The sequence below is a fragment of the Cupressus sempervirens genome, chromosome 9 (genome assembly GCF_028749045.1).
Source record: "Cupressus sempervirens isolate cs-2001-9-10 chromosome 9, ASM2874904v1, whole genome shotgun sequence".
In the NCBI taxonomy this organism is placed as follows: Eukaryota; Viridiplantae; Streptophyta; class Pinopsida; order Cupressales; family Cupressaceae; genus Cupressus; species Cupressus sempervirens.
The window spans coordinates 235,137,007-235,209,095 of NC_143126.1; the positions used below are offsets into that span (position 1 = coordinate 235,137,007).

At 32.3% G+C, this 72,089-nt stretch overlaps 1 protein-coding gene and 1 pseudogene across 1 annotated transcript; one reads left to right on the forward strand and one right to left on the reverse strand.

Moving 5' to 3' along the window:
* Window positions 1-4,395: 4,395 nt before the first annotated feature.
* On the forward strand, window positions 4,396-7,933 carry LOC149538361 (uncharacterized). Its single transcript, XM_089802457.1, has 2 exons — window positions 4,396-7,345; window positions 7,452-7,933. Exons 1-2 carry the CDS (start codon window positions 4,489-4,491, stop codon window positions 7,931-7,933), a joined length of 3,339 nt encoding a protein of 1,112 aa, XP_089658583.1. The 5' UTR covers window positions 4,396-4,488.
* A 121-nt stretch (window positions 7,934-8,054) lies between these two features.
* Window positions 8,055-56,915, reverse strand: LOC149538362 (uncharacterized; annotated as a pseudogene).
* Between the last annotated feature and the right edge of the window lie 15,174 nt (window positions 56,916-72,089).

Consider the following 72,089-nt stretch of genomic DNA (forward strand, 5'->3'; position numbering starts at 1 on the left):
TCCCTGTTGAGAATATGGGTGTTTTACAAATTGCATAATATTGTTTATATTATATTATTGTATTTTATTATGTAATGTTGCACCTAGGAGCATCTAAATGGATGTGCAATATGGAGAGATTCTATTAGAATATTCTTAATGAGTTGTATTGACACATTGTGATAATATCAAGTTATCTTCCACCTTAGGCTCATTCACCAAGTCCCCATTCTCATTTGCCATAGTAGCTCTTTAATCATCAATCTTCTTATTAGCATTAGGATGTTCAAAACATCTATGACCTTCTTCACCACATATGAAGAAAGTACCTTTAAATGCACCTCTATATATTCTTCTTCTCCGTTCATTAGGTATTGGTTCATCTTCAACAATTTGTTTATCCTATATCAAGTGATCATGCTTATCCTTCCCCTAAGAATTACCTTGATGTATTTTCTTCAAATTATCTTCTTCCTTCAGAGCATATAGATAAGCATCCTCAACTTAATCAATCTTCAACATACCAATCTCATTTTGAATATTGAATAGTAGACCATTAACATGCCTAGCACCTTTTTCTTAGAAAATTCTCTATGCCTAGACCAAATAGTTAACTTGTAGAACTTTTCAGTATAATCCTTTGACTTCTTTGGATTCAAGAACCTCTTAAACAGCTCAAATTCATAATCAACAAGAATAAACTTAGCCTTCAATTTTTTCACCATCCATCTCCAACATGTATTTTATTTCACCTTTCTCTTCTCTATTGTGTTGTAATTCTTTCCACCATAAAGAAGCACGACCGTTCAACTCAGTATGTGTCAACCTCACTCTAAGTGGATCTCTAATATCCTCTAACTCAAAGTAGTCTTATAACTCACCAATCTAATCAATCAAGTCTCCATGATTCAAAGTACCTTAGAAATTGAAAACATTCATCTTATACTTCGTCTTCAACTAAGCTTCAGATCTATCCAACTGACCAATTATGTCTTCCATAGATCTCTCCATCTGATCAATCTTATCTTCTCCATTAGATCCAACAACCTCAAAGGCTTCAACAACTTCCTCATAACCATATTACATACCCACATTCCTTGATAAACAAACAATATTTCTCATTATCTAAATGACCATATCATTCTTCATCAACTCCATTAAATTTGATGTCTGATCTAACCTTTCTGAAATTTTAGTCTCCAACAGATCACTGAGATCTATAATTGCCCTAAGGTCCAATCTTCTTAGAGGAATCTTCCAAGATATTTTAAAAACCTCTACAACAAATCCTACCTGAGATCCTTGTGATAAACTCGACTTGCTTTCACCTTGTACAAACAACAAAGAATGGTTTCACAAGTCGAGGAACATAGATCTACGAACCAAATCACACGAAATATCTACAACCAGACTCCAACAATCACCAACCAAATCAAATCTTTACTTTGATAATACCTTCATACCTTATCATACTTATCTCACACTTATCATACCTTCATAAGTTTCAACTCGTTGAAATCCTAGTTCAATTGATTGTGTATCTATTAGTATGTTGTCTCATTATATAATCATATACAATGGACATACCTAGATACTTGCCCTATTTATTGGATAGAATGGAAATGTTATGCATAGAATTCAGTTGATTTGGACTTTCTATCTAGTTATAGCTCAAACAAAATGGTTGTTTTTTAGGTATAATTCTTCAATCTAGCATTCTTATATGTATAATACATTTCATCTCTATCAAAATTTATTAAATAAGTGGACAATATTTATGATAAATTAAATACTTTTTTTGTATAATGTTTCAGATACACTTTGTTTTTTTAATAAAAATTAAATAATAAAAATAGGAAATTTGAGAGTTATCAAGACTTTAAATTAAAAATTGATAAAATATTATACATTTTAAAAATCAAAATCTTGACATCTCTCAACTTCCCTATATATTTTATAAAATATATAAGCTAGTTCAATTTCATTCTCATATAATGATAATGTATTTTACATGAAAGAAATTAGCTTTATCATGTAGGTCAGTTGGTCAAATGCTAATTGAAATGCATTGGATGAGAACTTAATAAGCAATATTTTCTAAGAATGTTAGATGCACACATGCATGCACATGGTCTACATACACTAAAATATTTTTTTTTTAAATATATACAATGAAAGCTTTTTAATAATTTTGAAGTTCTCATCCATTTAATGAACAAAAAAAATACCTTTTTAAATCAATACCCATCCTATATATTTGAAAATTCCTTATTTGATCTAATATTTTATGCAAACCAAAAAAATGACTTGATTTCCTTCTAAAAATTAACTAAAACACATCTATATTAGACATCACCAATGAAGATCTAACTTGTTAATGATATCTATTCATTGAAATTTGTCTATCAAATACTAAGACTTATCAGAATGTTGGTTGTGTTTATGAAATATTATCTATGTAAGAACGTGTGTGTGTGTGTGTGTGTGTGTGTGTGTGTGTGTGTGTGTGTGTGTGTGTGTGTGTATTTTGATTGTAATTAACAACAAAGGTTAATTAAAAAATGCACAACAATTCAAACTGTAGCAACATTATAATCTCATAATTACAGTCCATTGATCTGTTGAATTAGCTTTTAAATTTATCTATGATCTATTTCATTCATTTTTATTAAATATAATTTTAAATTTAACGAAGACTTTGATATAGAAAATATTAGAAGTCATAAAAATGTTTTAAAATTAACTTCTAAAATGATAATCTATATACATACATACATATATACATACATATAACTAGCTCATTTTATATTTTACAACAATCTAAAATATTTTGATTGTAATTCACAAAAGAGATTAATTAAAAAATGTACAACAATTCAAACTGTAGCAACATTATAACCTCATAATTACAATACATTGACTCATTAGATTAGCTTTTAAATTTATCTATGATCCATTATATTTATTTTTATTAAATATAATTTTAAACTTAACAAAGATTTTGATATAGAAAACCTTAAAAGTCATAATAACGGTTTAAAATTAACTTCCAAAATGACAATCCCTATCTGTCCTGCAAGGTATTGTTAGCAACGGATCTTGGACTATTGAACAAACAAGCAATATAAGCAGTAAAACACGTTAAATATAGAGAATAGTGGTAATAATTTGTCCTACACAGAGAGGATTGGAGCGGTCGGTGTACAAGGGAGGAAGTTCAAACTTCAAACATTTTAGAATTTATTTGCAAAAGGAGGACTATAATAATTTGACATTAACGTAGACTGTATATATCTTTATATATTTATACACGTGATGCTCTACACGTAGGGTTAGGGGTACCTTCATATTCTTAAACACTTGTGATAGTGGAAGCCTTAAATCTAATCACCAGCCGAGCTGACTATAGAGCTTATCATCTCCTTGTACGTGGTACTTTTGAAACAATCATTGAATTCACTATAAATCTATCAAACTTGGTTGATGGTACGGGACAGTCTTCGAACGGAGATAACGACGTCATACCCAGCCAGTCGAAATAATTGGCTGGGTAGCTGTTGCCCGTATGCCCTCCAACTTGCTTGATGTTTTAAGTGTAGATTGTGTGATTGATGCAAAAATAGACACACAATCTACCTAGAAAACAACAAACAATTTTAATGGATAGTGGAAAACTACTAGCTTCAATTGCCCTTAAACCGTTAAATAAAAAATTAGAGTCCTTGTTTTAATTGCTTATCAATTCAACAATATTTCATATATATATAACAAACCTTTTGAATTGCAATACCTTCAAAGATTTTATGTTCCAATATTGTTGGCAACGTCTATACAGCCATGAAAATGCACTTCCTTACGAAGGAGAGGACTTAGATTTTTTTTTAAAAAATTTGAAAAAGCAATGTAAAGGAAGTGCATTTTCATGGCTGTATAGCCACGAGCAATATTGTTTACATGCCATTCGAAGCTTTATTTAGAGATCATGATTTATAATCAGTATTAAATTATGCATTGTATTGTGAACGTGAAAGTAATCAAGACCCCAATCCTAAAGATCCCATTGTGATATAGCAAATGTTGAATGCAAGATGACATTTTCTACCATCTTTAATCCATTGCTTAAGGTGGCACGTGTAACTTTCCTCAACTCTTGACTTTCTTGTACTTGTTTGTATTGATGGACGTGTTGTATGACATGGACTGGTTTTTGGTCTCTACGCCATTTTTAAAGCGGTACGGGACAGTCTGCAGAAAAACGGCCGGAGATAACGGCGTCATACCCAGCCAGTCGAAATAATTGGCTGGTAGCCGTTGCCACTACGTCTTCGCATCTTTCGGATATATCAAATCCATCTAACATCAAAAGCCAAATCCATGTCTGCAAGTGAGCACCACGAAATTGCATTATCGCTGACGTGAGAAAGAAAAGTAACATATCTACAATACTTTAAATGCGAAAGTGGTACACCAGGATTTCTACACAGCGAACTCTTTTCTTATTTTAATTTGATGTTACGAAATATAAGAGAGTCAGTAATCATGCTCCGCCCAGTTCTCGCCTTCTTTCCACTTATTCTCAGCTGCCTACTTATGATTCCCCATTGCGCTTCCCTCTCGCCAGACGGCCAAATCTTGCTGAAAATCAGAAAAGAAGATTGGAGGGACCCCAATAATTCTTTGAGCAACTGGGACGACTCTCACCAAAATCCATGCGCTTGGAACGGAATTTCTTGTGATAAATTCAACACTGTTACGGCTGTTGATCTCACTGGTCACTCCATTTCTGGCAACTTGACTTCTGCTATTTGCGCCCTACCCAATCTCACTGGCTTGACTCTCCATCACAATGCTTTCACCGGCCCCTTCCCACTTGGCCTCTTGCACTGCTATCATCTGCGCAAGCTCGATTTGTCGATTAACAAGTTCGCTGGAATGCTGCCCGCTCATATATCCCAATTGAGTGAGTTGAGAGTCTTGAACTTAGCAAATAACGCTTTCAGTGACACCATTCCTATATCTTTCGGAATGTTGCCGAAGCTAGAAGCTCTATTCTTGCATGACAATAGTTTGAGGGGAACATTCCCTTCGTTTGTTGGGAACTTGGAGTCCCTAACGAACTTCACAATTGGGAGTAATCCTCTGAGACCTGATGTTATACCGAGGGAGCTTGGCAAGTTAAAGCAGCTGCAAGAGTTAGGGCTAGAAAACTGCAACCTTGTAGGCGTAATTCCACCATTCTTGGGCAATTTAACGAAGCTAGAAGCTCTCTTCTTGCACGGCAATAGTTTGAGGGGAACATTCCCTTCTTTTGTTGGGAACTTGGAGTCCCTAACGAACTTCACGTTTGGGAGTAATCCTCTGAGACCTGACGTTATACGGAGGGAGCTTGGCAAGTTAAAGCAGCTGCAAGAGTTAGGGCTAGAAAACTGCAGCCTTGTAGGCGGAATTCCACCATTCTTGGGCAATTTAACGCAGCTGAGGTCGTTGGACATTTCGTACAATAATCTCTCGGGCAGCATCCCAACATTCCTGGGCAATCTAACCCAGCTGGAGGAGTTGGATTTCTCGTCCAATCATCTCCGAGGCGAGATTCCGGGTAACATTGACCAACTGAGGAGCTTATCCAGTTTGAATTTTTGTGACAATCAGCTTAACGGCACAATTCCTCAAGCAATTACCAATCTCACAAATCTGATTCTTCTTCAACTGTGCTCCAATCGGCTTACTGGGACGATACCTGCTCAGCTCGGAGAGCTACGTTACTTGAATAACTTGATGCTCTACGACAACAAATTCAATGGCTGGTTACCACAGAATTTGGGTACGTACTCAAATCTAATTGTAGCTGATCTGTCCAGAAGCGGACTGGAAGGCCCTGTGCCAACAAATCTGTGCATGGGAGGAGTGCTGTATGGATTCGAAATCAGTTCCAACAATTTCAACGGTTCTCTGCCTTCTACTTTTAAAGACTGTAAGTCTCTGCGCTTTCTCTACATTGACAACAACCAGCTGAGCGGTGAGATTCCTCCGGGGCTATGGGGTGCGGTTAATCTCCAGGGATTGTTGTTAAAAAACAATAAGTTCCGAGGCGAGATTTCACCTGCAATTGGCCAAGCGAAGGAGCTGAGTCGATTGAAGATAAGCAACAATCTGTTCGAGGGAAGAATTCCTGCGCAAGTCGGACAGCTCAAAAGCCTTCTGGTATTTGAGGCTGGCAACAATCGCTTGTCAGGCCCCATTCCCCGCGAGCTCGGGAGCTTGGATTTGGTAAATATTCTTACGCTTGACCATAACTTTCTGTCAGATGAGATTCCAAAGGAAATAATGTATCTTAAGAATCTCAGTGAGCTCAATTTGGGTCACAATAGACTTACTGAGGAAATCCCTGCATTGTTTCTGAGTGACATGACTAGTCTTGATTTGTCAAACAATTTTCTTTCTGGAGGGGTTCCTCCCGAATTGGGAGTATCGAATATTTACGTTTTCAATGTTTCCAACAATCACTTGTCTGGACGCATTCCCGATGGCTTAGACAATCTGGCTTACAAGGACAGCTTTGTGGGCAACCCGGGGCTATGCGGAGGTCGGAATTTGATGCTTCCTTCGTGTTCCTCTGATCAGCGCAATCTCCCGCCTCGCAGTTTGGCTACTCTTCTATCGATCTGTTTAGTTGTAGTCCTCATTGCCGTGTGTTCCGTTTGTCTGTATCGTTCCTTGTATTACAAGAAGCCAAAAAGCACGCCATTGTGGAAAGTAACTCCATTCCACTCGAGATCAGTGAACGAGAGATACATCTTTCCGAATTTGAAGGAGACTAACGTGATTGGATCCGGAAGTGCTGGAAAAGTTTATAAGGTCCATCTGCAGAACGGAGAAGCAGTGGCCGTTAAGAAGGTCCGTAACATCAGGAGATCAGTTGGAAGTTTGAAGAGAAGAAGTGACGAAAAGGAAAGTAAAATGGGGGAAGTGGAGGTGAATACCTTGGGGTACATCCGGCACAAGAACATCTTGAAGCTTCTCTGTTGCATTACGAGTGAAGAAGCAGATTTCAAGCTGTTGGTATTTGAGTTCATGCCAAATGGCAGCTTGTTCGACTGTCTGCACCGGCAAGGCGCAGGACAAGGAATGGCAGGGGAATGGCGGATAAGATATCAAATTGCTCTTGGCGCAGCTAGGGGACTGGGTTATATGCATCATGATTGCCGTCCACCAATATTGCACGGTGATGTGAAATCTAGCAACATCTTGCTGGACGCGGATTTCGATGCCAAAATTGCAGATTTTGGCGTCTCGAGAGTGCTTGACAGCTTGGGGAAAGCTCATTCGGTGTCTGGCTATGTGGGCTCGCACGGATATAAAGCCCCAGGTACGAAACCCTATCTCCTCAAATTCCAATATATATATTTTTCTTTTGGCTTGCACAAATTATCTCATATTTTATTCGCGCGTATGAAAATGTACGTGATGTTTAGAATATGCGGAGAGGCTAGAAGTGAACGAGAAGAGCGATGTATATAGCTTCGGAGTAGTGTTATTAGAGCTAGTCACGGGTATGAAAGCTACGGGTGAGCTGGAATATGGAGAGTACGGAGACATCGTGGATTGGGTCGGTAACACAATACACATGGGCGGGGACAAAATGAAAGTGCTGGATGAACGAACGGTTGAAGATAATTGCAGAGAACAAATGTTACGAGTATTACATATGGGTTTGGTTTGTACCAACAGAGTGCCAAATAAGAGGCCTTCTATGAGAGAGGTGTTGGAGAGATTAGAGGCATGCGGCGGGCACAGGCGCTGCAATGAGACAGTGCTCGGACTGGAAAGAATATCAAGTAGCCACTCCGAGTCTGAGAACGAAATTGTTGCAACGTCTATACAGCCACGAAAATGCACTTCCTTACGAAGGAGAGGACTTAGTCAATTTTTCAAAAAGTTCAAAAAAGCAATGTAAAGCAAGTGCATTTTCGTGGCTGTATAGCCACGGGCGAAATTGTTTGCTTTCCAGATCAAGGCCAGCCTTAAACATAGCACACTAAGATTTGACCGCTTAGGTGGACGTGGGCCCAGTCCTCTCACCAGCTGTGGACTTCCCCGTTGCCGCTAGTTGCCGATTTTGTGAACTTTCCCGTTGCCGTTAGTTGCTCCATTACCATTTCTAACACGGCAACTGACGGCAACGAGAAAGTCCACAAAATAAATAAAAGTGAATAGCTGGTGAGAGGACCGGGCCCACGTCCACCTATCTGTCAAAGCTTAGTGTGCTATGTTTAAGGCTGGCCTCTTTAAAATAGACGGCTTATATGAAATCCGTTCACTGTTTGTATGAAATAAACTATAAAAAAAATCTGCATATTTCTGTAACCATTGCAAATATTCTAAAATATATTTTGCGATTAATGTTGACTATATCAAAACACCCCTGGTTTCTTCATATCATTGGTATCCGTACATGGCCTCTTCTCATGAGATGCCTGATTGCAGGCTTGATGTCCTTAATATTATCATAAAGCACCTTTATGTGGCACATTTTTCTTCAACTGAAGGCTTTCTTTTAAAACCCTCACACAGAAATGCTCTCAAATGCCCTACTTTAAATTCTCTTCTAATAATGTTGGAAACCACAATTAAACAAATTAAAAAATTTGGGAAACGATTTTTCATCACAAACATGGAATGGGCTAAAATATACGACTCTTAATCAAATTAACTTTTATAAATATTAATCAAAAGTTAATCATCAAATAAGATGATAACAGAGAGAAAAAAATGAATAACAGACACACACAACACTCAATCCAGTTTGGTAACCCAGAAGGGTTTATATTTTGGGTCCTCCGAGAAAGATATTGTTCCCTTAAACAAAAATGGACTGGTCAGCAACTATCCAAATGATCTTCCCCTATTGGAGTTTTATTAAGGCCCATTTTAACTAGTTTTCAAATAAAATAAAGTTCATTCTCTTTAGAAACTATCTCTAAATATGATTATACAAGAGGGCACCTCCAAAATAAAAAAACTCTGCAAAAAAAGATTGCATGCCTTTTCAATTTGGTTTGTGCCCTTACAATTTTATGAGCATCATGGATATCATTGTGTGATGAAGAAAAGAAAATTTAATCAATGAATGTCATAATCTCTATGAGAGTGAGTGGAAACACAATCCAAGAAATGAATAGAGAGGAGCAATAGCATCATCATTAAAGGAGCTAGTCATAAAAGAGGATTAAAGGCCTTTTTATCAAGGACATAATTATCATATGGGAGATAGAAAAATAACACTTTAATAGAAAGAATGAAGGTCATGAAGAACATCAAAATCAAACACACTATCATGGAGCAGTAGATAGTCAAAGATACCGTCATAAAGATGGAAGTTTAATCTCATTAAAGAGTAGTTATGAAAAGACAAAGGACAGTCACCTTGGAAGACTCTATCCATTATTTTTATATTGTTCTTTGCTGCTTTAACTATTATGTCTTTTTAATTAGTTCCAAGTTTATTTCATCAATTGTTGTAGCACTGCACACAGTTCTTTTCTTAGTGGGTCAATGCAATTTCATACAAGAGGGAGTTGTGATTGCCTTCAAAATAGAGCCATCTCTTTTGTTCAACAAATCTTTTTGTTCTGCTTTCACAAGCATCACTTTTTGTGAGATATCATCCCTCTGAGGCTTTGTGTAAAATAGTACACAGTACTACTATTGATGATTCTATATTTGGCATTAATACATTTCTTTGAAGCATTATGTCAAGCAGCTCGCGTGCATTGTTTGTACTTCCACTTTTTACATGCAATTGCTGGTTGCATTCACTTAAAGCTTTAAAATTATTTTCAACACATTATTTTGTGAGTTCTCACTAGCAACCAGGACACTCCAATGAACCACAGTACTTGTTGCATGCATAGATATAGTAGCTCTAGAACAAGTATACTCCAAGGACTATAGAGATTGACATTATCCATGGCCAGAGTGGAACAATGGGAACATGTACATTGCACATGAATTTGAGGATATGTGCTGCTCAACCATCAACAAATATTGATTATCTTGAAAATGTCATATATCAAACAATTAATGTGCTTTTTTTTCTCGTCCAAAGTGACATAAACTACAACTACGTCATCTAACAAAACTATTCATACATATCGTGGGTAATGCTTATATGTGATTTGGAGGCTCCCATATTGGATGTATCTGGGAGAATAACACTAAAGATTGTTGAGTCTACACTTGTTAGATGAATATGCTTGAAACTTTCTAAATGTTGCTTAATAAATTTATTTTGTGCATTTCATCCAATTATGAAACATAATGAGACAAGTTATACAGAGTCCATACTTCATGAAGACTTAATTTATTGTTATTTTCATCACAATCATGTTTATTAATCTTATCTAGACTTCATTTTGATATATGTTCCTCAAAAAAGCACATCTTTGACCTGAAGTTGATTGCACTCCATTTGATCAAGTTTTTTTCGTTCATTTTTTGTTACTTGTCTACCATTATAAATATGGAAGGATTAGCACTATATCTTTATATTAGAATTAAAATGGAACATGGAAATTCTAGGTCATCCAAAATGTGAGATTTGTAGGAAATTATAGGTAAACATATATTTTAATGATTTCTATTAGCATTCCAAAATAGGCATGCTTTGGCCTTCCATCAACTTTTACCCTACCAATAGTCTGCTTCATGGAGTGATGTTGGCATGCATCAAAACTATTCCATGCTCATTGAAGGATAAGATTCGATAAAAATCATCTTGAAAATAAAAGGATTTCATATTTAGTTGTATGCTTGAATTGTCCAATTTGAATAGAATTTTAACTTGGTAATTTATTTGTTCAGAATTTTTTCCTGATAAATGAAATGTAATATTGGAAGATTTCATATATAATTCTATATTTTTCCAAATTCTCTTAGTGGAAAACTTGGGGTATTCATTTTTATTTAGCACTATTACTATTCTTAAAAAGATGTAAAATAAACCAGAGCCAAGTGGGTAGAAAACAAAATTCAGTGGTGTAACTACCAATGTCTTCTTGAAAACATTTTAGAAAAACACAAATTAGATATGAATACTGATGTTTCATGAGATAGCATCCATTTGGTCCTCTATAGTCACCTAATGATGTCCTTGGTCCAAGAGAGTGTATCACAAGATACCCTCATAGTTATGTGATATTTAAGTGCCTTGTATCAGTAACTATGTTGATCTACACCTTCATGTTTTGAGTAGCAAAGAAATAGCATTTGAATGATTGATATAGTAGCCATATTTTACAACAACACTCAATGGACAAATCATGTTTTTCATTTCTTCAAGATCCTATGAGTACAAAAGAGCATCTAGATTAGTGAAAGCTTTAGTTAGAAAGGTAATCTCAATGTTGTCAATTCTATAATAAATACAATATAGTTGTGGTGTCCAAAATTTGTAGAGATAATGGCACTATGAGATGAGAAAATAATATTCCTTTGACTGTCATAAATATAAGTGATCCCAAGGTGTGCGAAAAGTAGTCTATAATGACCAATCAACACTACTATCATGACGATATGTAAGTTTTTTTGGAAAGTCATTTTAAGGGATTGTGGAAATGTTGTGGAGAGTAAATAGAAAAAGGACAAGCACAACTTGGATAGAGACATTCATGTTGTGAGGGGCTTGCATGTGATGAAAAAATGAAGTCAAAGGTTATAAAGATCTTCTTGAGACAATGATCCAATTTGTTGCCACAATTAAAGGATGAATGTAGTAGTTCTTAAAATGGTGCAATCAAGCTAAAGGAACAAAGCCACTACTAGAAGGAAGTTGGACAATAATGCAAAATTGGTTGTCTCAAAATGGCCTTGAATGTTCTCAAGGTTTGGTGGATTATAGATAAGGTTGAGGATAAAATAATACTCCAAGAAGAAGATAGTGATAGTACATGAAGCTTCTCGTGATATGCAATGATAATGAATTAAGAAGTGCTTTGCAAGATCAATGGTCATCCTGTAACACCCTGCCAAGGGATCCAAAAGAAATAACTTAAAGTTTTACTAAGTTTGCCAAACCATTTTTTTTTTAAAACAAGATAGATAAATCATTCACATCAATCACATAGTAGCGGAAGCAATGACATATAATCAACTATAAACATACATAACAAGTTACATTTCTTAAGGATCTCATGACATTGAATTACATTTAAATCTAATCTAATTCTAAGTCAAACAACTACCACATCCACATGAAAGAATAATAAAAGATCCAATGTCCATAATATACATTTGTTCCAAATGCCTCTTGGAAAATTAATTTAGAATGCACAATCATTTCATGTACATATCACAGGGTATGAAAGACTAAAAGAATATACATATAATGATACACCATCATTCTCAAATCCATGATACAAAGTACAATAAAGTAAATGAAACCATCCACCATACATGATACATCCATCCATCATAAAAGATATAAACATCCAACATGAAATACAATTATCCACCATAAAACACAACTAACTAAGTGTGTGGTTCCTCCCAACCATCAATAGCATCATTAGACCATCGTGGGCCCTCGCCATCCCCCATGCGTAACATCCCAGCCATTGAATAGATCATCGATACTATAGTAATTAGGGACATCACTCCTAAATGTACTACAACATAAGCATAAGGAAATATAACATGCTAATCATCAATAGAAGGAAATGCATCAGTAAATAACATCATCTGAACATGATAAACAAGCATACCAAGAAGCTCTAGCCATGGTGACTATGGATGGATCTCAATGGTAGGAGTGAAAAAGCACTACCACTCGACCGCATGGAACCTAAATGGCCCATTCCCACCGCACTGAGGAGATAGTCTCAAGTCCCAAACAAGATATCAAATCACATATCACAAATACTCTCTAAGTCTAGGAAAATCTTAAAAGTATACTAACTCAAAGGTTCCAACATAGATCGACATCTAGACCTAGAGGCACACAAAGACATGTAGGAAACCTAATATGTAAGCAAGAAAGTGTCATTGCATAAATCACGTAGAAGTTACCCTGGCAGTTAGCTTAGGACTCTAGGTTCCCTAGTGATCACCATGTGGCCACTAGTATCCTCTTGTACTAACAAGGCATAGTATGGAATGGAAGGTCGTAACCAAGCATTCTTCCAACTCCCATCCTAGTCTGTACTAGCAATTGAGGCATGGGAGAGAACATACAATTATCTTATTAGGTTCATTTAAGTTAGTATTTACTGTAATGTTGTCACTTATTAAAATCAACTTATAATGAGTTACCTTGGAAGCCACTTAGGGCCCCAGCCCCCATTACAAGCCACTTCCCAACACTACATATAGATTACCTACCCTAAGCTCATGAATCACAAATCACAAAATCACCTCAACCCTACACAAGCGATTGGGAAGCATCAAAAGATAAGCCACAATAATTGCATCAGTTCTTCATGAGCAACTAAAAAGTATCAAATGATAATCATAATAATCACAATAGTTCTCTATCAACAACTGAAGGCATCAATGATAAATCAAAATATCCAATGGTTCTCAATGAGCAACCAGAAAGTATCCCAATAATAATACTAATCGAAGACTCCAAAATGGTTAAGTCAAACATGTCACAACATGACATCATCAAGAATAAATCAAATAGAATTGATCGATGACTCAAAAAATGGTTAAGTCAAGTATCTCATAACATAAAACTCGCCATTCCAAAATGCACTAAAAATAGTAATCAGCAATATAAACACACTCAACATAGAGCATATCAACACATACATGGTTGAGCAAAATAATCAAGATTGAGATTAACATCAGCATAACATCACAAACATATACCCCTAAGCCTCTGAAAACAACCTAAACTAGTCAACATCTGATCAACCCCAAAACCCCAAATCACAGATAGCATAAAGAAAACAAGATACAAATACATGTTTTGGTTTGCTTTTACAATCACATGGTTAAGCCAAATATGAGGTTTCAATTTTCGTTTAAGAGTTGTTATCAAGTAAGATAGATCCTCTGTTATCTTGTAATTAACTCAAGTTTTTTTAAAGTAAAATAAAGATTTACCCTATAATTTGAAAATTAATTTTCTAAATTTACTAAGGTAAATATTACATTTGTTTTAAGTTTGCTAAAGTAAGATTCTCATTGATTCATTTTACTTAAGACTTAAATTAAATATTAACATAATTTAAATCAATTAATTAAATAAATAATAATAATTTATTAAAACATAATTTAAATCATTATAATAACACATTAATATTAATAATTTAAAAACTAGTTATCACATATTAAATAGTATTTTCATAATTATTAAATAACATATATAATACTTTATATATATATATATATATATATATATATATATATATATATCTATATAATAAAACTATTATTAAAATTAATTAAAAAAAAGCGATTTTAATTATTGCTGCAAGCTCTTTTATTAAAGAGTCGTGTGGCCCTGCCCTCTATCGTAGGGCCTGCGACGACAGTCATAGTACCTACGACAGCAGGTACGGTTGCCACCGGCCTAGGAAAGCGGGGATGGGGTAGGGTAAAGCCCCCCATCCCTATATATATATATATATATTTTTTTTTTTTTTCTTTTTTTTAAAATTAAAAAAAAAACATTTTTAGAATTAAACATTTCCTCGTTTGCAAATATCAATTCATCTTATTAATAATTTTGAAATAATGAAATTTGGTTTAAAATCAAATTTATTTTAAATGAGAAAATATATATATATAGATCAAAACTCAAAAATAAATCTGATAGAGGAATACAAGGTACCCATTCTTATTTTTATTTTCTTTTATTTATTTATTTTCTCTAAGAAGATTTTCCATTTAAAATTCAAACCTTTCCTCATAAATTTTTCCCAATCTATAATCTATTGGAAAGAAAATTATGTTGAACAAATAGAACATTCCATATACAAAATAATTTCCCAATATCTAGAATCCACAACATGATATATTCTTCACAAGAATTATCCAAACAATCATCTAACAAACATGAAGACGACAGGAAAGAAAAGAGCATATTTAAAACTATGTGAAATTGACAAGCGTCTACCTGGACACTGATGCTAATTTGCTATGCCCCAGAAAACTGTAGAGAACAATTCCCCCTTTAGAACTTTCTCCTTTCTGAAAATTTCTCCCTTCTCCAAAATTCACAGTCCTTGAAAGTGAACCCCAGATTATGATAAAGAGTTCTCTCCCTAAAATCGGGGCACTAGTTGTGTGTTCACCCCAGAGAACTCTTTGCTTACAACCTCTTAACTTTTTATTATCTTTTATTTGTCTTTCTTTTATCTTTACCATGCACATACATTGATTAATTAAATTACTTTATTTATTTTTTACTTGGCCTCTTTTTAAATTAATTTAGTCTCATGCACGTATCATGCAATCATGAAACTTTTAATAAATTAGTTTCTTTTCCCACTTCTAAATTTATTTTTGAACATTAATTTTGACAACTATTTATTAACTTAAATAATAATTATATTTAGCATTTATTTAAAAATGAACTTTAAATATATTATTATTAAATTAAATAAATGTTATCACATTCCAAATTTTAAACTTATAAATTTATCCTCAAATTTAATTCTTTTCCCAATTGATTAAATAAAATTAAATATTAAAATATCATAATAATTTTTCATTAAATTAAATCATTAATTTTATCTTTTAATTAGACTTAATTAATAGAAAATCCACCAAAGACTTATAAAATAAAATGGGAAAACCCATCATAGAAAAACACATACAAAATCAAACTAAATGGTTATAATCACAAATTAATGTCATTTGATGCATTTAAAGGGTACTCAACTTAGATACTTGTCCTAATTTTCAATTAGGAAATATGGCTTAAAAGTTTAGGATTTGGACTTCAGAATTTATCTCCCCTCTCTTACCATGGAGATAATGTGATAGGGTACGCTCATCCTCGCAATTCAGGGAAGTCAATACCTGATACTTGCAACCTGCATAAAATTCATGCATGTACATATACAATATATACTAAGCTAAACAGGAAATGGTAAGAAGTGGTGCATCATGTTGATCTCGACTAGTAGGTGACAACGACTCCCTTCCTTAACCAGATTAGAAACATCATACATAAAGAAAACAAACACACACACCATACACATGCAGCATGGGGTAAGTATCCACAAGAAAACACATTATAATAAACCATCTAACTAATCATCATCAATAACTGAAATCACTAAATAATCATCATGCATTCATAAAATATAGAGCACCAAGTATTCTCATCATATAATCAATTGAATGTGAAACAATATCTAATAACCTCAAAACAATGCTACTAATAATCAAGCATAAAACTGGACTAAAAGAGTTTGACAATGATAACAGAAATGCAACTTAGGGGTAGGTACTACACATCCATAGATTAGCATGATTCAAAGACAATCCCCTAGACCCGTCTTAAATAATGACAATGATTTCAAAACAACAACATGAATGAAAGTGTTAATTAATAACTAGAGAGTAGCTTTATTGCATTCATATATACAATGTGAATGATAAGTTGCATTGCATTCAATCTATTCTAATAAGGCAATGCCAATCTGTCATAGTAGAAAACATCAATCAAAGGAAAAAGAATAGAGAAATGTAAAACTAATTGAATAATAGAGTGATAGGAAAGTAAAGTAATAATAGGCACTGAAAAAAAATCTATTACTTATATAAATTCTATAATCTCAATCAAAATACCCTATATAAGTTGAACAAAAGAAATAGACTTACTAGTGACATAGTTTTAGTGTTGGGATCTTAAATCAAATATTGAAATCCATAACATAGGTCCATAAAAGAATGGATTTGTAGATGTACCAGCTTTAAAATTTGATTGAAATGCTGAAAGAAATATAAAATGATCTCTGAAAAAAAATCTTGAATCCTACAAAGAAATTAGAAATTCTTTACAAGCACAACTTGGTTATCCTGAGACAGAGTTAAATTTGACTTGTTACCTTTTACAAATTCTTTGAGGCTGTGAAACATAGAAAGGCTATACTTAAAACTATTTTTGAACCTTTCTAGCATATTTATGACTTGATATGCATTATTACATGAGAACACTCAAAAATCTGAATTTGGTAATCCTCTATTAAATCAAACCTATAAGGTTCCTACAAGATCACTATCATTGCTCACAATTAACATACCTTATGACAAATCTTTCTTGTACATTATGACAAGATCAGCTCACTTTGTGACATTTCATGCAATCAATTTTTATTTTTGCATTTGTAAGGACTACTTCCATAGCGTTCATTATATCCCATAATTTTTTGTTCATGAATTGCAAAATCATAGTTGCAAAGGACTAAATAGTCATTTTACAAAATAGCTATTACATTTGATAGAAAATAGCAAAAGAATAGAAATAAATTGTCAATGTTGACAAAAAACTATAACCTAACATATCCTTATTGGTTGATGGCATTTATCCCCTACATCTCCTGACAAAAATATGAGACTATATGTTTTTTCTAATGGTTGTTTTATGATATGTAAAATGGACCCTTGATTTCCTAAGAAAGTATGAATAAAATTATATTACTATCCAAAACTACATAAAATGCATTAATAGATCATTCATTATCAAGGGGCTTTTGGGCTCTTAGTTGGGATTTGACACATAATTCATCATCATGTCATGAGGCATGTTTTCATTGCTTTTCAAGTCTTTGATACCTAATATATAAGCTTCATCCCATTAGGGTCTGATTAATGATGTGGCTCTAACTCTAAGAAATGTAGGTGTAATTTTATTAATTTTGTAAAGATCTTACCATCTTATGCTATCACTTATCTTTTCCAATGAAGTCTTGTCTATTTCAATTAGACATCTCTTTTAGCAATCTTGTTTGTATATACTTTTAGTTATGTGCTATGGGGTGCTCTATGCATTTCAATTCCACAACAAAATTATTATAATATATGGATATTGTAAGTATGCAACTATGTTATGTAAATCAGTATTTGGATATGTTTTTTAATATTATATCTATTTTTTATAAACATATTATGACTTTAGGAAATCTCAATGAACTATCAATTTTATTATAAAAATAATATAACCATGGTGTCCACAAATTGTACAGACCGTGTCACCATATAATGAGAAAAAAATAGAAATTTGTACTTCTACTGTAGTCTTCTCTTTAACAAAAAACAACACAATGCTCTCTTATTTTCAAATTCCCTTCACATAGAAAAGGAAGATGAGCAATATTTTCTTTGGTATCAAATTAAAACAAAGAACACAAAGAACATAAAACTATTTGAATGAATTATTCACCAACAAATTACAATATAAAAACTGTAGAAGACTTGGTAGTCTTCTTACAAAATATATAATGGGCAAGAGAAAAGAACTCAATATTTTAGAGTACATATAATAATGGAGTATGCACCAAATAGTAGTGATATGCAATCAAATGCAAAACCATGGTAGTCTGTAAAAAAATACTTTCCATAGTCACAAATATCTTTCATTATTTTATGGATAAAATATTGTGTTCTAATAATAGATTCATGGATAGTTTCAAAAATGTTGAACGATGCCAAAATTATGTCCATTGTAGTAAATTTGATCCGTTTATCATTCATTTCCCTTATCAAGATCATCAAACCAATTTCAATGCTTTCAATCTTTTGGCATTGGTGGAAAATTAGGTGTTCTATTAGAGATACTTGGCCTTCTCCTCATGTTCATGCACTCAATCAAATCTCTTTTCTGACGAATAGTGTGACCAAATCCATCTTGAATAGGATGAAATGGATCTGCACTTGGATGGTCTAATCCAAGTTGAGATGAGACATGTTTACTGTCGATCTTATTTGAAAAGTCCTTTAAATGCTTATTAATAAAAGTAAGCATTGCCAAATCAGCTATATGAGTTGAAATTCCCTGTAACTTGTCCAATTATTTAGTTATCTATAGCCTCATTTCTTTCAATATGTATTTATCTCTATTTTCAGTAGTCTAAAAAATAATAATCATATTTTAGAAATTATATAATCAAATTAACAAGAATTCATATAATAGAGATGTGATTGGGTAAAAGCACAAACCCGTGTCACCTTTTTCTAAAGGAAAAGGCTAACAAAAGTATAATTGTTAACCTTCAATGACATAAAATTGGTATTATTATTTTGAATTTGGAAATGAAGTAAACTAATGAAATGTGTAGAAATGGATAAGTTTTAAGATTATAATTTTTAATAATTATTTGGAATAAGAATTTATATATTTTCCTAATTTTTATAGATAATTTTTTTGGTGCCGAAAAACATTGAAAATTAAGGGTCTAGTTCCCACCACAAAACTATATGCAAATAAACTTATTTCCTTTTGATCTTAAACTATGCTAAAGATAACATAAATATCTGGAATAATCAAAAATAAAAATCAGCTTTAGAACTATATTTTCTCTTTTATAAGGATTGAAATTTTGACTCACCTGAAATCGATAGTTTTCATCTCTCACCACATTTTTCTAAACAAATTTATTCTAACTAGGAGAAAAATTATGCATTCTAGAAAAGCACTCCCTCCTCTAGAATGTCATATAATTTTAAAGATTTTTTGATATGATTTAATATTTTCTTCTTTCTCAAAACTGACATCTTTTCAAGTGTTAAAATATCTGGTTGTGGACTTTTTAAATTTCAATATACTATATCTAATTAAAACACTATAAAATCTACATGAGAATATTCTTGACTCTAAGCTCTATAAAATGGTGTTTATATGTTATTGAAAAAAATCCTAAAAAATAGTAAGAGTTATTGAAATGCCACTTTTCTGACATAATTTTTTTTCTTTAGTAATTGGATACAAACTAGTATAAAACATGCATTTAATAGACATTTCCAATTGGAAAAGTGTGACAACATATATAACTTAGCTAGAATGAATTTATCTAGATCATATGTTTTAAACAAATTGAATTTTAGATAGAAATACTCAAATTTAGTGATTCTGATAAGTCAGCTTGAAAGGTGATACAAATTTGTACTTTTACCTGATTAAGAATTTATGTGTGTATGCATAGAAAAATCCTCCAAGAGTTGGAAATTTCCATTATCAATAATGCCATCAAATGTATTAGTTACCTACATTGACATTGCAACATATTTAGAAAAAATAAGACATAATTTGAAAATAATGGTACATCACAAAAATAAAAAGTTAATGTTTGTTAAATACCAAATAGTTAGAGAGATTATTGGGGGATCCTTCTTCTAAAGAACCAACTACATTGTAAATATTATCAAGGTCTACATCTAAGTTGCTAGATATATTTTGTCTTTGTTTCTCCCTCAACAAGTTCACCTTCATCACATGCTTGCACATGTATCCTTGTATTGAAAAATTACAAGACCACATAGATAGATGTCATGTCCCCTTTTCAAATAATTAAAAATAATAAACTTTGCTAAGGAAGGCAGGCTCCAAAAAGGTGAAGTTTTGGCAAAAGGGGCTAATCTTTGGAAAATGATGGACTAATAAATAAAAATTATTATTAAATTATATTTTATTAACCCCTCTTGGATTTGAGTTAGGGTTATGCCCTCTTTTAAGGGGTTTGGAGACATTTTGGGTTCATTCCAGAACTTGATTTTTGCTCATTTCTTTGTTGTTCTTCAGAGGCTACCAAACCTGTGGAGAAGGAGACCCAAGAACGGGATTTTATAGGTTTTCAAGAAGTCTAAGGATAGGATTTTGAAGCCATTCCATGTGCATGCTCATATAGAGTTTTCCTAAGTGCTGAACAGTGCAGATTTGTGAGTTTTCGGGTGTGTTTTTTGTATGAGTTTGGTGTTTTCAGTTGAGTATTTCATATCAGTTTGGGTTTCTACTGTATTTAAGACTTTAATATGTTAAAATAGAGCTGAATATATGTATTGGGACGTGATTAAACTTCTGAGATAGATTATTAGTGTTTTTGTGGTGTTTTCAAGCATTTTTGTGTTAATTTCGGGAGCCCAATGAGCATAGTTTTTGTCCTACATTTGTGAACTATTGTGTAAAGGGTATACAGATCTAGAAATTTCATTTCATAGGCCATTATGCTGCTGAAATTTCTGTAAAAAAGTTCATTTTCAGATTTATTAATAATTTGTGAAGTTGTGAAGTTTTTGGCACTATTTCGAACATACCCGATTTGGGTTTTATTGAGAAATTGGTGGATCTTTGTAATATTGGTTGTTTGATTTTAAAGATCTAATTTAAGGCTCGAAATATCATACAAAATTAGTAAAAGGACATTTTAGTGGTATCAGAGAAAAGATCTTGCTAGCCTGAGGGTTTGTAGAAGTTTGCATGTCAGTTTTGACAACTACCCAGATCTTGCATGTCATAATTTATGGTTGCATGTTGCTTCTAATCAATTGCATGTCAAAATTTATGGTTGCATGCAACTAAGTGAAAAAGAAAAAAGATATTTGCAGCGAGAAAAGAATAAAGAAATTTTGATCAAACCTCCAGTTGAAAGTAAAAGTACAAAATCCAAGGAAGGGAAAAGTATGGCTGATCTAGATGAGATGGCAAAGAAATTCTTCCAAGACATCCAAAATACTCAGAAGCAAATAGTGGATAGTTTGGCAGAAACTAGAGAGGCATTGCGAATATTGACAGAAAAACTACAAGGAGTTGGATCTATTAATGAGAAAGGGAGCACTTTAGAGAAGCCAAGAAATCTAAAATCCACACCATCTAAATCAACCAAAATTATTTTCTTGTCTATAGATGAGCCACCAGTACCAAATCTAGCCATTAATCCTATGCAAGAGGTTACAGGTAACTTGATTGCATTAAGAGCTACTTATAATGGCTTAGATGATGACTTTCATAGTTCGGTTCCTTTTAGAGAATATGTGGATATGATGAACACTTTGATGCCCAAGAAAGAGAACAAGAGGGAGCATGGCATAAGTGGAAGAGAGCTCAAAAATAAAATAAGCAAGTTTACAGCACCTACTTTTGATGGAACAAATAAAATTTCAGCTAGAGCATGGCTACAAAAATTACAAACTTTCTTTGCACTTAACCCCATAAAGGAGAGTGATGCTGTTCAATTTGCAAGTCTACACTTGGAAGATGCAGCCTATGATTTGTGGTATCATGGAATGAATACTCAAGGTCATGATCAGGTAACTACATTTGATGATTTCAGTCAAAGAGTGATAGATAGATTTGACCTCAAGGATGATGAAGAGTACTTTAAAGAATTGTCAAAGTTGAAGCAAACCAAATCAATTAATGAGTATATAGAAGAGTTTCAAAAAGTGGCTATTATGGTACTTGATATGAGTGAAAAGAGGATTGTTTATCTTTTTCTTGATGGTTTAGAAGATTCTATTAAGGGTTTGGTTAAGGCTTTCTCACCCTCAACGTTACAGGAAGCTATCAAAAGAAGCTTGCAACTTGAAACTTGCATGGCTATGAAATCAGTCACTAATCAAAAACCCCCAAATCTTTGGCAACACAAGGGAAATTTTCAGAAAAAGACTTTCCCAACACTACCACCAAAAGATGTGATAAATGTGGCAAAAAAGAAGGTAGATGAAGAGACTAAGAGTGAATTACGAAGGAAATTTTTTTGTTTTACTTGTAGAGAACCATGGGTTCTAGGACATAGATGTTTGGGGAAAGGTCAAGTGCACTATATTGAAGTTGCTTCAGAATCTGATTCAGATGAGCTGGAGGAATTTCATGATACTAAGGAGGAGGTAGAAGAAGAGAAAGAAAAAGAAATCAGCAAGGATGGCACTTTAGCAGCATTATCAGGAGTCCTAAGATACCATCCCTTTCGAATTTGAGGGGTACTAGCAGGGAAAACGTTGACAGTTCTTCTTGATAGTGGGGCAACTCACAATTTTATTGATGAGGGATTTGTCATTAAAAGAGGGCTTAAAGAATTTTTTTTTTAGGGATTCAATGTTAATGTAGCTGATGGATTCACTATGCCTTGCACATGGGTGGTGAAACAACTCAAGATGACCTTAGGAGATTATGAGTTATGGGACGACTTCTATGTGGTTGGTATTGGGGAGACAGATCTTGTATTAGGTGTTCAATGGTTGCACTCTATTGGAGGCTATTACATGAACCATCAAACTATGGAGTTTAAATTTCATTCCAATGGGAAAGAAGTCATATTGAGAGGTTTATCGAATGGAGCACCTAAGGCGGTCTCTGCAAAGAGGATGGAGAGGACTTTTCAAAGAGGACAAGTAGCATGGGCAATAGGAGTCATAATCCATCCAACAAGCTCTCCAAAGAATCAAGGTAATTTCCATTTTGAAATTCAAAATATTCTTGATAAGCATAGTATAGTTTTCAATGACTTGACTCCAAGATTACCACCAAATAGAGGTTTTGAGCATGCTATAGAGTTAGAACAGGGTGCCAAACCAGTTATAACAACCCCATACTGCCATCCAAGAGGTTATAAGGAAGAAATTGAAAAAACTATTAAAGAACTCCTGGACATGGGATTCATAAGGCCTAGCTCTAGTCCATTTGCATCATCTGTGGTACTTGTTAAGAAAAAGGATGGTACAATGAGAATGTGTATAGGCTATAGGGCTCTAAACAAGAAGACCATAAAAAATAGGTATCCCATACCACGCATAGATGAACTCATTGATGAGTTACATGGTGTTGTATACTTCTCAAAAATTGACTTAAGATCAGAGTACCATCAAATCCGAATGAGGAGTGAAGATGTGGAAAAGACTACTTTCAGATGTCACTATGGGCACTTTGAATTTTTTGTTATGCTAGTTGGCCTCACTAATGCACCTGCAACATTCCAATCTTGTATGAATAAGGCATTCAGCCAGCATCTTCGAAATTTTTTTTTGGTATTTTTTGATGATATCTTGATTTACAGTAAAACATGGGAAGAGCATCTAAAGCACATAGACACTATTTTGGGAATCTTGGAGCAGAAATCCTTCTATGCTAAGCTATCTAAATGTGAGTTTGTTTTGACAACGATCCTATATTTGGGACATATGATAAATTCTAAAGGAGTATAAGTTGATCAACAAAAAATCCAGGCAATTTTGGATTGGCCTCCACCCACTAATCTTACACAGTTGAGAGGTTTTTTTGGGTTGTGTAGCTACTATAGGAGATTTTCCAAGGGATTTTCTCAGCTTGCTGCCCCCTTAACTGATTTGACAAAGAAAGGAGCTTTTGTTTGGACATAAGAGGCACAAAAAACATTTGATAAGCTTAAGTAGGTAATGAGTTCATGCCCTGTGCTTGCAATTCCAGATTTCTCTTTACCTTTTGTTGTTGAATGTGATGCTTCTAGAGAAGGTATAGGGGCTGTCCTAACTCAAAGGGGACATCCAATAGAATTTGAGAGTAGAAAATTAAATCAATCAGAGAAAGGTTACTCCATCTATGAGAAGGAAATGTTGGCAATCATGCATGCACTTCATAAGTTTAGACAATATTTGGTATGTGGGAGTATCATTGTAAGGACAAACCATAATAGCCTTAGGTTCTTCTTGAACCAAAGGGATTTGAATGATCATCAACAAAAATAAGTAAGAAAATTGCAAGCTTATGATTTTGATATTGAATAAATGAAAGGAAAGAATAATGTGGTTGCTGATGCTCTCTCAAGAAAGCCCACTTTGTGTTCCTTATCATCTATCTCTGCTGATTGGAAAGTCTCCATAATTTTAGAATATGCTAAAGATTCCTTTGCCACCAAGATTTTGGATAAGTTAGTGGATGATAACAGGTACAAGGTTGTTGATGAATTGATTTATTACAAGAACAGGATATTCTTAGTGCAAGGATCAAAAACTAAGGAGAGGATATTGAGGGCCTTTCATGACACATCTTTGGCTGGTCATCAGGGATACTTCAAGATATACAGGCAAATTCGAGAGTGGTTTTCATGGAAGGGTATGAAGGAGGATGTCCTTAAACACATTAAGGAATGTATGGTATGCCAACAAAGCAAGAGTGAGCAAAATTTTCCTGCAGGGTTGTTGCATCCACTTCCTATTCCTGAACAAAAATGGGAAAGTATTTCCATGGACTTCATCACTGGATTGCCCAAGGTTCAAGGTAAGGATTGCATATATGTGGTGGTAGATAGACTAACTAAGTATGCACATTTCTTTCCTATCACATCTGATTTCAAGGCATCACAAGTGGCCGAGTTATTCTTCAAGGAAATTTTTAGATTACATGGCTTGCCCAAAAACATTGTTAGTGACCGGGATAGTAGATTCCTTAGCTCTTTTTGGAAGGAGCTCTTTCATTTGGCAGGAACTGAACTCACTCCTAGTACTAGCTATCACCCTCAAATAGATGAACAAACAGAGATAGTTAATAAATGGATAGAGGGATATTTGAGGAACTATGTTTCAAATCAACAACATACTTGGGTGAAATGGTTACACCTAGGGAGTATTGTTACAATACATCTCATCACATGTCTATTGGTATGCCTCCTTTTCATCCTCTTTATGGTTATTATGCCCTTTCCTTTGTTGATCTAATACTTTTTGATAGCAGAGTACCTGCAGCAAGTGATTTCGTCAAGCAAAGCCAAGACATAATAAGGTCCCTCAAGGATAATCTACAACATGTACAGAACCAACAAAAGTTATATGCTGATAGGAAAAGGATTGAAAGATCTTTTGAGGTGGGAGATTTGGTATTTTTTAGGTTGCAACCATATAAGCAAAGAACCTTGAAGAGGAGTGGGGCAGAGAAACTCAAGCCAAGGTTCTATGGGCCTTATAAGATCATCAATAAAGTAGGAGAGGTAGCTTATGAATTGGAGCTCCTACCAAATAGAAAAATATATAATATTTTCCATGTATCTTTCCTAAAGAAGGTTCTAGGCTAGAAAACCATAGTATCTACAGAATTACCACCTCTTGATGATGAAGGGAAATTAGTTTTGATACCAGAAGAGATTTTGGATACAAGAGAAAAGATTGAGAAACGGGAGTGTCATAGAGCATTTGGTCAAATGGAAAGGATTACTACTAGAGGATGCAACTTGGGAAAGAGCACATATTCTTGAGAATTCCAACCTTCATTTCTTGAGGACAAGAAATATTTGGGAGGGGAGGACTTGTCATGTCCCCTTTTCAAATAATTAAAAATAATAAACTTTGCTAAGGCAGGCAGGCTCCAAAAAGGTGTTCAAGTTTTGGCAAAAGGGGCTAATCTTTGGAAACCAATGGACTAATAAATAAAAACTACTATTAAATTATATTTTATTAACCCCTCTTGGATGTGAGTTAGGGTTATGCCCTCTTTTAAGGGGTTTGGAGGCATTTTGGGCTCATTCCAGAACTTGATTTTCGCTCATTTCTTTGTTGTTCTTCAGAGGTTGCCAAACCTGTGGAGAAGGAGACCGAAGAATAGGAGTTTGCAGGTTTCTAGGAAGGCTAAAGATGAGAGTTTGAAGACATTCCATGTGCATGCTCATACATAGTTTGCCTTTGTGCTGAATAGTGCAGATTTGTGAGTTTTCGGGTGTGTTTTTTGTATGAGTTTGGTGTTTTCAGTTGAGTATTTCATATCAGTTTGGGTTTCTGTTGTATTTCAGACTTTAAGATGTTAAAATAGAGCTGAATATATGTATTGAGATGTTATTAAACTTCTAAGATAGATTATTAGTGTTTTTGTGGTGTTTTCGAGCATTTTTGTGTTAATTTCGAGAGCCCGATGACCATAGTTTTTGTCCTACATTTGTGAACTGTTGTGTAAAGGCTATACAGATCTGGAAATGTCATTTCATAGGCCGTTATGCTGCTGTAATTTTTGTAAAAAATGTCCATTTTCAGATTTATTAATAATTTGTGAAGTTGTGAAATTTTTTGGCACTATTTCGGACATTACCCGATTTGGGCTTTATTGAGAAATTGGTGGATCTTTTTAATATTGGTTGTTTGATTTTAAAGATATGATTTGAGGCTTGAAATATCATACAAAATCAGTAAAGGGACATTTCAATAGACTAGATGAGGAGCTATACACCTTATACCAAAAATTAGGATTTCTTTCACTTGTAACCCATTCTATGTGATCACCAATCTCATTAAATGTGACATGATCATCCAATATTTTCATTTCCCAAACCCAAGATGTGTTTTCAATTTTATCAATATCAAATTTCCTATAAAAACCATGTTTCTTTCAAAATTTCCCCCACCAATAATAGAAATAAACATGTGTTGTTAGTTGGTGCACCAACCAATCAATACGACGATTTGCAACACACTTGATTGTTTTTAAGAATCATCTCTTTAGGTGTGAATGATAAGACTCTATGGCACCATTTGTCTCTTGTCTTGCATGCTTTAGTGTATGGACAAATATATCACACATACTCATTCTATTAGACCATCAACCCTTAAAATACTCAATGAAAGAGGGTTGCGTAACTTTATAGTCTTCATTAAACATGTGAATCATATTCCTTGCCGAATCCTCATTTTCTAAATGATGCATGATAAATCCAAGTCTATCAAACATCTCTTATGTAATTGCATTATCTTTGACCTTTGCAATCAAGTTCTTTAGCCATGCACATCTAACATGCCAAGTGCATAGATATATATCACATTGAAACACTTTTCTGCATCACAACTACTTTTACTTAGTATCTAACTTTATTGTGATGTGAATATCAGGATTTAACTGTGTGATTTTGAGTCAAACTCGATGACCCATGTTTCATGAGTAGTGATTCACCATGAATCCATCTCTAATGAGAATAAATGGAACATTTAGCACTCATTGGATCTAGGTGATGCTCACAGGGGTGAAGCACCGGGACTTCCCGGGAGATCACCCATCCCAGTACTACTCCAGCCTGAGCGCGCTTAACTACAAAGCTTCCTCCATAGTTAAACCCAAAGCTTGCAACCCTCTTTGGGTTTAACTATGGAGGAAGCTCTGTAGTTAAGCGTGCTCAGGCTGGAGTAGTAATGGGATGGGTGACCTCCTGGGAAGTCCCGGTGCTTCACCCCTGTGAGCATCACCTCTATCCAATGAGTGCTAAATGTTCCATTTATTCTCATGAGAGATGAATTCATGGTGAATCACTACTCATGAAACATGGGTCATCGAGTTTGACTCAAAATCACAAAGTTAAATCCTGATATTCACATCACAATTTGACTTGCTATGGAAATTATCTCCTACTTATCATATAATTTTATTTTATGAGGTGTATTAAAATATTTAAGAAAACTCACAAGGGTTGAATGATAAATGAAATGTACCTAATAGCTTTGATCTCAGCAGCTACATCATCCACCATGAATGCATTTAGTCTCCAATCAATATTATTCAAGTGAGCCCATTGGAGAAGAATGTGCATCCAATATGTAATATATTGTGCACATGACCTAGACATAATGACCCATGCCACAAGCATCCCCATATGCTTTGAGTTGAATGCAAGAATCGTCTATAGTTAAAACTATAATAAGGAATAAGGTATAATGTATCAATATTGTATTGCATTTTAAGTGTTAACATTTTTAAGTCAACTCTACCAAAGAATACATATCATACCTTCATTATATTTGTACTAAATGTAGAATCCATTGTCAATATATTGTTATGCCCATACTCAACCATCCAATCAAGTTGCTCTAGTAATTGAATCCCTAACAAAAATGTGACCTCTCCATCTCCATCAATAGAAGCACTATACTCTTGATATACAAACCACTTGTCAGGGTTTGCCAAAACCCATTGTTGTGCCAAAAGAGAATAACTACTATCATAAATGTATCCTAATGATTTAATTTTGTGATCAATATTTATAATATCATCCATTGTAAGAAAATCATCCCTAGATGATTGACCCTCAAATATAGTCATCTTCTTATGCACCATTTGCTTATGTTTTTTTTGTGTATTTCACCTGCAGGCATTCCAAGCAATAACAATGACTCAACCCATTGATGGAATTTCTTACTAATAAATGGTGCAAAGAAGGGCCTTATTCCCAAAAACTCATTGTTCATTTGACTGTGACAAGGCATGCCTTCCTTGTTTACATGTTGAACCTAATAGTACGATATCAACACATGGTTTGGCCTACGAACTATGATTTGGGTGCTAAAATGGTAGGTACAACCACAGCTTGTATGTTTGTGACTAGAACTACTACCTTTCCCTGATTTGGGAATAGAGGAAGTATCAAATGATGTTGCATCTTTTTCTTTATAGTCCTCTAGTCCAAATGTGCACCAATACCTATAGAAATAATCAAGAATATTCATAGTACTAATACACATAGTTAACAAATATTCATACACCTTCACTTTACAATGACAATTATAAACAATCTTAGCTAAAATATTACTCATACATGTTGTAGTCCAAATTACTATTAATCCTAATTTTTCTATCAAAACTTTGAGAGTGCATTCTTGAATGACTTTTGTGAAAGAAAGTTGGACATGAGTCCTTTGAACTTTCTCCCTTGATAAAATCTTTCAATCTACAAGCTTCAATCCAAGTTGAAATTTTTTTTGAACCTTTAAGGACATACTTTTTCCATGAAAGATCTTGATAAGAATATTTTTTGTTGTGTGGACGTTGAACTGCTTTGTCCATGATGCAAGACCAATCAATGCCCATCTAGCAAATAGCCAAAAATGTTAGAATTTAATTAAAAAATATTTACACATGGTATAATGCACTAAAATTATAGGATTTGCATTACATATTTAGTTTACTAAAACTTCTATCAAAATAAACTAAATTCCTTTATTGCACCAAAACTCTAGTTAAGTTGCCCTGGCTATCACTATTAAAAACTTTTGTTTAAATTTATGTTTCATATTGCACTATAAAACTCAATGGGAATTTGTTCTAAGTTTTAGAACCATTTTTATTAAGCTTTGAGAAGTAGTCTTGTCTTAGAGTTAGGCTGCTTCATGAACCCATGCCAACCATGGAAAAGTTCCTATAATTTACCATTACACCCCAACTTGTAGGATCATCTTGATCTCAAATATACATGCTACCCTATTGCAAGGCTGCTAACACTTTTCACATAATTATAGACTCAATTTCCAAACAATCAAAAACTTCTTCACCATTGAGATTCTTTCTATATTGGAAAGAGTTACTAGCCCACATCATCAATATTATTGTGAAAAAACCTCCCATTACAAATACTAGTGGTCTGTATGTTGTGGATAGCTTGTTACCAATGATACCAACAAGAAAAATGGGTATTATATCACCTACAACTGATGTCAAAAGGCACACTTTCTGAACAACTAATTTCATGGAAATCAGAACTTGTGAATAAGAAAATCCATATTTTTCTAAGAATGGATGAATTATTTTATTGAATGGTGGAATTAAAATGAGGATGAGGAGAGGGTCTAAAGCCTACATCAGATCCAACCTAATTGTGAGGTCTTAAAGCTAGGACACTTGGCCATTTTCCTTACCTTAATAACCCACATAAGATCCTTCTAACCAAACAAACATGAAAATGTTGGAGCAGGCAGTAGGAAACACAAAAAATCTCACCAAATCCTTCACATCTTCAACTTCATCCTTAGCGTTCCTAAGCTTCACAAAATCAAGCCAATGAGAAGCACTAGAAATTATTAGTGCATGACTAGAATTACCCTTACTCTTAACACATTAGAAAAAACACTTAAAAGTGCTCCTTTATCAATGTACCCTCCTCATCCTACCCAAAATATGAGCATGGAAAGCACCATTAGAATACTTGGCATCCCAAAATTTACTGCATAGGATACATTGGTCTTTAACATTAGTGATCCATATTGATTGCAAATCAAAAAACTAACAAGAACACCATTTGCAACCAATTAGTGCGACTGATAGACATTTTTAATTATATCTGATCCCCTCCAAATACTACCACACATGGTTTGATTCCTCTAGTAATTATGGTAATTAACATAATTCCTATTGTTGTCCCCAAAATCGTATGGTTTGAAGCTGTTTTAGTTACAAAATTAGTTGTCTAATAATTACAGTTAAGGAAGTACTAAAGCATTGAGTTTCCTGTATTACTTTTTAATAGAGAATGTGTTAGACCCATAAACTAATACTAAAAAATCTTTGAACATGCTAATGGTTTTTACAATTATGAAATACTTTTCTAGTATATATTATTATAATTTTGTAATGGACTATACGTAAAAGATTTAAGTTATTTAAGATTTATATCTCTGATATAAGTTGTTTAAGTGTGCCAATTAAATCAAGAAAATAGATTCCAACAACTTTGCAATTTCCACAAACTTCATTTAAAAAATTAAATTAAACATTTTAAAATTAAAAAAATGAGGAAGGATTAGAATTTATTTGGAATACAACAATGAAATAATTAAGAATATTTAAATTTAATTTTTTTGAAACTAAATTTACTTATTGTTTGTCTCTTGGGAAAATTGAACTATGGCCTTCGAAAGAACTGAAAACATCGTAAAAAATCAAAAAATTGACCATTTTGATAAAACGCACAATACAGGAACTATTAAATTATTTAATGGAGAGTTGACGGTAGCAGGTGAAATTAAAATAGTGATACTTAATGATGAATATATGGAGTTAAAAGGAATTGTAAAAGTTATGGAAACAGCCCAGGACAATAAAATATGGTGGATCCCATGACACAACACACTGAGGGGTCAAAGCTTAGTGTGCTATATTTAAGTCATGTGCCAGATCAATAGAGCTAGGAAGTTATATTAGCTTTCGTTGTCCAATTTATCCTAGTCTATTTTGTTGTATGAATAACTTGAAACAAGCATCTTTAGTAGCCTCACAACATACGAATATGACTTCCTTGTCTACTTTCCGATTCTCTAGATAGTAAACTAAATGTCTTCTAAAAGTCTATGAGACTCTCCTTTCTTGTACTCAATTCTCTTTCAATATTGTCTATCGATAATAATAATAAAAAATTCAATAAAGAAAAAAATAAAATTTAAATAATATAATGTAACTATATATTAAAATTTCAATACTTTGGTTTAGTTCTTATGTTTTGACTTTGAGTTGATATGTTTTAGTTGTATGATGATAGAATGCTAGTCAAAATTATAGGATGACTTGACTTATGGCAAAATTATTGTCTTAGACTTATCGATTGATGATTTGATGTTCGTTATCTTACCTATTAGACAAATGACACATATATTATGTTTAACACTTATTACTCATGATGGCAATGTTTGTACAAAGTCCTTATCATTGTGACATAATTTATTAAGCATGGGAAGTGGTTATATAAGCATATTATGATGATGATTCATGCATTTTTAATAATTATTATTATGCACATATGATGTATTTTGTTTGTTATGGATTATGGCATTTCTTAGATACTAACTAATTGCCATGCTATCTGGTGTTTGAGTTTTGTTGGGGATAATGTGAAAGTGTAGTTGGGATAGAGGAGGCTAGTTCCTTTGTCATATTGATCATTATTTATAGACTATGTTCCATACCCTAATATTTAATTCACTATATGGGTGATGTTAACTAAATTCAATTGGAAGAATTATTCTATTGTATCAAGTAGCTTATTGAAAGCAAGTTTTACTAACCAAAAGTTAATGTACATAGGAAGTGTATATATTATCCATCAAATATGTGAATAAAATAGTTAATAACAATGAGTAATGTGAGATTTTTAATTTGATATTAATAAGACAATAGAGAAACGTAGTAAAAATGAGAAGATATCTTTTACCAGAACAAGAAATGCTTAGGCTAAGGGAGAGTGAATACTAAATATATGTAACCACTTCTAAAACTGGGGGCCACTTATTTGAAACTTTTGGTAAAATAAAATTAAGTATAGGAATTAATGATTCTGAATGGGTGGGAAAGCAAGAAGAAGGAAAAGGTTCTTATGAATTATACTATCTGAAGGATCTTAAAATCTACAATCTACAACCTATCATAAATCAGATTCCCCCCTTCTAACTTACACTATACGTTATGTATCCTTATTGACGTAGAATGAGAAATTGAGAAATAGTTGTGTGTTTAAGATAAAACATGGTATGCTTGATGCTAAAGTTTATGGAATACATATACTTATAAAATCTAAAACAAAGGAAAATAATAGAGAAAGAGAGACAATAGAGCACTACAGGAAATTTATAGAAACACAATTTTTTCTATTGCTCTTCCATGCTGATCTTTTACATATTACAAGCTGCTATACTTTCAATTCTACAACTTATCAAAAGAATCAAATTCTTTTTATAGACCTTATAGCTCATATGCATCCCACTATAAAAAGTTGAACTCATTGTTAAAACACTACAAAACAACATGCATTTTATGATTTATATCTAAACTTTGAGTTCCACTTGACTATTCTACAAGAGAAAATTTGATTTTCTAAATATTAAAATTGATGCAAGTGGAAGTTACATTGAAAGTCTTTGGTGGTGAGAACAAAATGATGCATAGGATCAATATCAGTTTCAAAACACCACCCCTCCCCTTCTTTGATGCTAAGACTCATTATTCAATGTTAAAGTACATAAACTATATTCATGCAATTTACAGTTCAACTTTTCAACACTAAACTCTCATAAACTCATTTATCACTTCCAAGGTAATTTTTAGTGGCTAATATTTGCCAATTGAGTAATTTTATGAAATTTTTGGCTAGTAATTTGGCTAATAATTTAATATTTATTTCAACCTAAATTGGCATATATTTATAAAATTTGGTTTCTAAAATAATTAAAATCGCTTAACGATTTATTTTATCAAAAATTTAAACTCAAAGATTCGCCACAATATTTGATACATGATTAGATTTGATTCCCATCATTATTATATATTATTAAGGAAATCAAAATTAATTCACCGATAATTATCATAATTATTAGTTATTTTAGGGATATATAACCGATATTTAATTTTCACTATTAATTTAAATATGATGTAATGATCCTTATAATATGTCATGAGGTAAAAAATGTTCACTTTTGATTTGTAATGTTCCTTGGCGATTAATGAACTTTGTATTATTATTGAGATTCTCTAATATTTTTAACACAAAGTTATGATTCATAAATAATCAACAATATAAATAATATTTAACATAAATTTTTTTGAGAGATTTGCTCATCGAAATAATTTTTAAAAAATTCAAAATAATGAAAGATTTGCAAATATTTTATATCTTTTCCTAAAGGTGGGTTTCCTAAAGTTTACCTTGGGTCACTCACTTCTAACAGAAGTCAACCAACATTTTATTTGTATCTCTCTTTCATTAGAGATCGCAAGGCTCATTATTCACTTAGTTTCTCTAATATAGAGAAGACTCATGAGACTTCCATTTGTCGATCACAACAAGTAGTCATCAACTACTTCACTCAAACATTAGAACCTTGATTTTCCATTGTTGCTTTTGAAATGTGAACATTGAAGTTTGTACAACCTTTTGAATGTCTTTGTGACCTTCTACCATTAGGATCCATTGATCCATCCATTATCAATCTACATACAACTTTTTCTAAACTATGCATCACAATCTATAGTCCAACAAGATTTTTCACTATGACTATTCAACCCACAAATGGTACAAGGGTGAAGATCCCAACATTTATCTTCTTTATATGTCCTTCCCTTCTACAATGGGAACATGAAATGCACACTTTATGTTGAATTTTTTTATTCCATCCTACAATACTAGCAACATCAAATCTCTCTTGCTTACCAAATCCAAGGCCTTTAAATGTTGGCCTCCAAATGGGCTAGATGGGCTCCTTGATGCCTTGACCATGATTTCCTAATCCTCTTCCTTTAAATCCCATTTTCTACATAATCTTAAACCAATATTATTTTTAAAAAAAATTATGTTATCATTATCACAATTTCCATCTATACCTACAAACATATTCTTACATTCATCTATAGACTCTATTCATGAAGAAACTCTCACTACATTGTGAACATTAAATTAATATAGATCACTTGTGTCACATGCAACATCACAAATTGGTCACTTTAATTTCAAGATCTCATTATTGTTCTCCAGAATCTTTAACTTCTTATCCATATCTTCACTCTCCTTGACTCTGTCAAACAATATTAAATTATCCTTCAATTTGACATTTGACATTTTAACATTTTCCAATTATTTTTCAAGCTTCTCAATTTGGCATAAATAATCATATCTTTCATTTTTGAACTTTTAAAATTCCCTAAAGATTCTGAATTACAGTTCTCCAATTTCCAGAATTCATCATTAAAAACATTTTTCTCACAAATCACACTCAAATTTTCTTTTTTAGCCTTCTTTCCAAACTTCCCCATTAAAACATAAATTATTTTAATAGAAATATATTACCTACTACAAACTTCTCTCTACTATTATTTTTCTTGTGGAGCTATAACCGTAGCTTCTTCAAGCATTATCAAATATGCACCCTTTTTTCCCTTAATTTGTTTCACTAGTAAACAAGTTTTGATTTGAATTTTCTTTGACTAGAGTATTCTTTGACATCAAAATCTCAACTATGGGCCTTTAGAGCTCTTTCACATAAAACACCTTTAATTAACACATTTCTCAAAATCTATTTTTATTATCTCATATTCTTAAGAAAATTAAACCACAAATAATCTAACGAACACACTAGTTGAAGTAATTATTAAAACACTACAAAATAGCATGCATTTTATGCATTATATCTATACTTCAAGTTCCACTTGAGTGTCCTACAGGAGAAGAACTAGTCACCTAAATATTAAAATGGATACAAGCATAATTTTTATGGAAAGTATTTTATGGCAAGTACAAAATGATGCACGGGATGAACATTACTTTCTCAACCAAGATCCCCCCTCCTAACATTCAATGTTTTTGAAGTATTAGATAGAAGTCAAAAGAGATGCAGGGCTGACCCCAAGTAGCAAAAAGGCTGAAGAGCCAGCCAAAGGTAACCTCCTAGTTATCTATCCTATGCCATCTTTAAAATTCAAAAAATAGAATATGTCCATAGCATAATTGACTATACTATTAGTCCTTAATCTAATGTGCATAATAGACTGTAAAATAAACCAACAACTTCTAAACAAAACATTTTTATTAATCAACATAAACATAACAACTAAACCCCCGTGGGGTACCAAGTTCAAAGTAACGAGCATAAAAAAACTCAGAGAAAAAATAATAGAGCTAGGGCTAGCTACCCTCTTCCTACCCTTGCTTGTCCTCCATCTTTTCCTTAGGAACATCCTTGTCTGCATCCTCCCCTTCCACCTTAACCGATTTATATAGGATGGTCTTTAGTCAGTCCTCCACTAGGAACCCATAGATGGATCACATGGTCCCTATAGCTTTTCCTAGGTCCTTCTCCTCCTTGTTAACCTACAAGAAGTATAAAGTTGTGGCTGAGGAGTGCATGACCTTGGTGGAAAACTCCACAAAAGTATCAAATCTCTAGCATATACCACTTTGATTGTCAGCTAGGTCCTTCATAGACTGGTCCAACCTTTCTAGTCTTGCCTTGTTGTGATTGTGCTTCCCTTTCTTCCCAGTGCATTTGTTGGTTTCATTCCTAGCGGAAGTGATATCCTCCCCCCAACTCCTAGCTAGGGTAGCCTTTAGGGTCTTAGATATGTGGGAAGGGCTAAGAGGGTTGGGGGTTAGCTTGTTGACCCAAGGCAATCTCTTCTTTCTCATAGGTTTGACATTATAGTCGAAAGACTTAGAGGTGGAATCATTGTTGGTGGGACTTAAATTTTTCTAATTAGAGAAGTTTACTTTTTCTCCTAGTGCTCTATGAACCCTTCCTAGTATCCAAATTTGACTCTATGGGGCAAATTTTGACCTCAAGGTTGATATTGACTTCTAGGCTAGGGGTTTTCTTGAGCCTCTTATGGCTAGGGCCTGGGCTTGGGTCCAAGGAGCCTTGAGGGGTGACCGAGGCTAGAGGGTTAACCAAAATAGGTGGGTTTTGGGCTAAGTGTTGGGTATGTACAGATTATTCATAAACCCCTAGTGGATGAGGTAGAAAGTTTTTCCCTCCTCATGTTTCCTTCTGGCCTTAAAAATATAGTAATAGATATAGGAAGGAAATGTGGTCAAGATTCCTAAAGTGATTCAAAATAGGGAAGTCTTAATAATAGATTTTCTGAAAGTGGTTCTCTAGGGTCATATATCACATGATCACATAGCAGATGGTGTCCCAAGGCATAGGGGGGGCTTCTCATGAAAACCTTTTGTGCATTCACATTAGTTCCTCCTTGAGTTTGAAAAACTTCCACAAGATAGCTTGGTCATTGATCTTAGCCTATCTCTACCATTGGTCATGTATCTTTATTGACTTAGAATGAGAAATTGAGAAACAACCATGTGTTTAAGATAAAATATGGTATGCTTGATGCTGAAGTCTATGGAATATATATACTTGCCTATGTGAAAATTATAAAAAAGATAGGTAGATGCCAAAAATTGCACAATTAATTAAAAATGAAAATTAATCTTCCAGCTATCTTTGAAATTAAAATAATATCCTTATGAGTCATTTTATGTTTAACTTTAAAGCTAATGAGATAGTTCTTGTGTTGCATCATTTTTTGGGGGTAATGACATAACTAAATAACATGCATATTAGTGACTTCTCCTATAAATTCTTCACCATTTCATATTGTGTATCTTTGGCATAATGTCAATCAACCTTCAAAATTATTTCATATCTCTAGAATCTTGTTCCCTGGATTTTCTTATTACAATAATGAAAAGATTGGTAAAAATTAAGTAAGATAAAAAAAAATTCTCATTATAGAAATATAGTGCAATCAAATCTGAATAAAGATAATGTCTAATATTTGACTTGAAAATAACATGGAACTTTTGCATTAGACCTGAGAAAAATAATTAATCTAATTTAATTTTGGACATTTAAAAATCTAAAATAAGATAACATAAAAGAGAAGGTGATTAAAAGAGTAATCAAGGTGAAACACATCGAATGAAAAAGTAGTCCAACTTAAGAAAGTAAGAAGAGTTGTTTGAAAAGAGCTAATTGCCATTAGTTAATAAAATCAGTTCTTACTATTCAAGGAAGCAATAACAATCGGATCAGACATCAATGCTATAGAAATATACCCATTTAAAATCTATTATAAGGTTATGTGCAAGATCATGGTCAACCAAAATATGGCCTTAAGTGGTAGTGAAAAATCAACAAATCAGGGTTATGTCAACTTGGCATATTATTTTTAAGTGGTTATGAAATTTACATCAAAAAGTTGTTGCAAAAAATTCTTTAGGAAATTAAAATTAAGTTTGTAAAGAACTAGACCTTATTTGAAAAAAATATCAATTGATTCATCAAAATTTTGGATTTCAATGGGTATATACAGGATGATGGTGTGCCAAAAAGTTGTGATCTAAAAAATTTGTAGTTCTGAAATATCTCAAACCATTTCAAAATCTATTCCAACTTTTTTCCAACCCACCATAATGCTAAATGAAAACAATTAATATCTTTATAATGTCTACTATAATAAGGTCTACTAATATCTTAATATCTTTATAATGTCTAATATCTTTATAATGTCTACCTATATGGTCAACTTTAAAAACATTCTAAAAATGTGCTTTTGGCCTATTTTTGTGTGATTTTTGCTTCAAACATGTAGCTGATGACCTTTTTTCCACCAAAATTTGATGAAATGAAAAAGGTTTCTTAAGAATGTTCTTACGTTTCCACAAACGTAAAGTTTTTCAAATCATCAATTTAGTGAGTAATTATTACTTATTTTCTAATGGAGTTATGTATAAAGTGTCGACTGACACACTACTTTAAAAATAACTATAACTTTCAAATGGTAGAATATTTTTCAAATCCAAAAGTGCATCACATTCTATGTTTCTTCTACTATAAGGAAAATAAATAAAAACTTGAATTTTACAGAGTTTTGAAGTAGTTAAGGTGGTCAGACATGAAAGTTTTTTTATTTCAAAAATACTTAAGTCAAAAATTAATTATTAATTATTTATTTAGAATAAAAATACCAAAAATATGTGTCACATCCAAGCATGAGTCTACTACTTATATCTAGAATATTATTTAAAAATATTATCATTTTATTTTGATTAAGGTGGTCATACATATCTTTACTTCTTATTTTTGTTCTGAATTTTTGTAATATTGCATTAAAATTCAAAATTTTGACCAAATAATTTTTATTTGTTTGAGATAAGTCCTAGTAGTTTAGAAACTAGATTCAATTTTCTAGAGATTCTTTTCTCTCAACTTTTTGATATAAAGTTAATAACAAGTAGAAAATTGAATGTCAAGTTGACTTAACCTTGATTTTCTAATTTTTTATTGCCACTTAAGGGCATAGTTTGGTTCACCATGATCTCGCACATACCCTAATGCAGTACTACAAAAAATTCAAGGAAAAAATAAAGAGTAGTTGTATGTCTAACCATCTTAATCAAAATGAAATGAAAATATGTTTTAGTATAATTCATGATACAAGAAGTAGACTCATGCCCATATGTGAAGCATAGTTTTGGACATTTTTGTTCCAAATAAATAATTAATTATGAATTCTCTATTATAACATTTTTAGCAAAAAAAAATCTCCTATAGACTGACCATGTTAAGTAATTGAAAACTTAATTTATTTTTTCTTGTATGATAGGAAAAAAAAAGAATGTGATGCAACTTTCAGATTTCATAAATTTTATACCATTCAAGAGTCATAGTTTTATTTTCAATCACTATGTCGACCAACACTTTACAAGCATCTTCATCAGAAATTAACTAATAAATAATTATTGAACTCATAATTTGACATTAATTATATTGATGGAATCTTGAGAGTGTTCACAAGAAACCATTTTCATTTTCTTGAATTTGGATGAAAAAAGAGTCATTAGATGGTCAATTGAAATCTAGATGTTAGATAAACATGGATCAAACACATTTTTGGATTTGACCAAATAGGCTTTGTAAATACCAAGCCTAATCAGGTACCGAAAAAAACATTAGGCACACAATCTATTTTCGGGTTCCCTATAAATTGGGGGCAAAATGAAAATTTTCAAATTTTAGATATATTTTACATTTTCAAGACTCTATTGTTTTACATTTTGGGGACCCTATTGTTTTACATTTAAATATTTATTTTACATTTACAAACATATTTAAATATGTTTTACATTTAAGATATAATAATAAATCAATAGTATTTTTCTTGTTTTAGTATTATGTATTATATAACAAATATTACTATTATGATATTATACTTAATATTAAATATATATAATTATAACTATATCATTATGTGTGTGCGTGCGTGCGTGTGCGTGTGTGTGTGTGTGTGTGTGTGTGTGTGTGTGTGTGTGTGTGTGTGTGTGTGTGTGTGTGTGTGTGTCTACTATAATATATATCTTAACATAGTATTAGGAATTATTTTATAGCATTATATATTTTATTAAATAAATAAAATTTTATTTAATATTATATAATTTCTTATGTGTAAAAAGGGGACATAGGTTATCCTATGATCCCTTTGAACTCATATGATCAATTATAATGTTCCTAGTGGTCCGAAGACCCCTTGGGACATATGTTGTCATGAAATTTATCGAAAGGGGTCATACATTATCCTATGACCCATTTTGACTCATATGATCAATTAAAATGTCCCTAGGAGTCCCAAGAACCCTAAGGACATATGATGTCATGAAATGTGTCAAAAGGAGTCATAGGTTAACCTATGACCCCCTTCAACTCATTCTCAATTATAATATGTCCCTAGGGGTCCTAGGATTCCTACAAGTATATGTTGTGATGAAATGTGTCGAAATTTGCCATATGTTATCCTTTTACCCCCTTCGACTCATATGATTAATTATAATCTATCCCTAGGGGTCCTCAAACCCTTAGGAATATATGTGGTTATGAAATGTATGGAAAGGGGTCATAGTTTATCCCATGATCCCCTTCGACCTATATGATCAATTATAATGTGTCCCTAGGGGTTTGAGGACCCCTAGACACATGTGTTGTCATGAAATGTGTTGAAATGGGTAATAGGTTTTAGTTATACATTATAACTTGTTTCTTATAATGAGATATTATAAATTTAAATTCTAAAACACAAATGTTGCTACCCTTAAAATTATTATGCATCATGTAACAAACCTCTAGATTTATGCTTTCATCTTCCTTTAGAACATCCTAATTCAAAAATTTGAGATGATTCAATTTCTTACCTAAAATCTTGCACCTAAACCAACAACATGTGATACACATTTTCTTGAGAAAGAAAATCTGGCATATCATCAATATCAAAACTCATTAATGCTTATCTATGTATATTTTCTTCTTTCTTTTCACTTGTGTATTATGTTTGTTGTTTACTATCTGGTGCATAATAATTAGATTTCTAACTACTTCAAAATAGGTAAACAATTTGTATAAGCAATCTATTATAGGTGGAGAAGTTTATCTTCCAACTTCAAAGTTATGGCTAGGGACAACATTCTGTCATCAAGAGTTCCTAAAATTTCTTGGAACTTTACTTAAGATGATGTTTGGAATGAGTGTCTTTGTAATAGAAGACTGCCAAGACGAGATTTTTTTTTGGCGATAATGAGAAGGAAGAATGGTTGAATGCGAAAAATGGGCATGCTTGACTTTCTCTCCCTCCTCATCTCGCTATTATCTCCCTCTGTGTTATGAAATATTTTACTTGTGAAGAGAGCTTTAACCCTTACCATGCCTATTACTTCCCCCTATTGAACTTTATGTGTCATGGTGAGAAAATTAATGTCTCTTTTTTTCTAGTTTCCTCCTTAAAGGGTAACATTAATAATGGTGACAACCTACCTCTCCATGAAAGGTTAACTTTTTTCTACCATCTTGTGTTTTCTCATCACTTTTATTTTGGTAGGATCTTGACCCATGGAAAAGAGTTAGTTGGGACCAACTCATCTATATAAATTGAGTAAATTAAACCCACCCTTAATGTTACCCCTAGTAAAGAAATCCCTAACTTTAGGTCTATTGGTTTTTTATTTAACATATTTAATAATACCATAACAAAAAAAAATATGATGATATCTAGGGGTTAGCTACTTTCCATACCTGGTACCCTCTATTTGAGTTTAGACCAACTAACAAAGCAATTGTGTTTCCTACTCTTTTGGTTCTACTAAACTAAGGTAGGTCAACCTAAGAATTTGAGAATTCATGAATAATACCTTATCCCACAAATCCCTTATAGTAGAATTGGTCTTGATAGTAGCCATAATAAACTTGACAAATTATTGCAACATGTGATGACCAAATTTATATCATATTTTGATAGCAATATTTAATGATTTGGATTTGTAAAATTTAATTCATGCAATGCTAAGATTGATTTTCTTGATTCTTCAACTAAATGACCAGTCCCTTAATCCATTGCCACAATAGAGTCATACCAGTCAATATAAATAGATCTATTTAATTGGCTTGCATTTAAATGTATCAATTGCTGGTCCATCCAAATTCTCTACTTACAATATACCTTCCATACCTTAAATGCCCCTATCATTCCATAGTAGCATTTTCTTAATTATTTGAATTAAAAGAAATAATGAAGTGATATACAACCCACTTAAATTGCATTTAACTAAATTGAAACTTATTCATTCATTCTCAAAAATCACAAAAGTATGAAAATAAAGATAGAATTTAGAGACACTTGTATATATTACAACGTTCCTTGTATTAACCTCTACGAGAATCATCCATATTTTTGATAGTGAGACTTATGAAAATAATATTGGATTAAAACCACCCTTTTATTTACTTGAAACTTTCAAAAGAAAAAAAAACTAAAACATCTCATCCTCATATGATAACATCCATCACTTAACTAGACTTTGGACCCTTCTTCCCAATCTTGGAAATCCTTTCATAGAATAAGGATTGTAACAAGCTTTGGATATGGGAAGACACATGTCATTATATGAATAAAAAAAAAAGTTACAGAGAAGAAAAAATATCATTTTACAAATATTATCTACAACTAGAATGATATGGGAAGTAGCTCAAAATTTGACACTTGACATCTTGATGTTCAGGTATAGTCCTTTGTTTGTAATATAGGTGTATCCATAGAAAGCCCATGAAAAGGTAAGATAATATGGTATAATTTATTTCCTTCCTCTATTTTATCTTTATTGGTCTTCATCAACTATCTTCTAACTACTTCCCCTGAGCAAGGGCTTGATTTCACCAACTGCTTCCCACACATAGACTTGTCTCTTACTTGGCCACCCAATACCTCTAATAGCTTCTACATCATTTAATTTTTTTTCCATCTGGCATCCATGATGGCCTTTGATTTTGTTACAAACCTGTTCATACCAACTTCTATCTTGAACAAAAAATCAATTAGATCATAAAATAAGTTGTCATCAACATCCCCATCAAAAAATCTTGCAAACTTTTATAATGCAATGATGTAATCAAAGGATGTTGACCACTTTTTCCAATCCTTCAACTTATTTACATTATCAATAATTAAGGGAATAAAAATATCATCAACATAACTCATTATGTTCACTTTACTTTGGATTACTTGTGACTTGTAAAGAAACTAATCAATTATTTCACCATTTCTAAAGCATCTTTTACTATAAAGATCTCATAAGGAAACTCTGGCATTTTGGCCATCAAAATAGTCAACTTATCAAATAATAGAATGTATGGGTCCCACTGATTAAAAATAGGGGAGAGCCATGTTAGAGCTTCATTACACACATATTCTACACTTTGCAAGGAGATGAAAACACTATGAAATTTTTTGGACATCCTTTTCAATACCTTTAATCTTTCATGTATAGAGTCATATTTAGTGTATCCACTTTTAGTTGATTGTTCAGACTTGGAGCTTCAGTCTCAACCATAAAAACTACATGTTTAGTCCCCACTACCTTGTCTTTAGTCATGGGAGAAATTCAATCATTTGTTCTTTTTGATTCCTAAGCCCTTATTTTAATCCTACTTTCCTTTGTAGCTTTGAGCCACTCCTTCAAAGTGAAAATCTCTTTTTATAAATCTTGAATTTTTTCTTACAACTCTTTCATCCTTTGTTCTAGTACATAGATCTTCTTGAGCTCCTCTTCATACAACTTTCTAGTTTCAATATACTCTCTTAATGTATGGGCAAGTTGATCTACAATCTATTCAACCATAGCCTCATTCATAAAAGAGAAGTGCTTGAAAGCCCTTCAGACCTCACTACCAATAGTTGATTCCAATGTCCATATTAATGCACATCCTTGAGTTGTATCTTGTACATCCATCAATCAAGGCTTATTTGATCTAGGAGGAATTCTCCATATAGATAATGTGTTATTGGCAATATTAAAACCAAAGCCTCTTTGTAGACCCTATCAACCAAATGCTTCATATGATATTGACTTCTCTTGCCTTCATTTTTGATCCAAAACAAATTTTGTTCCCAAGTCCCATCTAGGCACTATTAGCATATGACTCCTTTGTATGAGGTCTCAGACCTCAATAATTTCTTTAAAATTCCTGGAACCATAGCTTGTTGGGCACCTAACATTCTATTGAAAACAAAAGTGAAATTATAGGAAAATGACATATAACTAGAATAAGGGTAATCTTAGTCCCATACCTAGGTCCAAAGCTAAACTAGAAATTATCCATCAAGGTCTAAATTTTGGCCAATGAAATATGTGCTAAAGTAGCCAATGTTCTTGTATAAAATCAAATGCATCAATAATGAATAATGTTGGAATTTGAAATTTCCAAGTTCTCCTCTCTAGACAACTTCAATTTGTTCTTACATTTTTTCAATAATATATTTCACATAATCATATTCAATATTTGTAAATTGGTCTTGAATATTAAGAGCCAAGAGGTAAGGTCCTGAATACACCATATGTGACCTATTAGTCTTGAGTGCCTTATGCAACCCATAGACTGTATTTTAAAGATAATTATAGAATTTATTCACTAGATGCATCTTATACACCTTCTTTGGTACATCTCCAACTGATTTGAGGTCATATGGAATATGATGGAGCATCACTTTTCCAGTATAAATCTTGAAATTTCTTTCAAATTTCTCTTAAAAATCTTGGATATCAATCTATACACCCATATGGCCTTTAAGCCCAAAAGATATAGTGAAAGAGGCATGGTCTAGTGTACATAGTATGCTCCTACCCTTCTTAAGAAAGGATTTTTTGTATGGTTATAGGATGCTATAAGAGCCTTTAGTAGATTCATATCTAGATATACTTCTAGGAATATGAGTTTTACCAAATTTCTCTACCATGGGTTAGAGGTTGGCTGCTTCTTAAATCTATTAATGTAAAAGAACATAAAAGGCTCATAGCCATTTGTGTCTAGGCATGTGGCATCTCTACAATACATATATGGATCCTTGAAATAATGGTTATTTGCTGAAATAGCATTTGATAACCCAAGTAAGAGTCAAGCACATTCTTCTACATATTGGAAATTTTTTTTTTTGTCTTGTGTTGATGTTTGGACCACCTCCATGTCCTTTGATTTCCCCCTATCACCTTTAGTTCCATAAAAAATTTCTACAAATAAACCTTGTACCTTGAAACATGCAAGAAGTAATTTAGTAGTTTCATAGCCTAAACACTTTGCAACTCAATGATTCATTAAACCTTCGCAACTGGTACTTTTACCTATCATAGAGAATATCATTATGTATGCATGTTCTTCATCAAATTTCTTTACTCGACTAAACCTATACATGCACAAGGATTCAAAATTTTTAGTATGAGTGTCACTTTAGAATTGGTGACATTAACATCGAACTAAGCCTTCTTATTTTATGGCCAATTTCTTGATTGGCTGGAAACCCTTGTCCTTTTTAAATTTAGCAAAGTCACTTTATGCATTTTGGTCATGTTAGTTTTTTTATCCTACATTCTATTAAATTTTACTTGAACATCATAACCCCCTGAACCTTATTGTCATAACCTTCTGATCTTACACTCCACAGCTTATCATATAGTTAGAGAGCCTAACTATTATATCCTCCTTGAAGCTGCAAGCTTATGTTGATAGTTAAAGTCTTCTCATTGTAGCATCAGGTTATTAATCTTACCCTTGAAATTAATCCTTCCATCTTACATTTCACTTCAGTCGTAACCTCAAAAGGCCTTGCAATAAACTACTTATGCATTTATGCTCAAGTCCTAGCTATATTATTAAGAATCACTTTTAGAATTAAGGATTTTGACTTATGACACTATGCTCAACCCTTAGAATGTAAGACTGAGAAACATTTTGACCTTTAAAAGAATAGAATTATGGTGATACACTCAAAGCCCTAGTGAAATGTCAAGATACTTGGGTAATAGCTTTTACAATTTTATGCTTAACACATCATTGTGAGATCAAGAAAGGATAAAGAATATTCCTATCATGGCTTATGACTTCTAGCTTTGGTATAAGACTTAGGAAAAGGTAAGGGGTTGACCATAGGATAAAAATATTTTTGCTAGGTGAAAAAAATAGTTAAAACACTTAACATAATCTTAATTTATAAAAGATAACTCAAAATCTTAAATAAACATAGGGTATGGGCTAATCAATCAAGGGTTTCTCTACTAAAACTTTACAATAAAATACATGAAACCCTAAATGCATAAGTTTACCTAATTTTGATAATATTTTTTTAAAAAAATGGGAATGGTGAAAATACATATCATTAGTGGCTCTAGCTAGGGATAATGTATAACATGCATCTATTTAAGAATTCATCATTTCTAGAAGAGTAGACCACATAGTTGACAAGGTGACAACTACACAGAGAGCAATGCCTAACCTAAGGAGGGAAAAAAACAACATATTTACATTAAAGTACAACAATATTTATAAATGTACAAAAACCTAAAACTATTGTTCATGGAATAGAAAGTACTTACAGTAGGAGTACTTCTTTAGGAACTATGCATGAGCTGGAAATTCGAGAATATCTCCTGTTAATTCCTTGACAAAATAAGAATTCTCACCCCATTCACTAGTACATTTCCCCTTATTTTTCAAATTAAATTTTTGACTAAAGGCCATATTGCCTATGAATTCTTTTTTTTTGGTTTTTTTCCTGATTTGGTCAAAATTTTGACCAAATTAGGGTTTCCCAATTTGGTCAAAATTTTGACCAAAATGGGTTCAATAGAAAAAAAGAAAAAAAAGCAGCATCATATATTCTTTTTTGGCTTGAGGAGTTGGTTGGATGTGCTTTGCATGCATGGGAGCCATTTGAGGTAAGAAGTAGCATTTTGGTTGTCTTATTGTTGTGAGAAAGATTCATTCAAAACTTTTTTGACTTTTCTTTTATTTCCCTATGAACTTACTGCAAATTAAGGAAGGAACTTTGGATTTTTAGAGCCTTAAGAGCCCTTGTTTTTTGGTTGTGCTTTTGGCTCAAACATTTTCTAAAATGGTTACCCTATATACATGCTATTGAAGGTCTTTCTTTAATTTAGCTTAAACAATTTGGCAAATGAGTGTCTTGAATTCATGATGTAAAATCCATTTTTTGAATTATTGCTTAAATATTTTGTTTTTTCAATATGAAAAACATTTTCAAGCCTAGAAACCCCGTCATTTTAGCCTATTGTACACAAATTCAGTATGCATTTACTCATACTATTGGTACTTTCCTTAGAAAAATTTGAAACCTAGTAGTAACCCATTCCCTTTCCATCCTCCTATCCATCAAAACTATTCACAGGATCTCAAACATAAAATAGAGTGTGCTCAATAGTGTGTAGGAACTCTACATTGTCGTCATCCGGATAGAACCAAAAATGGAATATGAGAATAAAAATTAAATTCACAAAAGTTTCTTTCAAGCTAAATGCTTAAACAAGGAAAATTATATTCATAACCACACCATATCTTGTTCTTCATACTCACATAAATGTGACTCATGATCAAAAGGTAGCATTATCCTGTTTGTGTCCACCATTGAAATAATTATGGTGATCCATGTATCTTTAGGAACAACATACTTTTGATCTCTGCTAAGATGCCCATTTCTTCTTCATTTAATGGTTCACAATATTGGGTGTCTAGTTTGGTGAGTGAATTTAAGGCCCTTAAACCACCATTGAGCATCCTCAAATTTTGGCAACCACCAACATCGAGATATTTCAAAGGCTTGAGTTGAAAAAATTACTCTAGAAGGCTCTCTAAGTTGGCACAACCACTCAAATCCAATAAATTTAGAGCAAATATAGCTCCAAGGATTTTTGGTAATTCAACTTGCTTCTCACATCCCTTTACAACAAGCATTTGTAAAGTGGATAGATTGCCCAAGTTGTTTGGCAAAGAGGAAAACTCAGTGCAATTTCTTATATATAGTTATAATAAATATTTTAGTTGGCTGAAGGTGGGTGAAAGGTTGGCCAATTTATCACAACTAGATAAATCCAAGGCTTGCAGAGAAGATAGGTTTTGAATGCTCTCCAAAAGTGTACTGAGATTGTTACATCTACTTAGGTCTAAATTAATTAGAGACTCTAATTTGTAAATGCTTGTTGGAACTGCCATGAGGGCATTACATGCACTTAATTCTAAGCATTACAGAGAGGATAGATTTTCAAAACAACAAATTCCTCCATACAATGGAGATACTGAAGAACAAGAAAGCCTTGCATTTTCCCACATTTCACTATACCAAGTTAAACATATTTCTCACTCCATAACATTCCTTCCAATCTTGCATTGATATTTGTACATGGTATTAGTACAACCATTCTTAAGTCTATGATGTTTAAGTTAGTCCCATTAGTACTCTTCATATACTAGAACAACTCCAGAGATCAGAGAAATGAATTTTTCTTACTTGGTTATATTGAGAAATCGTTCAACATAAGGGAATCCTGCCATTCATATTGATGTGGTTGAGAATGGCCTCTAGCATTTACCCTCCCATATTTTCAATGTAAATTTCCATTCCTCTTGGAAAGTACCTATTCACCACTCACAAAGTCATTCTAGGAAAACTTGCTAATTTTTGGCCAACTCTAAGGTATAGAATAGGGTTATGGTGTGGACCAAAAAAATGGAAAAAAATAATAATAAAGGAAACCTTATATCTTCCCTAATTTCACACAATAAAAGCATGCAAACAAAATGACACTGCCCTCTAAAACTATACATTATTTACTATCAAAATAATAAGGAATGATATCTTGTTAACAATGAGACCTAGATAATGAATCACTACAATCCATCTAGTAGTTAGATCCCATTGATCAACATAAATGTTCAAAATGTTATTCAATCTGTTGTCATTTCTTAAAGTTCTTTTGAAATTATAAATAGACTTAATAATAATCGTGAAAAGTGGAACAAGAATTGGAAAGGAACATAATGAAATATTTCTAGACATCAATTAAAGTAGAAATAAAAAAATATTAAGTAAATCTAGATGACTATAGAATAATGGAAGATGGAACCTAATCTAGATACTGATCCATATACTACTCTGAAAATACACTAATCTATATAGTGCTATAGAATAATGGAAGATTAAATTAAAATTATGCATCCTTAAAGTGAATATAAAAAAAAAATGTAGTACAAGAAAAAAATCATGTACAGGAAGTAGATGATAATGTGGAGATTGTAGAGGTGGCATGTACCTCTCTTTATAGTAGAGTTTCCCATTTTTGGCTTAAAATATATTTGGGTTAGAGGATATATATGAGTTAGATCATCTAAAGAAGCCATTCATTTCAGCCCTTCCCATAACAAAAATCACAAGCTAGCTGCTGATAAGAGAAGAAAAATCTTTTCACTTGCTAAGAAGAGAATAAAAACCTTATCACTATAGCTGATGAACTTTTCCATGATTATGAGCATCTGGGATTTCTCTATTTGAATGAAACAACTATATAATTACATCAGCTTCTTAGTTAAATGTTCTTGCATGCATCATTGACATTACTAAGGAATATAAATTATCTAAAGTATACAATACTATTTGGATGATCTTTGTAAGCAATTTCCAAATCCTTTCAACTACCCAACAATCTTTGGATTCTCTCTTTAAATGTTCATGGTTTGTACTTTCATGCACTATGATCAATAATATCCAATGCTAAAAGGCAAAAATTCTACTTTGATTAGCACAAACCAAGTACCTTTTCAAAGTGCATATATTTCACATGTAAAATGTTTAAAATCACCGATAAGTTTTTCTTACCCATCCTCATAAATGACTTGATCTAGAATGCACATTCATTTTATTAGAAATTCAATGGCTCAGTCTAGTTTTTCAATGTCAAGTTTGGAAGTATTCTGATGTGAAATACATTTTCTATGTGTTTTATGTGTTCTATTTCATGTGTTTTGAAAAACAACTATCTAGATTTCTTGAAGGAATACATGAACCATGGCTTGCAGAACTTGTCATATTCAAGAATAGCCTTTCTTGAGAAACTGGGGGCTGTGAAACATTATTTAGTAAGCTCTAACATGATACAATAGTAAAATCCATACACCAATCTTCAATTGCCATATTTATATATTTTAAAACATAAATGATCTAAAATCTATATACTCTTGTGGAACAACCAAATTTATTTATAAAAGGTTAACATCACAAGCAATGGGCTAAGTGAAGTGGAAAAAAAAAGTGCAATTGTTATTCACATAAGTTTTTGTTTTTGGCACATTGTGAAAGCTAAAGGAGTAGCTTCTATAGTCATTTTTTCATACTAAATCAAGTGAAATAGCAAAAAAAAAAACATCTATTTTCTACCCTATTATGTTTTCCATAACCAAAATAACTTGAGGAGAAATGATCACAAAATAAATAAATAGAACTCATCAACCACCAAGTGAAAGTAAGAGCTCTATAAAAATAAGGATCTAATACCAAGTATGCAATTTTATACTATTTGAACAAGATAGGTACTCTATATACCAAAACCAATGATAGTAAGATAATAAAGAAAAATTTATATACCCAGCACAAACCCAATATAGTTTGTGCATTAGACATTCACAAACTTCAAAGCCACATTTGTGATAATTGCATTCACACTTGTGATTTATAGCTTTCAAAATTTGACATAATATAAGAAAGAGTTTTATTTTTTGGTCGAAGGAAAATCTAATCAAATTGATAGATATGCACCCACAACATCTCTATTGAAGATTGAGGTGCTTGAAAATCATATTTTGTTATTTTGTCATCTTGTTCTATTAAAATTGTACTTACAATATTTTCAAAATAATTTTATTTGTTTGATGACGCATCTTATAGGAATAATGGCTAATATATGTAACCTTATGTTTACAAGAAGTTGGACAAGGTGAGGGTGTACTAACTCTAGACTTATTTGTTGATCACTTCTTCATCAGCCTATAGTCACTGTATTCCAGGTTCTCAATTCTTTTCCTTGTTGTAAAAATGAAATATTTTATTTAAGATTCCTTATAAGTTTAAGATTGAGAAACATATTATAGAAGTCAACTTCCCCCTATTTCAGTTGCCTTTAAAAACTAGTCTTCAAGTCCCTATGTCATTTTTTGGTTGGGTGCTTGAGCACAAAGCTATACATGTACATAGGGAAAGCCAAACAACTGCTAGAATGAATCATACTTAACTACTAAAATAAATAATCACAACTCTGATATGTGAATACTCTAAACTAAATACAAAATTTCCCTATTAAATGACCCCAACTCATGACAAACAAGGAGTAATAGAAAGGCTCAACAAAATTTATTGAATTTAGGTGAATGAAAGTTATCGATATTAAAATATGGATGAATTTGAGCGAGGTGACCAAATTTTTCTTTCAAAACCATATGTATAGATATAAACATTAAGTACCACATGTTCAATATTTTTCTAGATATATACATTAATTAGACTAGTTTTTTCTTTCAAAACCATATGTGTAGGTATAAACATTAAGTAAAACATGTCCAATATTTTTGTAGATATACACATTAATAACATCAAAATTTTCTTTCAAAACCATATGTGCAGATATAAACATTAAGTACAACATGTCTAATAATTTTATAGATATATTTTCCTATGAAGAAAGACCACACTTAACAATATGAACCTAGAAAAAGTAACAAGAGAATTGCTAGATTCTAGTTTGAGTTCCAAAGAAAAGTTGATAAATGTAATTGTCCTTGCAAAATGTGTAAGGGCTTAAAGAATCAAAGAATTCTAATCACAATAGCCCAGAGTCATTGTAGGCAACATGGTTAGGTTGAAGGGGGCCACAATTTTTGTCAATTTCTCAATGTGGATTTTCTACTAGACGAACATGGAGGTGTGAATATCCAAGCTAAGGATAAAACTCCCATGGAAGAAGATGATAATATGCTAGAGGACATGATTAAAAAAGATGGTATTGGTGTAGCTGACGAAGATGCTCATGTTGATGGTACTATTTCATTTGATAATGATGATGAAGATGGTCTTGATATACCTATACTTGAGAAGGCACATGAGCCCCTAAACAAAGGCTCTGAAACAACTCTTCTCTCTACTATAGAGTTGTAGGTGAACTTGAAGGTTATGAATTATTTATCCAATGTAGAAATTTCATGTATGCTAAGGTATGCCATTTTTTTCATTTTCAATGTTAGCATACCATTATTATTCAGTATATTATCAATTCATATTTGTTGTTGTAGGTTGATAGGTGATTTTTTGTTACCACCATCAAATATTCTACCTCGTTCATATAGAGAATTATCTACCATTATGAATCAAATTGGAATGAAGTATCAGACAATACATCCATGTCCCAATGATCATATTCTATATTATAAACAACATAAATTTGCAATAGAATGCCCTAATTTTCATATTAGTAGATATCAGTTAGATCAAATAATAAAAAAGGTTCCTCACAAGGTTCTTCGATACATTCCCATTATTCCACATCTTCAACAATTATTTAGGTGCACTAGCTTGGCACAATTTATAGATTACCATCCATACAATAGAATTCAAGATGACATTATGTGAATGCCTATAGATGGTTCTTCATTTAAAGAGATAGAAGAAATATGGCCACACTTTAAAGAAGAACTTCATAATATCAAGCTTTCATTGGCAGTGGATGGTGCTAATCCATTTGGAGATATGAGATCTATTTACTTAGTGTGGCCTATTTTTTTTATTAACAATAAAATTCCTCCTTAGATGTCCATAAAGAGGGAGCACATAATGTTGGCAATTATTGTACCAAATTTTTTTTTTTAATAGTTATCTAAATTAAGTTATAAACAGTGCATAAAAATTGTCATAATAGTTATGTAATTTTAATGTTCATTCAATTACTAGGTAAGTACCAAGTTAAATATATAAACATGTATATTGAGCTCCTTATTGATGATTTGTTGAAATTATGGAATGGGTTCACTATGTATGACATCTCTAGACCAATAGGGAAAATACAATTTCAATTCCATGTAATTCCTTTATGGATAATACATGATTCCCCTTGGCTAACTCATTTTTGTGGTATGTTATATTGTTAAGGTCACATATTTTTGGTCTATTATAGTGCTTACACATTATTCTTGAATGCTTAAGTTGTGCATGGTAATTGTACATGATATTTTAGGTCTTCAGACAAAGGGAAAATTCATATGTCTAGTTTGTGGTCCAAAGATGAAATCTCCTCATTGAAGAAGTTTAGAAAAATAGGTGTTTGATGAGTTTAGGCACTTTCTCCACAATAATCATAAGCATCGAATTACTAAAAAATAAAATTTTAACACCAAAGAAGATAAAAAATCAAGGCTATTGGCTCCTAATTTAATAGTTTTGAAAATAACCAAGAAACTAGATAAATGCATCTAAGGCTAGCAACTTCCCATTACAGATACATTAGACTACAATATTGGGCCAACTTTAAGGCACAACTCCTTCTTCACTTTAGGCTCTACTAGACCTAGGCGGGTTAACCCTTTAGGTTATGAGATATGGTACCAGTGCATTTAAAACATAAATATAAACCTAATTACTACAAATGAAAACCATGTATATCTCCTAATAACTCATGAGAAGACATAGATCTATAGTAGCTAAATGCAAATCTATGAATCTCACAAGTTGAGTGAGGGTTAATTCTTTTTAGCCCACTACAAAACATGAAATACTAAAATGATTTTGATTAATAATATTGATTTCAACAGACCCTCAAATATGATGTAGTAAGACTTTAATGATCCTATAGCTGACTAGTGCCTAATCCATTGGGAAAATCCATGAATCAAATGCATACATATGGATATCTGATACTTATTTATATATTTAGATATATGATCTATCTATTCAACTTGTAAATAGACATCAATGCTCAATCTGAACCTCATTCTTACATGATATCCCCATCAGTAAACTTGCAACCCTATTGATTTTCCTGAAGCATTTACATAACCTATTGGGTTACAAATAAAAATGAAATAACATACAACCTTAAGGGACTACAACTACAACTTAAGCTCTATGTCAAAGATCATAAAATATTGGATCTCACTGATAAAAGGAGACAAGATTCAAAATGAAACTCAACCATCTGTTTTTCTTTGTATTAATTTCTTTGAAATTATACATTCATATGCATGAAATGAAAATATAGAAAACACCTAATAGATCTAAACTATCTGTATTATCCTTATACTACTATTCATACAAGAGAGAATATGTTGAAGAAAATGGTTTCACAGTAAAAGACTAGAACCTTGCTGGTATTACCTAAAGAAAACTGCCAACCCCTACAAAGAATGAAAGATAGAAAGATATAGGAGAAGATGGATTCCTGGATTTGATTTGCAACTAACATCTATCCACTTGGAATTCAATCCCTTGTAACTAAAAATTTCTTTCATCTTTCTACCACTTGATTTGATTTGGTTTCATCATTATTCTATAACTGATTTACAAAATATCTCTTGCTGAATGATGAAATCTTTTTTGCAACAAAAAATCTAAACTACATCATGAAATGCTAAAGGAACTAAAATTTAATTGATTTGAATGTAACCCAATTCGACCCTAATTGCATTTTTACCAAGTTTTATCAATATTTAGCTCATTACCATGCCAGAAAATAGTTTTGAACTTTGTCATCTAAATGCAATTTCCTATTAGGAATATGGGAGAAAACATCCTGTAGCTCGAACAAACAAATTTTTTTGCAAAAACTAACTACATAATCAGAAAGTTCATCTTCTCCCAATTCTAGTGACATATAATATGCCTATATACACCTCTCAAAAACTTAAAAAATGTCACTTTGAAAAATAGTCCCTCTACTATAAACTTAGCCTGCACTTTGAAATTTTTCCATAAAATTAAAAATTTCTAAAGTCTATACTTTTAGAAAAATGCTTCTTCAGATTTAAAATCAAAAAACATTTAAAAATATTTTGTTATTTCCTTTATGTCTCCATTTGGGTCAACCAAGCTTTGACCAGCTGCCACATGTCTGCATTTGATTGACCTTCTATTCTGCCACCTCACTGTGCCATGTCACTACATATTCTCTATGTCACTATCTGAGTTAGCACTTGCCATGTCATCAACAACATATCAATAGAGCAACACGTGTCATCCTTTACCACATCATCACTTCAAGAATTGTGCCATGTCTAAAGCCTCTGTCATGTGTCATCTTGGGATTTGTCCATCTCACCATGACATGCCACCACCACATCACTTGGCTACAATGTCAACTCCACCTCATCACTGAATCATCCCATCAAACAGGCCCCACAACTCTTCTTGCCAGATTTTTAAGGTCTTTTGGTGGGTCACTATGTCACTAGTTAAAAAACCTTGCCATTTTTTGATGGCAACATAGCGCCTTGCTAGATTTTCTAAGTTTTTCAGCAACCTCAAACATGCTGACATCACTAGCTTTTGCATGTGAATATTCCTGCAAAACTTTAGCTCTTACAGCATCCAACTAGTCGACCGGGACCCATGCGCTCGTAGCTTTGGCTTCAAAATGCGTTGTCTTTAAGATACCATCTTATCGTATGCTTTTGTATTTAAAGACCAAAAAAACCCCTGACAAAAGCAATGTGGGATAAACTAAAAATGGACGCTGCCTCCACCAACAATGACCCTGCACTAATAACACACCTTGTGGATTGCTTCATTCATTACACTACCAAAGGAGCCCCATGAAATTGACTGGTGAGTCTCTATTGATTTATGAGTCACAACTGAGAAGCCAATCATTATATCTAGAAGCAAAGCCGCTCCTAAATCTACATCATACAACAAAAGAGGATCTTTTATCTTTTTTGGTTTAGGCCATTTGAAATATTTGAGAGAAAAATAACCAATCTCTTATGTTTACTATCTATATCTTTAGGGCCCTTGACAACAATCCCTTCAAATTATATATCAGTTGGTCCCGATTCTTCTTGCTGCCATCTTCGATTCTCCTTGGCGGCTTACTTTCTTTGCATTTCTTTCAAAGCCATGGCTTATCTACAATTTACATGTGTTGGTTCTACTCCAAACTTGGTGCCCCTTTTTAATGCGTAGACCCTACTTCTTACTACCCGTGTGGACCTTGTTTCATATTGGCAGTTTCTTATTTGGGTGTGAGGTTCCTTCTAATGGCGTGGGTTTGCTATTGATTTGGAGTACCATAGCTTGAATCTCCATCATTCTGGACATTGCAACTAATTCCACCTCCTCCAATAGTGGGGCTGCTAGTATGTCCTCTGAAAACTCTGTTCCACCCCTCCATTTTGATATTTCATCCTCCCTCACTCTGCACAACAAAGGCTTCATTCATTTTCATAGGAGCATTCTCTATCAATGTGCCTCCTCCTCCTTCATTGGTCTTTGTTTTCTACTTGTAGAGATAAATTTGGCAGCTCCTTTCATGCTGTCCTCTCTCCTTATTTGATGCATGGATCTCCCTTTAACACCTATGATTTGCTCTTGATTGGCAGCTTTCTTCTATGCTGGCTACCCTTCAACAAGATCTTCTTACGAAGTAAACTCCCTACTCATACTTGGCCAGTAAATATAGGCTTTGCAAGATCTTTAATGTTGTATAGTCTAATATCACCATGCAGCCAAATCAAAAAATAGAGAAATCAATCATCCAAGGAAATAAGAAGATCAGTTATTAATCTAGGCATCTCTGGCTGAATCCAATTTTTAACTTTCAATGGTGCCATTGATATCACAACCTCATGGTCCCAGGAATCATTTGATTTCTTGAAAAATCAAACCATATTGATGCTGAAAACACATCCTAGGAAACTTGTATCTCTAGATGGATCATGAAGAAATCTCACTTCCAATGGTATGAGCCCTTCATACATATACAATTGTAGAAATTTATTTTACTATCTCATGTGATGCAATGGCTTGAAGCTATTTCAGAAGTTTGAATATCAATTTTTCCAATGTGAACAACACATATGACTAAGTACCAATTATTGCTTCGCAATCATCCTCAAACTTAGCATTATCAGTTGAACAATCAAGTAAGCTATGTAGTGTACTCATAAATTTGTTATATAGATATGGTTGATTTGTATCCATAACACTTTTCCATTTATGTTTAGTAGATAGAGAAATTTTCTTTGCTGAAAGAACTCGCTAGTACAATGTCTGATGTAGCCTGAAGTGCACATAATATGAATCATTGCCATAGAAAATCTTAGAATCCTTTTGTGCTCTATTGTTTGAACTAGATGGTACATGTTTTGCAAGAGGTTTCGCCATTAACAAAGAGTAGTCTAAATTTTTCATGGATGTTCCTTCATCTTCAACATCATGGGCATTAGCAGTTGCCTCAGCCTCTCCTTCACTTTCTATGTTACAATCATTTTCTTCACATTCTTCATCCTCTTCCTCTTAAAACTCTTTTAATTAATGGACGTACCTATAGCTTGACTGTTGACTATATATAGAAAAACTCTACCTTGACTTCCAATATCTTATCAATCTAATGGAATTAGTCAGGCCCCAAAGTGGGTTTGGCTAACAAAAAATTTTCATTTCTAGATGTCTAAACTGCAAAACTGACTCATTCACCCTCTAGCACTAATTTGAGACAAATTCAACCACTAAAAGTGAATTTCAAGCTCATTTTACATCTTTCTATGAACTGTCAATTTTGTGTCAGGAGGTCCTTTGGCTGGCCTTAAAAATTGACCTAAACACCTGATTGGGCTCTGGAACTAGCACACTGACTCTTTGTTCTACATTCTAGCATCCTGTCAAATCTCATCTCATGAAAAATTTGAGATCAAAAGATATCCACTATCAAAGTTGACCTCTTAGAACTTCCTGCAAGAAAACAACTTAGAAAACACTAAATTGGGTTCAAAATCAGCTTTGAAAACTGGGCAAACTGACACTTGGGAGCACAAAAATTGGAGCATTGATTCTTTTTCATGAGGAGAGTATGAATCTACGATTCAGGCTTATGAAAAATAACAAGATGCATTTGGCAAGCGGTCAAAGCGGGGTACTTGGATTTTACAAATTGGAAACAATGACATAAAAAACTTTTTGCGAATGAAATTGACCTAAGAAAGTGTGCAAATGGATTTGTCAAGACTTAAAAACTAGCACACATAAAGAATTTTTAGAGGAAAAAATAGTGGTACAATCCATTCGATCTCACTTGTCATGGATTTCAGGATATAGCATCATGACTAGGGGTCCTAGCAAATTTGTAAATGCTAACACCAGTAAAAAGATATAAATTCTATTTGGAATCACATTTGAAAATTGATCAAATAGATTCATAATGAGCTGAAACATGAAACATAACAAGTCTCTGACGTCTACAATGCAACACAAAAAGAATTTTAGCATTTTGGTCAATAGGGTCAAAGTTATATCATGTCAAACACGGCTTCCCAAAATTATGAGCATTTCATATCAGCATGACATTGATAATTGACCAACTTTGAGGGATTCAAAACCTAGTCAAACGGACTTGAAACAACTCAAAATTTGAAACATAGGTTCCTAGATATGGATACTAGACACTTGAAAAGCAATGAGTCCTGAAACATTTCTAGGTGCGAGATATTCACTTGCAAACAAGGCCTTCTATCACTATTTGACACTTAGGTGAAAATGTAGAAATTACAATTTCTCAAAACAAGACTTCACAGAATGACTCAGAATGACAGTTTAACTTCATGAAACAAGTTGATATGCTGAATGGAAGGTGTTAGAAACATTAAAAACCTCATGGGGCTCAAAGGTACAGACAAGTAAAAATGTATTAAAAGAATTTATAGGCCTCAATTTTCATAAAGGTACTCAAAATTGACCATGCAATTTTTAGTCCCAACAAAGGCTACAAAGAATGAAACCTCATCTATGGAAGTTAGAATATGATTGACTAAATTGGTGAGGTAATGTCTAGTTTGTTGTCTGAAGTTTAAAATTTATATTTTGATATTATCTTTTATTTAGTAATGATGTAATTGATGCCCATGAAGATCGTCAAGGCATCAATGACCAACTTCCTAAAGGAATAAAAAGTTATCCTACTCAATTAGTAGGTTACCATACTACAAGGATCTCCCAATCATGCATGTGTTCGATGCTATGCATATTGGAAAGAATATAACAGAGACACTATGAAAAATATTGGATGGAAGATGTGATAGAGAAAAAATTGCCAAAATTTGTACTGACCTTCATGAATCCAATCATGCATTGAATGATTTCATTGAATCAAATAGCAATGGAAACCACAGAAATATGAGTGCCTTCATTGGTTGTTAATGGAGAAACAAAAAGCTGCATTAAAAGAAGTCATAAAAAAATAAAATTCCACAGGATTTTCTACAAATATAAGCACCCTTGTATCAAAGAAAGGTGATTTTGGGCTAGGGTTGAAAACACATGATTGGCATACCTTCATCAAGGTAAGTCATGTTCTCTTTTTACAATATATTTATAAAACCGAATGTACTACTTATTTTATTATTTCTTAATATATTAAAATGATCATTTTTTAATGATTGTAGTACATCCTACCTCTATCCCTCTCACACCAATTTGACAATAGTATTAAAAAATGTATATAAAATCTTGAAAAATATATGAGGTTAGAAGTGTTATTTCTTAAATTTTTTGAACATATATTTATGACTTGCTTTACTTTTTATATAATCTATTGTATAATTTTATCTAAAATCTTGTTTATATGTTCCTGCATGTTGAATCTCTTTTAGGTGGTTATCATCTAAAGAAATTGATCAAAAAAAATATAAAATATTGGAAGAGAATAATTCCACAACTTATATGTGAAATACAAAAGTGTCTACCTTCTTTTCAATGCTCAAGAACACTACCTCATACATCAAGTTGAGGAGATTGAATTGTGCAGACTTGTACAAATGAGGTCAATATAGATGGTTGAGAGGCACTTAAAATTTATGAAGGGCTTAGTTTAAAAAAGAACATTCCCTGAGGGTTCTATGGTAGAGGGATATATGGTATACTAGATCATGTTGTACATTAGTGAATATTTTCCAAAGTTTGTAGCAAATATCCATGTAGATCACATTTGGGATCCCAACTCTATTAACAAATTTGACGTGGAGTATCTAATGAGGAAAGGTAGATTGAGGAGAGTGAGAGGTAATTACAAGATGTTTATTGTAGTTAATTAATTCTTATCCATCATCAATGTAAGTTATTTCTTACTGGTCTAGTTGTTTATAGTTGGTTGTGAGTGGAATGCACTACATTTGTATATAGAAAATAATCTTGATTGGATGACGTTATAGATTCAATAATCTCAAAAAAATAGTCACTCGTTAACATGGGATGGTGTTGCATCATTGGTTAAAGAAGCTCATCATAATGGAGATCACAATATTACACCAATGTTACTTGATCTAACATATGGCTTAAGAGATAGAAAGGTATGTAGAAGATTACTAATCATAACCCATAAGTTTTATATCAATTCATAGATTGATGCAAATAATCTTGACATGTTTGAATAATTATAGATCAAACACCACACAGATATGTAGTACCATAGCTATAAATTTCCCATAAAAAAGTCAGTTGAAATGAAGAAAACTTATGATTTTGGGATAAGTGCAGTCTTTGTGGTCACCAATATTTCATCTAGAAATGACATGTACATCCTCAAAAATATGAAAATCTATACTATGAAATGTTGGGTGATATACTTGAGTGCAATTTTAATCCATTCAAATTAGTTTTATTTATCGTCAAATGATACAAGCTACGGTTGAATTGAAATGATCTTTATAGGATTGTTATTGAACATGATAATGGATTTACAATGATTTATACAAGGTTATTTGAGCTAGTTGGAGATGAGCCCTATGTTCTTCCAAGCTAGTGCAAGCAAGTGTTTTACTTTGGTATTGCACACAAACCAGGTTGGTCATTTGCTGTTAGACATGATCCAAGAGGAAAGCTGATAAAGTATAATGTGATGGAAGAAGAAGATACTAAACAATCAAAAGATGAAGCAAATGATGATCAAGAATGAATGCTACAAAATGATGATGATGAAGAAGAAGAAGATGATTCTGGTGATGCTGGCGATGATGGTGATGATGATGAAAATCATGATCATGCTGGTGAAGATGATGATAATCAAGGCAATAATGGTCATGATGATGATGGTCATGATAATGGTGATGAAGATGATGATGATGAAATGGGTGAAGATGATGATCAATGAAATTTCTATCGATGTATGATCAATTTTAAGTATGATGGGGTCATGATTTATATATAAAAATTTGTTTGACTTGTATATTTTTATATTTAAGTTCTTATGTGTTGAACTCTACTATCATGGAGTATATACAATGATATTGCATAGCTACCACACATAAACTAGAGGTAGGGAATTATAAAATATGCAATGCTTTCATCAAAATCATCATGTATTTTTTGTCTTCTACATAATTTGTAGTATATAGGCATTGTAAGAGGATGACTTTTAATTCATTATAATATGAGTGAATTTGATGAGTGAGGTGACCAAATTTTTCTTTGAAAACCATATGTGTAGATATAAACATTAAGTACAACATGTGTCCAATATTTTTGTAGATATACACATTAATTAGACCAAATTTTTGGCTAACTTAAGATAAATGATTTACATATATAGGCTATTCAACATCTTTGACCAAGATCTTATACAATCACATTGATCGATAGGTATAAGTCAATAGACCCTATATATACAATTTTTATTTGCATATCTTCTCTTTACCGTCAACATAAAATTTAGTCCTCCTATGGCTCCCATTTTATGGATTGTAGGTATCACCAAATATGTATTTGTCTAATATGTCTTCCTTGAGTGACGAAAGTGCAAGAATAGAAGACAAAAGTGAGACATCTAGTAGGTCTAAAATAGGGAGATCAACTAGAGGTCAAAAGACTAGAAGAAAATTCAATAAATGAATGCAATTTTTTATTGTTGAGGGGGGGTCATGTTCCTATGATAATGAGAGAAAAGGCAATAGGAAGCTTTCCTTAACGTACACACATCTTTAGAAAGAATGGGTACCAAGGAACTACCTCCAGTTAACACTGAGTTTTCTATTAATGAAAGGATATATCACATAGCTCCATCTTCATTATATGGTTTGGGCCTATTTTTCATGGATGGCATAAAGGTCTATTACAATAAAATTGTTGAATTGATGGAGTATGTAGGACCTTGTTACAATTACAACAATTGGATTTGGATTGTGAAATATTAAAAAAGTATTTATAGTTATGCATTGTCACCAAATTATATACAATGCAAAGAAAATGATCAAAGAAAAAGGTTCTCTATGTATATTGATGGAAGGCCAAAAGAAAGAGGGAATATTGTAGGATTTATAAATAGTTCTTGACCTGTGTCAACTAATAAGTGGCCAAATTTTATATTTGAGGTACACAAGGGAAATTGTATTTTTGTATGTGTGATAAAATCAATAAGTGTAGGAAAAAAGCTTTTGATATATTAAAATTTGAATTATTTAGATACAAAAAAATTCCCTATTATGGGACTGGTAAGTATAACATTTAAACCAATTGCCTCAAATTAATATTGACTCCAATATTAAATATATGATTTTATTAATAATTTAATTTAGTAAGTCTATTACTTTCATTTCAATGTTGATTGCTAAGAATTACTAATATTTTTCATAGGGCAACATGGATAGACCGTCACCCACAGTCGAGGATGCACCATCTCACTCACCTTCATTAGTGAAGGTAAACCTTAATTTTATTGTAATTGTTCAAATTATAAAGAAACAAATTTCATATTATTATGGTCTTTTATTTATGGCTTTGTAGTTATTTTGATAGAATTTTATTGATATTGATGTCACAACTTGATACTTATTGATAGGGAAAAGCTAAAATGACAATAGATCAAATGCGATCTAAAATATAGATGTCATTTCTAGATGACATCACCCTTAGTGCTGACCCCACATTCATGGCCCAACAACTCATACAAAGATACAATGATGGAATTCCTAACATTATCATCAAGAGTGACACAAGTGAGGAGACAGAGGCACTGAAAGAAGAATTGATGCATATAGTCAAAGCTTTGAAGCTAAGTAGTAATTAATCTCAACCAATAATAGAAGTTCAATGGATTTTTATATTTTATAGTATCTTATATATCATGATGTAAAATATTATGTGTTCTTCTACAACAATTTGTGACACTTGAAAGACTGCATGGTGAACATGGTGAGGGTTGTAGCGAAAAACCTTTGTGTAAGTAACACTTTCTCTTTACATCATGACTGAAAATTATGGTATCATTACACCATTGAGTTTATTTAAGGAAGATTCAGTTATGACTGAGTGCTATTCCACGCTTGGGTCTCTATTTTTACTAGTTTAGGTTGTGCTTGACTATGAAACGTGAGAGTGTTATGACCACCGAGTTCAACTAAGAACTTATTTACTCTTAAAAAATCCCTATAAAATCAAGATTACACTACTTAAATCAATGGTAATCTACTAAATTCAACATAAGGTTTCTAGACATTGTAATATTCCTTGCACATTCTAGTTCCTCAACAAAGTCTGGTATTTAATTAAATAATCATGGCTGTTGATTCATGGAATGTTTAATTTCTCAAAATGTGGCAGCACAAGATTCACATGGGATAAAAAGAGGATTAAAGCATCACTATCTGAATCCTCCTTTGTCGAAAGAATATAATTATCTTAATTTAGAATTCACTGATTGCAAACTCCCACTATTTTAAAACAAATGTCAGACTAGTGAAATTCATATCATATCACATGTTATCATCTTTCAACTCTCTTTAGAATATTCTTCAAAATTCACAAGAATAATGTACACATCTTAACCAATTCTAGATACATCTAGATTGTTGTTGCAAGAACAATCAATGTTTTTTTTAAAGAAAAATACTACTTCACCTATTCTATTAATTTTAATAAAATAATTCATTTAGACTTAAAATTAATAGAGTCAACCAAGTGACCTAAATTTTAATTCCTTAGAATTTTAATATATCTAATATGCTTTCAGCAATATTGTAAATGACTATAAGTAAAGAAATAGAGGTTTAAGATGTCTCTTAAGAGTTTCTAATTCTAATATAGAAGTAATATAAGAGGTATAAGATGTCTCATAAAAGTTTAAAATTCTAATATAAAAGTAACATTAGAGGTAGGTACCATCAATATATTAAGACAAACAAAAGTTGTTTAATGCACTAATGTGTTTCGAAAGCTAGGTACACCAGCAAGGTCAATTATGTGTGTTGGCATTGGTAGGTGGACCATTTTGAATGTAGTGGAAGAAAATTGATCCATCTTACCTAACCTAATCCTTGTGTTTGCGTTAGTAACCTTATGACTATTATGGGTATATTTGTTTGATTTTTTAGCCCATACTACTTAGTGTTAAAATAGGACATCTAATGTTGAAATTGAAACTGGTGCAACATTGTTTGTTTTCATCAACATTACAACACTTAACTTTTATATTCAAATGCTTCTAGCTAGTATCCCATTTGATCTTTATCCATTGCAAATTTCTTCACTAAAAATATTGTATTCTTCAACTCATGATGAAGTGAAGATGCAACAAGGAGCATGAAACATTTTTTACTATGCCAAGTACAACTGGTAAAACCTTATTTTTCTATATTTTGTAATGCGTTAATCATGCATTATTTTTTTTTTTGGGTGGATTTTATACTTGTTTATGTACCTATTTTTGTGCACTAATAGACAAACCTTCAGTGGATAGAGCAATAGAGACTAGTACTACTAAAGTTGATCCATGTCCTCGAGTAGTCTGTGTAACTAGTATTGGCTCAATTGTGGGGAAATTGTTGTTGAACAAGAAAACTATGTTTCTATTAAAATTATCAAAGCTTCTAGGTTCTTTAAATTTTTTATTATTTACAGTGTAATTGTAGTTTACTTATACATAACTCATTTTGGACTGATAATCCCATGATAGTTTTGTAGGAAATAGTGTTTTCTTTGATCATATTTTTTATATGAAATTGAGGTTATTTGGACTCACCTTACGTAAAAGGTACATATTTTCATATCATTATTAAAATATTTTTATTTTCTTCCTTTTATTATACTACATTAAAGTTATTGATCTAAATTTTTTATTTTTTTAAGAAAGGTGGAATGACTAGGGTCCTGAATTAAAAAAATTGCTCATTGCATCTTTTGAGGACCTTTTTGGAAAAAAACATTTTTGACACTGCCCTACTTCTCAAAAGAGCATCAAAACATATAAAGACTATGAGTGACCAAAATAGAATGGGTATAAAGGAGAACCCAATGTACAACCATAATCCTATGATTCCACGGATGGAGTGGAAAGAAATAATAAAAGATGCCAAAGAGAAAAGGCTATGTGATAATAAAAGAAATGAACCAGAAGAGGGAAAAAGAAGGTATGTCCTGATATTATTAAGTAGAATGTAATCATGTACTAATTAGTGATCTTTGTAAATTTACAATCTAACATGTTTCAAACTATTAATAGACTACATGACACATCAATGACTACAAATGTGAGACTAGAAAAGCTTTATCAACACAAACTTGGCTCTGGTGGCTATATGAAACTTCAATCTCAACTTGTAAGTAGCAGCATATGAATTTCATATATATATATATATATATAATTTTGCAAAAAAATCATTTAATCAAATGATACATGCAAAAGTGATGATATTAATCAAAAAATACAAGGCACAAAATTCAATGTAGAGCTCACAGATGAAGATAAATTTTTTTTCCTTGAAGCAATGCTACAAAGTCATGGTTGCATGCCTATGCCAAGAATCTGGCACCAAATGAGACACATGTAAATTGGTCAAATGAAAGGTATATCAAATTGAATAGTTGAGAAATTACTTTTTTGGTGTTGGTTTTGAACATAAATTGACTGCATAATATTTCACTACAACTTTCATATCCTACCACAAAACTTATGCGTGATGAAAGCCCTAATGCACATCATACTGGTGGAGGTATTAATTTTCTATTGGAAATTAATTACAAAATTATGAATACAATTTAACATATTCAATTGTAATTTGATGTGTAATCTTTTTTTGAATATTTTAGAGCATGTTGAACATGATGCTAAAGGAGTGGCGCATGTTCCAAGTGTTTAGCATGTTGACATGGTAGAAGATCAAAATGTTAATGTACATGATGTGGAATTGTTAGGTAAGAAAAATGCATGTTATGTTGTTCTAATTAATTAAGTACTTGTAATGGTTAAAAAAAGAAAAAAGAGTATGCCAATTTAACCCATTTACTTGTTCTTGCGATAGAGCCCCCTTTAGTGCAACAACCTCTTACTCCTCAAAACAGGAGGAGGCATCAAAATTTGACATTACATGTGCCATAGGAGGAGGAGAATGAGGAAGATATTGATGCTCCTATTAGCCTTTTTCTTAAGAGAGCTAAGAAAAACAAAAAGAAGAAATGATTTTTTAAAAATGCTCTTTGATAAACCTTGTTTGATAAACTTTGTTGGATAATTAAAGATGTTGTTTTGAGTAAATATCTATGAATTTTTCATATTAATATTGATTTTTATTTCATGTTAATGAATATTTTTATGTGTTAATGAAGTCTTCATTAGTATTATGTATTAATGAATTTTATATCATATTAATGAATATTATGTGATTGTATTGATTGAATGTTATAGTTCATAAATGGATGAATGGATGAATGAAGTATGAAATTAGATGATAATCAGGAATTTAGATTGATGTTAGGGGGAGGGAGGTGAGGCCATATGAGCTTCCACCTTCATATGGTTGGCCTTGTTAATTAGAGAATATTAAAATATTCTTGAAACCAAGTGAAGCTCAAACTAACATACCAAGGATATCTTCCCAACCAACTAATATTTCCTTTTCTTTGAGATAGAGTTTTGTGTCCATTCCTTTATCAATCATTACCCTTTTAGGCTCCTAAGTTTCCTACTACATTCTTTCTTTTGCTTCATAACTATTACCAAAGTAGCAATTTATTTTGATCATCTTTAGCTTAGTTACCGAGCAATATATTTTTGATCTCGATACCTCTACTTCCTTCAACTATAGCTCTATTATAATCATTAGGTTTTCGTCCCCTACCCACATTTTTCCAAAATTGAAAGGACATTTTTTTGGGAGTGAATTCTCAATGATACTCAACTAAAATCCAAAGTGGTTTGAACTAGAATGGGAGAGGATATGGGCCAAGACTGTATATTGAAATCAATTGTTATTGAGATTCTTTGGTGATTCTCCACTATTTTTCACTAGGACTCATTATAGCATTGAATTCACCACCTATAATACAAATATGAATTTAGTATAGCATTAAATTAAAAAATCGTAATATTTTTGTTAAAAAAATAAAATCATGTCCAACAAATGCTTACACTAGCCTTTCGTACTATGATCAACATTGATAATAAAAACTATCCCACATTCTATTCAAGTAGAGAAAATAATTATCTAGTATAGATTGTGGAAATATGATACACTTTAGCAATTAAATCTGATACATATGTGACATGAACAATGATTAGTGGCAAAGGGGGTGAGATTCAATGGCTTCTAAGATTCATCATTTCTACATGAAATGTATTCTTTGATTTATTGGTTATTTCTAATATTTGGTGAAGAGAAGTACTATATATGGATTATAAAGGTCTATTAGATCATATGATGATAGCTTAGTTGGGTTGTTGATACAGGTCTATTAGTGGAAGAACCTAATAGAGATAACACTATGATTGTTTCATAGAATAACTATTTGTTGAACTTGAATACGTGCAATGATCATGTGCTACTACTCCAAAATACCAGTCATTTGAGTATTACAATGAGGGGGCTGATGCCACTACCTGATAATAACAATTATTGCAGTGATCTCTATGAGTAGTGTGGCAAGTTTTTGCTAGATGTTCAACATTTCACTAAGGAAAGAGGTAAGAAATGTCCTACAAAGGTATTTGTTTATAATGCTCTACAATCACCTCAAAAAGATAGTACATAGAATTTAAAACCAAATCTTGGTTCTTTTATTGAAATAAGATAAGATAGCTTATTAAGAGAGAGTGATATTGTATGTGACATAGATCAAAGTGTATTTACTTGGTTGAAATAATGTTTCGATCAATAGTGCAGTAACTATTTTCACATATTCAGACAAATGTTTGAATGTGTGTTGAAATGTATGGTTGACCTTGTTCAACATGCTTTTCTTTCCTATATAATTCTCATATTCATATTTAATGTGGTTGTGTTGGCATCCCTATTATCCATGACTTGATAATACTCTATTATATTGGCATTGATGTCTACAATATTGAATTTTTGTATATCTCTAGAAACCATAGGTGGGACTTGATGGAAAAACATGTGATGTTATTGGGCAAAATGGGCTCATGGCTCTATATGATAGGTTGTTCAGTCAGGTCTACAATAGCCTTAATCTTATTTATGATTTTCATATTTCTAATGCTCAATATACTTTCTTAAGAGATAAATAGGAAATAGAATTTATTTCAATACATTAAACAAATTAAAATATGTCTTGCTATCATACAACTAGATGTTACATCATCCAACATTCTTGTAACTGATAATGAATTTAAGGATTTAAAGTTTAGAAAACAATCGAGTAAAACTATAGGTTCTTTGCTAGAGTTGCACATAGTTCCAATTTTCAATGAAAATGATGTAGTTAACACAAGAATAACACCATACAAGGTATTCATTCCTACAACTAATTTAAACAACATGCTTCGTTTATAAATGTATGAGCCTTCAAATGGTCACCTAGACTATGGGCCCCCATTATTCAATTTATCAAATTTTCTAAATCAATGGTTTGCAATATTTTATTAAATCAATTAAAATCAATTTGCTTGATCAAATTAAATTATTTCAATATTTTATAAGGTAGATCATTTTATCCTAAGTATTATTTAATTAAAAAAAAATCTCCATTTCAATTAAATAAAATAAGTCCCCATTTAATTAAAAGAAAACCTCTCTTTTAATTAAATAATTAATCCACATTTAATTAATTAAGAGAAAAACCCCTCTTTTAATTTAATTAAATATTTCTTATTTAATTAAAAGAAGTTTCCCCCTTTTAATTAAATAAATCCCCACTTAAAGAAAAAATAAAATAAATAAAACATACAAATTCCTCTACCCTTAAATGCACATATTTCTAAATGGGATTCCATTTAATTCTTTTCCTATTTTCTCATTGGTTGATCTTTATTTCACATGGATCATTCTTTCTCCACCCTTGATTAAATGTTTTTTTTTCTCTTAATCTTCCTTGTCCAATCTTCTTTATAAGGGAGAGCCCTCTTCTCATTTTACATACACACACTCTATGCTATTGTTATGCTTCAGGTTTGGAGAGTGATTTTTGAAGGATTTTGAATACTAAATATTTTTGTGGAGAACTTCTATCTTCTATTCTTCTTCTCTCATGCATCCATGTCTTCCATTATCATATCTCATCCATGCATTTTCATATTAGCTTAGATCTTTCTTTCATAGATTATATCTTGCATTGATAGATTAAATCTTAAATTGATAGATTAGATCATGCATTCTTTTACATTGTTATCATATAGATTAGCTTTCATCTCCATTCGGAATTATATTGGATCTTTAAATATCTCATTTTATTGTGCACTTGCATGGGCACAAACTAGGCCAAATTGAGGACCTAGATTACAAACCCTTGCACTCCATGAATAGAGAGCTATGAGCTACTATTTGAGACCTTATTCATGAGCAATCTTGGATATAATGACTCATAGAAGTGTGCTCACATTTTAGGCATACATCTTTGACACCCACCATGGGAAAACCCACCTTTACTTGCTGGTTTTGGACAATTTTAGATCTAATAACCTTGTATGGATTTGTTTGGAGATGAAAAACCCTAGATCTTAAAGATTTGATCACATCTCCCAAATGTCTTGGTGTTTTGGTTAAAATGTTTGTTTCTAGGTTGGAGACACATCAAAGAAGCTTCAGTCCAATTTTTAAATTTTTTGAGGTAATTTTAATTTTTTATTATTGTTTCTTGGCTTTTCATGAAAAAAAAATTTATCGCGCACATGAGCAATTTTTGTTTTGAATATTCTACATTTTTGGAAAGGTCTCTAAATTCTAAATAGGGTTGGTTCTTTGTGTTTTGATTTTAGAGATCATATTAAGGTTTAATAATTTGATTTACCAGAAATGGTCTATTTTGACAAAATGACTCCTTAGGGCACAAATGAAAAGATCTTTTTAAAATTTTGACATTTTTAGAAAGATCTTTGATTTTTGATAGGGGTCTCATTTATGTATTTAGTGTTTTGGATCTGAATTCATATCATATAGTTCCAATCTTGATGACTAGGTCAAAAACTGATTAAAAAAAGATATTTAATGAATAGCTTGCATTTAATTTTCACAATAGATCAATGCACGACGTGAGATTCCATTTGGATTATTTTTTGATTATTATCACTTTTAAAAATTAGATTTTAGATCTAACCCTAGTCTTCCATAAGTTGGATATATATTGCATATTTTGTGTTTCCTTGATTTGCTTGTTGCTTTGTTCATTGCGAGTGAGTGTTCAAGCGTAAATGAAAGGTACAACAAAGAAACTATGTATTACAAGGATTATTAGGTATTTTGTTGGATTTATATAACATTTTGATTTGGAACTAAAATGAACATCTCATGTGTTTGGCTTGATTTCTTTTACATGCTTTCATATATTCACACTTCATTTGGTGCTCTAAAATTGGATCTAGATTTTCTTTCACACATCTATGCTTCACATATTAATTAGGCCCTATGAACACTATTTTGGAGATCTTGAGAGATTAAGCATCATTTTCTTGCTTTACATGTGAATCTCCTCTTGACGACAGATCTCCTTATAGGTGGGGAAGGATATTTGTCATTGTCTCACTATTCCACTTGGGATTGTCCACAAAATTTGTTTGTTGTTGGCTTTTTTACAAAAAATTATTGAGGTGATTTCAAATTAGCATGTGAAAGAATCTTGTTTTCTATGTTTGGGTAAGGTGAATAGGCTAGAGGAGTATGCTTTATTCTCTTTTGGGCACATAAAAAACTTGGAACCCTTGAATTGAAACCAAGCCACCATGTGGTACAACTTTGTGAGTCTTCCTTGATTAGAGACGGTTAAATATAGTGGACATTCTTTTTATTGGGTTAACCATGTGGATGGAACCTCAAGTGGTAATAGCCATTCTTTATGTGGTAGTAGCAACTGCTATATAAATGTCATTGTGAAAAAACTCCTCAGAGGTGTAGTCTTTTTTTGGGCTATCAGATCTCCT

Coding starts and splice junctions, on each gene's coding strand:
- LOC149538361 (XM_089802457.1), top strand. CDS start 4,489: ATGTTACGAAATATAAGAGAGTCAGTAATCATGCTCCGCCCAGTTCTC. Junction 7,346..7,451: donor GCACGGATATAAAGCCCCAG/GTACGAAACCCT, acceptor CGTGATGTTTAG/AATATGCGGAGAGGCTAGAA.